The sequence below is a fragment of the Ixodes scapularis genome, unplaced genomic scaffold, assembly GCF_016920785.2.
Source record: "Ixodes scapularis isolate PalLabHiFi unplaced genomic scaffold, ASM1692078v2 PGA_scaffold23__2_contigs__length_901104, whole genome shotgun sequence".
In the NCBI taxonomy this organism is placed as follows: domain Eukaryota; kingdom Metazoa; phylum Arthropoda; class Arachnida; order Ixodida; family Ixodidae; genus Ixodes; species Ixodes scapularis.
Genome location: NW_024609850.1, coordinates 119,011 through 187,075, shown reverse-complemented (window position 1 = coordinate 187,075; position 68,065 = coordinate 119,011). Strand labels below are relative to the sequence as shown.

The 68,065-nt window shown below is 54.8% G+C and overlaps 1 protein-coding gene and 1 pseudogene across 1 annotated transcript; both read left to right on the top strand.

Annotated features, from left to right (window-relative positions):
- Positions 1-12,589: 12,589 nt before the first annotated feature.
- On the top strand, positions 12,590-13,892 carry LOC115320983 (annotated as a pseudogene).
- A 22-nt stretch (positions 13,893-13,914) lies between these two features.
- On the top strand, positions 13,915-18,243 carry LOC120837218. Its single transcript, XM_040206457.1, has 2 exons — positions 13,915-14,341; positions 17,731-18,243. Exons 1-2 carry the CDS (start codon positions 14,162-14,164, stop codon positions 17,896-17,898), a joined length of 348 nt encoding a protein of 115 aa, XP_040062391.1. The 5' UTR covers positions 13,915-14,161; the 3' UTR covers positions 17,899-18,243.
- The last annotated feature ends 49,822 nt before the right edge of the window (positions 18,244-68,065 follow it).

Genomic DNA, 68,065 nt, shown 5'->3' with positions numbered 1-68,065 from the left:
GCTGCGGTTGAAGTTTTTCGAGAAGAACTGGCTCACTGCTCGCTTTAGTGCAGGTTGCGACGTCTTCTGTGCGGTGTCTGTGTCAGGCGTCTTGGGACCATTGGCTGCTGCGGTTGAAGTTTTTCGAGACGAACTGGCTCACTGCTCGCTTTAGTGCAGGTTGCGACGTCTTCTGTGCGGTGTCTGTGTCAGGCGTCTTGGGACCATTGGCTGCTGCGGTTGAAGTTTTTCGAGACGAACTGGCTCACTGCTCGCTTTAGTGCTGGTTGCGACGTCTTCTGTGCGGTGTCTGTGCCAGGCGTCTTGGGACCATTGGCTGCTGCGGTTGAAGATTTCGAGACGAACTGGCTCACTCCTCGCTTTAGTGCAGGTTGCAACGTCTTCTGTGCGGTGTCTGTGTCAGGCGTCTTGGGACCATTGGCTGCTGCGGTTGAAGTTTTTCGAGAAGAACTGGCTCACTGCTCGCTTTAGTGCAGGTTGCGACGTCTTCTGTGCGGTGTCTGTGTCAGGCGTCTTGGGACCATTGGCTGCTGCGGTTGAAGTTTTTCGAGACGAACTGGCTCACCGCTCGCTTTAGTGCAGGTTGCGACGTCTTCTGTGTGGTGTCTGTGTCAGGCGTCTTGGGACCATTGGCTGGTGCGGTTGAAGATTTTTGAGAAGAACTAGCTCACTGCTCGCTTTAGTGCAGGTTGCGACGTCTTCTGTGCGGTGTCTGTGTCAGGCGTCTTGGCACCATTGGCTGCTTCGGTTAAAGTTTTTCGAGACGAACTGGCTCACTGCTCGCTTTGGTGCAGGTTGCGACGTCTTCTGTGCGGTGTCTGTGTCAGGCGTCTTGGGACCATTGGCTGCTGCGGTTGAAGTTTTTCGATACGAACTGGCTCACTGCTCCCTTTAGTGCAGGTTGCGACGTTTTCTGTGCGGTGTCTGTGTCAGGCGTCTTGGGACCATTGGCTGCTGCGGTTGAAGTTTTTCGAGACGAACTGGCTCACTGCTCCCTTTGGTGCAGGTTGCGACGTCTTCGGTGCGGCGTCTGTGTCAGGCGTCTTGGGACCATTGGCTGCTGCGGTTGAAGTTTTTCGAGAAGAACTGGCTCACTGCTCGCTTTAGTGCAGGTTGCGACGTCTTCTGTGCGGTGTCTGTGTCAGGCGTCTTGGACCATTGGCTGCTGCGGTTGAAGTTTTTCGAGACGAACTGGCTCACTGCTCGCTTTAGTGCAGGTTGCGACGTCTTCTGTGCGGTGTCTGTGTCAGGCGTCTTGGGACCATTGGCTGCTGCGGTTGAAGTTTTTCGAGACGAACTGGCTCACTGCTCGCTTTAGTGCAGGTTGCGACGTCTTCTGTGCGGTGTCTGTGTCAGGCGTCTTGGGACCATTGGCTGCTGCGGTTGAAGATTTTCGAGAAGAACTATCTCACTGCTCGCTTTAGTGCAGGTTGCTACGTCTTCTGTGCGGTGTCTGTGTCAGGCGTCTTGGCACCATTGGCTGCTTCGGTTAAAGTTTTTCGAGACGAACTGGCTCACTGCTCGCTTTAGTGCAGGTTGCGACGTCTTCTGTGCGGTGTCTGTGTCAGGCGTCTTGGGACCATTGGCTGCTGCGGTTGAAGTTTTTCGAGAAGAACTGGCTCACTGCTCGCTTTAGTGCAGGTTGCGACGTCTTCTGTGCGGTGTCTGTGTCAGGCGTCTTGGAACCATTGGCTGCTGCGGTTGAAGTTTTTCGAGACGAACTGGCTCACTGCTCGCTTTAGTGCAGGTTGCGACGTCTTCTGTGCGGTGTCTGTGTCAGGCGTCTTGGGACCATTGGCTGCTGCGGTTGAAGTTTTTCGAGACGAACTGGCTCACTGCTCGCTTTAGTGCAGGTTGCGACGTCTTCTGTGCGGTGTCTGTGTCAGGCGTCTTGGGACCATTGGCTGCTGCGGTTGAAGATTTTCGAGAAGAACTAGCTCACTGCTCGCTTTAGTGCAGGTTGCGACGTCTTCTGTGCGGTGTCTGTGTCAGGCGTCTTGGACCATTGGCTGCTGCGGTTGAAGTTTTTCGAGACAACTGGCTCACTGCTCGCTTTAGTGCAGGTTGCGACGTCTTCTGTGCGGTGTCTGTGTCAGGCGTCTTGGGACCATTGGCTGCTGCGGTTGAAGTTTTTCGAGACGAACTGGCTCACTGCTCGCTTTAGTGCAGGTTGCGACGTCTTCTGTGCGGTGTCTGTGTCAGGCGTCTTGGGACCATTGGCTGCTGCGGTTGAAGATTTTCGAGAAGAACTAGCTCACTGCTCGCTTTAGTGCAGGTTGCTACGTCTTCTGTGCGGTGTCTGTGTCAGGCGTCTTGGCACCATTGGCTGCTTCGGTTAAAGTTTTTCGAAACGAACTGGCTCACTGCTCGCTTTAGTGCAGGTTGCGACGTCTTCTTTGCGGTGTCTGTGTCAGGCGTCTTGGGACCATTGGCTGCTGCGGTTGAAGTTTTTCGAGAAGAACTGGCTCACTGCTCGCTTTAGTGCAGGTTGCGACGTCTTCTGTGCGGTGTCTGTGTCAGGCGTCTTGGGACCATTGGCTGCTGCGGTTGAAGTTTTTCGAGACGAACTGGCTCACTGCTCGCTTTAGTGCAGGTTGCGACGTCTTCTGTGCGGTGTCTGTGTCAGGCGTCTTGGGACCATTGGCTGCTGCGGTTGAAGTTTTTCGAGACGAACTGGCTCACTGCTCGCTTTAGCGTAGGTTGTGACGTCTTTCGTGCAGTGTCTGTGTCATGTGTCATGGGACCATTGGCTGCTGCGGTTGAAGTTTTTCGAGACTAACTGCCTCACTGCTCGCTTTAGTGCAGGTTGCGACGTCTTCTGTGCGGTGTCTGTGTCAGGCGTCTTGGGACCATTGGCTGCTGCGGTTGAAGTTTTTCGAGACGAACTGGCTCACTGCTCGCTTTAGTGCAGGTTGCGACGTCTTCTGTGCGGTGTCTGTGTCAGGCGTCTTGGGACCATTGGCTGCTGCGGTTGAAGTTTTTTGAGACGAACTGGCTCACTGCTCGCTATAGTGCAGGTTGCGACGTCTTCTGTGCGGTGTCTGTGTCAGGCGTCTTGGGACCATTGGCTGCTGCGGTTGAAGTTTTTCGAGACGAACTGGCTCACTGCTCGCTTTAGCGTAGGTTGTGACGTCTTTCGTGCAGTGTCTGTGTCATGTGTCATGGGACCATTGGCTGCTGCGGTTGAAGTTTTTCGAGACTAACTGCCTCACTGCTCGCTTTAGTGCAGGTTGCGACGTCTTCTGTGCGGTGTCTGCGTCAGGCGTCTTGGGACCATTGGCTGCAGCGGTTGAAGTTTTTCGAGAAGAACTGGCTCACCGCTCGCTTTAGTGCAGGTTGCGACGTCTTCTGTGCGGTGTCTGTGTCAGGCGTCTTGGGACCATTGGCTGCTGCGGTTGAAGTTTTTCGAGACGAACTGGCTCACTGCTCGCTTTAGTGCAGGTTGCGACGTCTTCTGTGCGGTGTCTGTGTCAGGCGTCTTGGGACCATTGGCTGCTGCGGTTGAAGTTTTTCGAGACGAACTGGCTCACTGCTCGCTTTAGTGCAGGTTGCGACGTCTTCTGTGCGGTGTCTGTGCCAGGCGTCTTGGGACCATTGGCTGCTGCGGTTGAAGATTTCGAGACGAACTGGCTCACTCCTCGCTTTAGTGCAGGTTGCGACGTCTTCTGTGCGGTGTCTGTGTCAGGCGTCTTGGGACCATTGGCTGCTGCGGTTGAAGTTTTTCGAGAAGAACTGGCTCACTGCTCGCTTTAGTGCAGGTTGCGACGTTTTCTGTGCGGTGCCCGTGTCAGGCGTCTTGGGACCATTGGCTGCTGCGGTTGAAGTTTTTCGAGACGAACTGGCTCACTGCTCGCTTTAGTGCAGGTTGCGACGTCTTCTGTGCGGTGTCTGTGTCAGGCGTCTTGGGACCATTGGCTGCTGCGGTTGAAGTTTTTCGAGACGAACTGGCTCACTGCTCGCTTTAGCGTAGGTTGTGACGTCTTTCGTGCAGTGTCTGTGTCATGTGTCATGGGACCATTGGCTGCTGCGGTTGAAGTTTTTCGAGACTAACTGCCTCACTGCTCGCTTTAGTGCAGGTTGCGACGTCTTCTGTGCGGTGTCTGTGTCAGGCGTCTTGGGACCATTGGCTGCTGCGGTTGAAGTTTTTCGAGAAGAACTGGCTCACTGCTCGCTTTAGTGCAGGTTGCGACGTCTTCTGTGCGGTGTCCGTGTCAGGCGTCTTGGGACCATTGGCTGCTGCGGTTGAAGTTTTTCGAGACGAACTGGCTCACTGCTCCCTTTAGTGCAGGTTGCGACGTCTTCTGTGCGGTGTCTGTGTCAGGCGTCTTGGGACCATTGGCTGCTGCGGTTGAAGTTTTTCGAGACGAACTGGCTTACTGCTCCCTTTGGTGCAGGTTGCGACGTCTTCGGTGCGGTGTCTGTGTCAGGCGTCTTGGGACCATTGGCTGCTGCGTTTGAAGTTTTTCGAGAAGAACTGGCTCACTGCTCGCTTTAGTGCAGGTTGCGACGTCTTCTGTGCGGTGTCTGTGTCAGGCGTCTTGGACCATTGGCTGCTGCGGTTGAAGTTTTTCGAGACGAACTGGCTCACTGCTCGCTTTAGTGCAGGTTGCGACGTCTTCTGTGCGGTGTCTGTGTCAGGCGCCTTGGGACCATTGGCTGCTGCGGTTGAAGTTTTTCGAGACGAACTGGCTCACTGCTCGCTTTAGTGCAGGTTGCGACGTCTTCTGTGCGGTGTCTGTGTCAGGCGTCTTGGGACCATTTGCTGCTGCGGTTGAAGATTTTCGAGAAGAACTAGCTCACTGCTCGCTTTAATGCAGGTTGCGACGTCTTCTGTGCGGTGTCTGTGTCAGGCGTCTTGGGACCATTGGCTGCTGCGGTTGAAGTTTTTCGAGACGAACTGGCTCACTGCTCGCTTTAGTGCAGGTTGCGACGTCTTCTGTGCGGTGTCTGTGTCAGGCGTCTTGGGACCATTGGCTGCTGCGGTTGAAGTTTTTCGAGACGAACTGGCTCACTGCTCGCTTTAGTGCAGGTTGCGACGTCTTCTTTGCGGTGTCTGTGTCAGGCATCTTTGGACCATTGGCTGCTGCGGTTGAAGTTTTTCGAGACGAACTGGCTCACTGCTCGCTTTAGTGCAGGTTGCGACGTCTTCTGTGCGGTGTCTGTGCCAGGCGTCTTCGGACCATTGGCTGCTGCGGTTGAAGATTTCGAGACGAACTGGCTCACTCCTCGCTTTAGTGCAGGTTGCGACGTCTTCTGTGCGGTGTCTGTGTCAGGCGTCTTGGGACCATTGGCTGCTGCGGTTGAAGTTTTTCGAGAAGAACTGGCTCACTGCTCGCTTTAGTGCAGGTTGCGACGTTTTGTGTGCGGTGTCCGTGTCAGGCGTCTTGGGACCATTGGCTGCTGTGGTTGAAGTTTTTCGAGACGAACTGGCTCACTGCTCGCTTTAGTGCAGGTTGCGACGTCTTCTCTGCGGTGTCTGTGTCAGGCGTCTTGGGACCATTGGCTGCTGAGGTTGAAGTTTTTCGAGACGAACTGGCTCAATGCTCGCTTTAGTACAGGTTGCGACGTCTTCTGTGCGGTGTCTGTGTCAGGCGTCTTGGGACCATTGGCTGCTGCGGTTGAGGTTTTTCGAGACGAACTGGCTCACTGCTCGCTTTAGTGCAGGTTGCGACGTCTTCTGTGCGGTGTCTGTGTCAGGCGTCTTGGGACCATTGGCTGCTGCGGTTGAAGTTTTTCGAGACGAACTGGCTCACTGCTCGCTCTAGCGTAGGTTGTGACGTCTTTCGTGCAGTGTCTGTGTCATGTGTCATGGGACCATTGGCTGCTGCGGTTGAAGTTTTTCGAGACTAACTGCCTCACTGCTCGCTTTAGTGCAGGTTGCGACGTCTTCTGTGCGGTGTCTGTGTCAGGCGTCTTGGGACCATTGGCTGCTGCGGTTGAAGTTTTTCGAGAAGAACTGGCTCACTGCTCGCTTTAGTGCAGGTTGCGACGTCTTCTGTGCGGTGTCTGTGTCAGGCGTCTTGGGACCATTGGCTGCTGCGGTTGAAGTTTTTCGAGACGAACTGGCTCACTGCTCGCTTTAGTGCAGGTTGCGACGTCTTCTGTGCGGTGTCTGTGTCAGGCGTCTTGGGACCATTGGCTGCTGCGGTTGAAGTTTTTCGAGACGAACTGGCTCACTGCTCGCTTTAGTGCTGGTTGCGACGTCTTCTGTGCGGTGTCTGTGCCAGGCGTCTTGGGACCATTGGCTGCTGCGGTTGAAGATTTCGAGACGAACTGGCTCACTCCTCGCTTTAGTGCAGGTTGCGACGTCTTCTGTGCGGTGTCTGTGTCAGGCGTCTTGGGACCATTGGCTGCTGCGGTTGAAGTTTTTCGAGAAGAACAGGCTCACTGCTCGCTTTAGTGCAGGTTGCGACGTCTTCTGTGCGGTGTCTGTGTCAGGCGTCTTGGGACCATTGGCTGCTGCGGTTGAAGTTTTTCGAGACGAACTGGCTCACCGCTCGCTTTAGTGCAGGTTGCGACGTCTTCTGTGTGGTGTCTGTGTCAGGCGTCTTGGGACCATTGGCTGGTGCGGTTGAAGATTTTTGAGAAGAACTAGCTCACTGCTCGCTTTAGTGCAGGTTGCGACGTCTTCTGTGCGGTGTCTGTGTCAGGCGTCTTGGCACCATTGGCTGCTTCGGTTAAAGTTTTTCGAGACGAACTGGCTCACTGCTCCCTTTGGTGCAGGTTGCGACGTCTTCGGTGCGGCGTCTGTGTCAGGCGTCTTGGGACCATTGGCTGCTGCGGTTGAAGTTTTTCGGGAAGAACTGGCTCACTGCTCGCTTTAGTGCAGGTTGCGACGTCTTCTGTGCGGTGTCTGTGTCAGGCGTCTTGGACCATTGGCTGCTGCGGTTGAAGTTTTTCGAGACGAACTGGCTCACTGCTCGCTTTAGTGCAGGTTGCGACGTCTTCTGTGCGGTGTCTGTGTCAGGCGTCTTGGGACCATTGGCTGCTGCGGTTGAAGTTTTTCGAGACGAACTGGCTCACTGCTCGCTTTAGTGCAGGTTGCGACGTCTTCTGTGCGGTGTCTGTGTCAGGCGTCTTGGGACCATTGGCTGCTGCGGTTGAAGATTTTCGAGAAGAACTATCTCACTGCTCGCTTTAGTGCAGGTTGCTACGTCTTCTGTGCGGTGTCTGTGTCAGGCGTCTTGGCACCATTGGCTGCTTCGGTTAAAGTTTTTCGAGACGAACTGGCTCACTGCTCGCTTTAGTGCAGGTTGCGACGTCTTCTGTGCGGTGTCTGTGTCAGGCGTCTTGGGACCATTGGCTGCTGCGGTTGAAGTTTTTCGAGAAGAACTGGCTCACTGCTCGCTTTAGTGCAGGTTGCGACGTCTTCTGTGCGGTGTCTGTGTCAGGCGTCTTGGGACCATTGGCTGCTGCGGTTGAAGTTTTTCGAGACGAACTGGCTCACTGCTCGCTTTAGTGCAGGTTGCGACGTCTTCTGTGCGGTGTCTGTGTCAGGCGTCTTGGGACCATTGGCTGCTGCGGTTGAAGTTTTTCGAGACGAACTGGCTCACTGCTCGCTTTAGTGCAGGTTGCGACGTCTTCTGTGCGGTGTCTGTGTCAGGCGTCTTGGGACCATTGGCTGCTGCGGTTGAAGATTTTCGAGAAGAACTAGCTCACTGCTCGCTTTAGTGCAGGTTGCGACGTCTTCTGTGCGGTGTCTGTGTCAGGCGTCTTGGACCATTGGCTGCTGCGGTTGAAGTTTTTCGAGACAACTGGCTCACTGCTCGCTTTAGTGCAGGTTGCGACGTCTTCTGTGCGGTGTCTGTGTCAGGCGTCTTGGGACCATTGGCTGCTGCGGTTGAAGTTTTTCGAGACGAACTGGCTCACTGCTCGCTTTAGTGCAGGTTGCGACGTCTTCTGTGCGGTGTCTGTGTCAGGCGTCTTGGGACCATTGGCTGCTGCGGTTGAAGATTTTCGAGAAGAACTAGCTCACTGCTCGCTTTAGTGCAGGTTGCTACGTCTTCTGTGCGGTGTCTGTGTCAGGCGTCTTGGCTCCATTGGCTGCTTCGGTTAAAGTTTTTCGAAACGAACTGGCTCACTGCTCGCTTTAGTGCAGGTTGCGACGTCTTCTTTGCGGTGTCTGTGTCAGGCGTCTTGGGACCATTGGCTGCTGCGGTTGAAGTTTTTCGAGAAGAACTGGCTCACTGCTCGCTTTAGTGCAGGTTGCGACGTCTTCTGTGCGGTGTCTGTGTCAGGCGTCTTGGGACCATTGGCTGCTGCGGTTGAAGTTTTTCGAGACGAACTGGCTCACTGCTCGCTTTAGTGCAGGTTGCGACGTCTTCTGTGCGGTGTCTGTGTCAGGCGTCTTGGGACCATTGGCTGCTGCGGTTGAAGTTTTTCGAGACGAACTGGCTCACTGCTCGCTTTAGCGTAGGTTGTGACGTCTTTCGTGCAGTGTCTGTGTCATGTGTCATGGGACCATTGGCTGCTGCGGTTCAAGTTTTTCGAGACTAACTGCCTCACTGCTCGCTTTAGTGCAGGTTGCGACGTCTTCTGTGCGGTGTCTGTGTCAGGCGTCTTGGGACCATTGGCTGCTGCGGTTGAAGTTTTTCGAGACGAACTGGCTCACTGCTCGCTTTAGTGCAGGTTGCGACGTCTTCTGTGCGGTGTCTGTGTCAGGCGTCTTGGGACCATTGGCTGCTGCGGTTGAAGTTTTTTGAGACGAACTGGCTCACTGCTCGCTATAGTGCAGGTTGCGACGTCTTCTGTGCGGTGTCTGTGTCAGGCGTCTTGGGACCATTGGCTGCTGCGGTTGAAGTTTTTCGAGACGAACTGGCTCACTGCTCGCTTTAGCGTAGGTTGTGACGTCTTTCGTGCAGTGTCTGTGTCATGTGTCATGGGACCATTGGCTGCTGCGGTTGAAGTTTTTCGAGACTAACTGCCTCACTGCTCGCTTTAGTGCAGGTTGCGACGTCTTCTGTGCGGTGTCTGCGTCAGGCGTCTTGGGACCATTGGCTGCAGCGGTTGAAGTTTTTCGAGAAGAACTGGCTCACCGCTCGCTTTAGTGCAGGTTGCGACGTCTTCTGTGCGGTGTCTGTGTCAGGCGTCTTGGGACCATTGGCTGCTGCGGTTGAAGTTTTTCGAGACGAACTGGCTCACTGCTCGCTTTAGTGCAGGTTGCGACGTCTTCTGTGCGGTGTCTGTGTCAGGCGTCTTGGGACCATTGGCTGCTGCGGTTGAAGTTTTTCGAGACGAACTGGCTCACTGCTCGCTTTAGTGCAGGTTGCGACGTCTTCTGTGCGGTGTCTGTGCCAGGCGTCTTGGGACCATTGGCTGCTGCGGTTGAAGATTTCGAGACGAACTGGCTCACTCCTCGCTTTAGTGCAGGTTGCGACGTCTTCTGTGCGGTGTCTGTGTCAGGCGTCTTGGGACCATTGGCTGCTGCGGTTGAAGTTTTTCGAGAAGAACTGGCTCACTGCTCGCTTTAGTGCAGGTTGCGACGTTTTCTGTGCGGTGCCCGTGTCAGGCGTCTTGGGACCGTTGGCTGCTGCGGTTGAAGTTTTTCGAGACGAACTGGCTCACTGCTCGCTTTAGTGCAGGTTGCGACGTCTTCTGTGCGGTGTCTGTGTCAGGCGTCTTGGGACCATTGGCTGCTGCGGTTGAAGTTTTTCGAGACGAACTGGCTCACTGCTCGCTTTAGTGCAGGTTGCAACGTCTTCTGTGCGGTGTCTGTGTCAGGCGTCTTGGGACCATTGGCTGCTGCGGTTGAAGTTTTTCGAGACGAACTGGCTCACTGCTCGCTTTAGCGTAGGTTGTGACGTCTTTCGTGCAGTGTCTGTGTCATGTGTCATGGGACCATTGGCTGCTGCGGTTGAAGTTTTTCGAGACTAACTGCCTCACTGCTCGCTTTAGTGCAGGTTGCGACGTCTTCTGTGCGGTGTCTGTGTCAGGCGTCTTGGGACCATTGGCTGCTGCGGTTGAAGTTTTTCGAGAAGAACTGGCTCACTGCTCGCTTTAGTGCAGGTTGCGACGTCTTCTGTGCGGTGTCCGTGTCAGGCGTCTTGGGACCATTGGCTGCTGCGGTTGAAGTTTTTCGAGACGAACTGGCTCACTGCTCCCTTTAGTGCAGGTTGCGACGTCTTCTGTGCGGTGTCTGTGTCAGGCGTCTTGGGACCATTGGCTGCTGCGGTTGAAGTTTTTCGAGACGAACTGGCTTACTGCTCCCTTTGGTGCAGGTTGCGACGTCTTCGGTGCGGTGTCTGTGTCAGGCGTCTTGGGACCATTGGCTGCTGCGTTTGAAGTTTTTCGAGAAGAACTGGCTCACTGCTCGCTTTAGTGCAGGTTGCGACGTCTTCTGTGCAGTGTCTGTGTCAGGCGTCTTGGACCATTGGCTGCTGCGGTTGAAGTTTTTCGAGACGAACTGGCTCACTGCTCGCTTTAGTGCAGGTTCCGACGTCTTCTGTGCGGTGTCTGTGTCAGGCGTCTTGGGACCATTGGCTGCTGCGGTTGAAGTTTTTCGAGACGAACTGGCTCACTGCTCGCTTTAGTGCAGGTTGCGACGTCTTCTGTGCGGTGTCTGTGTCAGGCGTCTTGGGACCATTGGCTGCTGCGGTTGAAGATTTTCGAGAAGAACTAGCTCACTGCTCGCTTTAATGCAGGTTGCGACGTCTTCTGTGCGGTGTCTGTGTCAGGCGTCTTGGGACCATTGGCTGCTGCGGTTGAAGTTTTTCGAGACGAACTGGCTCACTGCTCGCTTTAGTGCAGGTTGCGACGTCTTCTGTGCGGTGTCTGTGTCAGGCGTCTTGGGACCATTGGCTGCTGCGGTCGAAGTTTTTCGAGACGAACTGGCTCACTGCTCGCTTTAGTGCAGGTTGCGACGTCTTCTTTGCGGTGTCTGTATCAGGCATCTTGGGACCATTGGCTGCTGCGGTTGAAGTTTTTCGAGACGAACTGGCTCACTGCTCGCTTTAGTGCAGGTTGCGACGTCTTCTGTGCGGTGTCTATGTCAGGCGTCTTGGGACCATTGGCTGCTGCGGTTGAAGTTTTTCGAGAACTGGCTCACTGCTCGCTTTTTGCGACGCCTTCTGTGCGGTGTCTGTGTCAGGCGTCTTGGGACCATTGGCTGCTGCGGTTGAAGTTTTTCGAGACGAACTGGCTCACTGCTCGCTTTAGTGCAGGTTGCGACGTCTTCTTTGCGGTGTCTGTGTCAGGCATCTTGGGACCATTGGCTGCTGCGGTTGAAGTTTTTCGAGACGAACTGGCTCAGTGCTCGCTTTAGTGCAGGTTGCGACGTCTTCTGTGCGGTGTCTGTGTCAGGCGTCTTGGGACCATTGGCTGCTGCGGTTGAAGTTTTTCGAGAACTGGCTCACTGCTCGCTTTAGTGCAGGTTGCGACGCCTTCTGTGCGGTGTCTGTGTCAGGCGTCTTGGGACCATTGGCTGCTGCGGTTGAAGTTTTTCGAGACGAACTGGCTCACTGCTCGCTTTAGTGCAGGTTGCGACGTCTTCTGTGCGGTGTCTGTGTCAGGCGTCTTGGGACCATTGTCTGCTGCGGTTGAAGTTTTTCGAGACGAACTGGCTCACCGCTCGCTTTAGTGCAGGTTGCGACGTCTTCTGTGCGGTGTCTGTGTCAGGCGTCTTGGGACCATTGGCTGCTGCGGTTGAAGATTTTTGAGAAGAACTAGCTCACTGCTCGCTTTAGTGCAGGTTGCGACGTCTTCTGTGCGGTGTCTGTGTCAGGCGTCTTGGCACCATTGGCTGCTTCGGTTAAAGTTTTTCGAGACGAACTGGCCCACTGCTCGCTTTGGTGCAGGTTGCGACGTCTTCTGTGCGGTGTCTGTGTCAGGCGTCTTGGGACCATTGGCTGCTGCGGTTGAAGTTTTTCGAGACGAACTGGCTCACTGCTCGCTTTAGCGTAGGTTGTGACGTCTTTCGTGCAGTGTCTGTGTCATGTGTCATGGGACCATTGGCTGCTGCGGTTGAAGTTTTTCGAGGCGAACTGGCTCACTGCTCGCTTTAGTGCAGGTTGCGACGTCTTCTGTGCGGTGTCTGTGTCAGGCGTCTTGGGACCACTGGCTGCTGCGGTTGAAGTTTTTCGAGACGAACTGGCTCACTGCTCGCTTTAGTGCAGGTTGCGACGTCTTCTGTGCGGTGTCTGTGTCAGGCGTCGTGGGACCATTGGCTGCTGCAGTTGAAGTTTTTTGAGACGAACTGGCTCACTGCTCGCTTTAGTGCAGGTTGCGACGTCTTCTGTGCGGTGTCTGTGTCAGGCGTCTTGGGACCATTGGCTGCTGCGGTTGAAGTTTGTGGGGATCGAAAAGAAGAAGAATAAAGATGCCTCGTGTGGCAGATCGAACTAGCTCGCGCTCAGGACGAGCGCGAGGTAGAACGGGCGTAGACACCAGTGAAGCGGCTGTCTTTTCTTCAGTCTCCACATTGGCGCCCAACGTGGGGCCCGAACCCAGATTCCCGTACAGTCAGGTACGTTTAGCAGGCCTTCGCAGTCGCTGCGCCTATACAGACATTGGATTACTTCACCGCCGAGCTTGTTATAGTGACCGTTAAAATGTCAACTTCGCCCCCGCTTACGCGATCCCGTAGCGGCCCCAATGCAGCGAACACAGCTCGTGCTACCGCGACTGGTGATGGAGCGGAGGACTTGCGACCGGGCTCTGATATACCCACAGCAGACTTGGAGGTTCCATTGCCCGCTGAGAGCCTTTCCCCACCGGTGCCGCTTGCACCTCTCACCGCGTTGGGCCCATTGCCAGAACAAATGGCATTGTTCCTGGCGGAGATGTCGCGGCTCCTGCAGGTTCAACGCCGTCCGCTACCACCCTTAGTTCCAACACCTCGGACGGGGACATTGCGTTTACATGCCGAGATTCCGAAATATTCAGGCTACGCAGATAGAAAATCGGTTGCTGATTTTCTTGACGAATTGCGTGAATAACAGGCGGTGTCTGAAATGTCTGAGGTTGAACTTCTATCACGCGTACTGCCGATCGCCCTCACGGGAAGCGCCGCGACATGGCGTCGGAGACAATCACCCTTCTCGACGCTACAAGACTTTTCGGAGCAGTTCAAAAATGAATTTCTGCCTCCCGATTACGGCGCGCGAATGCTCGATGAGCTTAGGGCGCGCACTCAGCACCTCGACGAGTCCCTAGTCGAGTTTGTTCGGGCGCTCCAAACTCTCTATGACAGGGCTGACCCTAGTGCGTCCGACTCAGACAAGGTGTCGCGGGCTATCCGGCAAAGCCACCCGCAGTTTCATCCCTACCTGCGTGGGCGGGTGTTCCGGAGTTTGGACGAGTTGGCCCAAGCAGCCCACCAGATCCAGGCGGACATCCTGGCCGAACTAAGATATCGGCCTCCTCCACCGCCGGAGGCTTGCCTGGAACCGTCCTGCGCTTGGACAGGCACGACCAGGCAATCCATGGACGAGCATGGGTCACGGCCAGTTCTCCCCGGAAGGGTACCCCGAGCGCTGGACCCTTACACCCACGGACTGGGCGATGGTGCTCAAGTCCGCGAGCATGGCCGCCAATACCAAGCCCCATCCAGAGAGCGATACCCAAGGGCCACCTCAGCTACTCTCCGCTGCTTCCGGTGCGGAAGTCTCGGCCACTTTCGCCGGGACTGCACCCGGCGGGTTTCAAACGACAATTCGGGAAACGAGGTAGGCCGCCGATAGCAGGGCCCTGTCTGTCGGTGGCTTCTCCTTGTTACAGGCCCTCGGTCACCCCACCGTCTCGGTCCTTCAGCAGTCTCGGCCCAGCCTCACGAGCAGCCCCGCCGGGGGCCTCCTGTGATGAGCCCGATGTTGCAGCACCTGGTGTGGCGCCCGCTCGAGCGCCCGATGACGCTCCCGCTCCCGGATTACGCGGCGACGCTCTCGCAGGCGCTCGCGGAGATGCCCCAAGTCCCGGCGTGGCGCCCGCTCGAGCGCCCGATGACGCTCCCGCTCACGGATTATGCGGTGACGCTCTCGGCGGCGCTCGCGGAGATGCCTCCGGTAGTACCAGCGCCGGTGCTTTCCCCGAGGCTTCCCACGGAGCGGTTCTCGGTGGCGTCCTGGTCCCCGACGAGACAACTCCGGAGAACAGACGTGACGACAACGGCTGCTCGCAGGAAGTGGCAGCGGCGTGGCCGCCCGTCGTCCACCCACATGCCAGAAAAATGGCTGATGCGACCACACCAGCGCGGCCTTCTGGAAAACCCGTAGACAAGTGTATGGCCCGTGCGGTCCAACCGGAACCCCGTGCCCACTACCGAACGGTGACCTGGGCGGGTCTACGAGACGTGACAATCCTCAGCATTTCATTGATCATGGGAATCCTAGCGACCATGGTATCATGGGTGAGTCGGCTGAAAGTCTATGACAAGCTACTTCGAATTTATAGGTTCCGTCCAGTCACGTACTTTATACCATCCCTTGACGCTATGCGTCACGAAAGTAGAGGTATAACAGAACCCTACATTGTGGTTAACATTGCCGGTCAACAGATCGCAGCTCTCTTGGATACCGGAGCTGCAATTTCACTTTTTGGAGACTTCGTTAGAAAATTGTGCAAAGACCGGAACATCTCAATGCGGCGTTCTCAGAGAGAGCTCCGTACGGCATCTGACCAACTTATCTCCGTCACTGAGGGAGCTCGACTGAAGCTGAGCTTTGATGGGCGACAATGTCGACAACATTTCACATATCTGCCGGGTCTCGCCTGCCCTATTCTTCTCGGTCGAGATTTCATCTCCAGGGAAAAAATAGTCCTAGATTTGTCAGCAGAAGAATATCGATATGGCTCGCAGTCCGCTACTTTCAAGTTTGCAGTCAGACCAATGCCTACGGCAGCTCGTCCTCTAGAGGGTACAATATGTGAGAGATTCCCCTCCTCGGGGTATCTGCACGTGGCAATGAAATCATTTTCTGGCACCGACTCGGACCGTTCACGTATAGCGAAGCTTTTGGAGAATTTCTCACATACGTTTACAGAAACACCTGGGAGGACTAACATCCTCGAACACCGAATTGATACTGGAGACACTCCGCCTATCCGATTTAACGCGCGGCCCCTAAGTGTTCACAAACGCACACTCCTGGACGGAGCACTGAATGAGATGATTCGGACCGGAGCCGTCTGTCCCTCGAAAAGTCCATGGGCTTTTCCGGTCGTGTTAGCACCCAAGAAGGATGGCACCGCACGCCTCTGCGTAGATTACCGTCCTCTGAACGCGGTCACGAAGCGAGATGCATACCCCTTTCCATCAGTCTCGTCTGTTTTATATGCACTGGGGTCTGCACGGATATTCACAACCCTCGACTGTAGTAGGGGATTTTTGCAAATTCCCGTAGCAACAGATGACGTCCCTAAAACAGCATTTGTTTGCCCCAGGGGTCTGTTCGAATTTGTCCGACTCCCCTTCGGCCTATCTAACTCCCCTGCGAGCTTCCAGAGGCTCATGGATACAGTCTTGGGTGATGCAAAGTTTAACTATGCAATGGCCTACATGGACGACGTAGTAGTGTTTTCTAGTACTATCGAGGACCACCTTCACCATTTACAGGTCGTCCTGAAGCGCATGAGTGAAGCTGGTCTCACGATTAACCCTTCAAAAGTGCAACTTGCATCACCCAAAGTGGAGCTTCTTGGCTTCGTGGTCGACCAAGGATCGCTCCAGCCGCAAGCAGAGAAGCTCAGAGCAATCATAGAATTTCCCCAGCCACGAGACAAAAAAAGTTTACAACGGTACCTTGGCATGGTGGGATTCTACCGCGAGTTTATTGCCAACTGCGCTGATTTGGCCCGGCCCCTTCACCAGCTATTACGCCGGGAAGTTCCATGGACCTGGACTTCCGCTCAGGAACAAGCGTTTAAAGCGTTAGCAAATGCTATTGCGGATACTGCATCTCTGAGACTTCCTAATCTCAATGCTCCATTCGTCCTCCAAACGGATGCCAGTGATTACGGTATAGGTGCAGTATTACTCCAAGAACATAACGCAGCGTTGCGGCCCGTTGCATTCGCGAGTCATACTCTCACCGCGGCCGAATGTAACTATACGGTAACCGAAAAAGAATGTCTAGCCATAATATTTGCTTTGCGAAAGTTTGACATGTACCTAGATGGAGCGACCTTCACCATCCAGACTGACCATCAAGCATTAACATGGCTGAAAAACCTTAAACACCCCGCTGGACGCCTTGCCCGCTGGGCTCTGGCTTTACAGAAATATGATTTTTCCATTGAATACAAACCGGGAAGGTTCAATGTCGCAGCAGATGCCCTGTCACGAGCACCCCTACCCCCCCGAAAAGCGGATGCCACAGCGGAACTCGTCGCTGTTGCTGACGCTGAAGTCTCCTGGGGTCTTTCTGTGAGCCGGGACGAGCTACGAGAAGCCCAGCAAAAAGACGACATGTGCCAAAAGGTATCTCGGTGCTTGACTCAGCCCCATCAAACCGATGGAAACAGGACGTATGGGTCGGTAGACGCATATGTACACAGCGAGGATGGACTCCTCCTTCGCTACATACCGCAGGCAGACGAAGCCGACCCCACAACGTCCCCTTTTCGTGTGGTCGTACCCCGTACATTAAGGCAAACTTTCCTCCGGTATTTTCATGACAGTGCGCTAGCGGGCCACAGTGACGGTCAGAAAACCTACCAGAAACTGTGTCGCGTTGCCACTTGGCCGAGGATGCGCCAGGATGTTCTCCGCTACACACGCAGTTGCCTACGTTGCCAACAAGCCAAACCCAGGGGAGGTAAACCCCCTGGTTTGATGCAGTCAGTGGAAAGTCGTTATCCATGGGAGATTGTTTCATGTGACATAATGGGCCCCTTTCCACGCAGCCCCAAAGGAAACAGGTATCTCCTGGTAGTCACCGACCACTTCTCAAAGTGGGTGGAGCTTCACCCTCTCCGCCAACTGAGTTCCAGGACCATTTGGGACAAATTGAGGGACACCTTCACCCGCTTCGGGTTCTGTTCCCAATTAATTTCCGACAACGCATCCTACTTCACAAGTAAGGTTTTTGAGGACTGTTGCGCAACACTGGGCATCCAGCACAAGTGCACCACTCCTTACCACCCTCAAGCCAACATAGCTGAGAGGGTCAACCGGAACCTCAAAGCAATGCTAGTGGTATACACCGAGAGACATAAAGACTGGGACAATTACATCCCGGAAATGGCTTTCGCCACTCGAACTACGGAGAACCGTACGACAGGGTTCACACCTTCCCAAATAAACTTCGGACGCGAGCTGCGATTTCCCCTCGAGAACAGCTTTTCCGACGATAATCGAAGACCAAACACCTCGTACGCGAGATTCGCTGAACAACTTCGTGATAAAATCACCGACGCTGTGCGAGTGGCTCGACAAAATATTGAGTTAGCGCAGCTCGATCAGAGGAACCAATATGACCAAGGCAGGAGATCCCTAGAATTTTCAATAGGCGACTGCGTTCTCCGGCGCGTGCACCCGCTTAGTAATGCAGCAAAGGGATTCGCGGCATCACTAGCTCCTCGTTGGGAAGGTCCCTTGGAAGTTGTTTCACGGGTATCACATTTGGTGTATAGGTTACGACATCTCGAAGACGGGTCGTTAACTGGACCCGTTAACATTTGTGATCTGAAGCCGTTTGTTTCTAGACATGTCACCCTTTAGGGATGTCCTAAGAAACACAGTCTCCCGTCAATTTTTGCCACACGAAAGATTGTTGCTCATGGTTATTTTCTATCCAGGCATGCCACCTCGACGCAGCAACACCCATTCCTTCCGACGCTCTCGGAGCCGCTCCCGATCCCCCCTACGCCCCCAATTCAACCCACGGGGCCACTCGCGCCGCGCCAGGCGACATAACCGCCGTCAGCAACCGCCACGCACTGCCGAGGCTGCCACCTGGTGCGTGATGGAGGCCGGTCGAATGGTCACATTCGCGTCCCGGATGGCCTGGGAACACCAACCTCAAGTGCCACAAGGGACTGCACCAGAAGACGTTCCCCATCCCTTCCGGCGACGGACACTGACGGAGCGCTGTGCTGCAGATCTACCCGCCGCCTACGACGAGGAAGAATATGCCGACATCTGTGAACTTTGCCGCGTCCCACTCATTTCATGCGAACAACATCATCAAGGAGCACTTCACCACGACCGAGAAGACCGCCAGCGGGCGCTGGTGCGAGCTGGATCACGGGCCCTTACACCTGCCGACATCGAGGCCGCCCTCCTTATTGTTGGCCGTGCCTGCCCCGAACGCCTGCTCCGGACACTACCCTTACCACCAGAACTGGCGAACATCAGACTCAGCGACGACGAAATGTAACCAACTGATTAGGAAACTCCCTCCCCCCCCCCCGAAGAGGGGGATGATGTGGGGATCGAAAAGAAGAAGAATAAAGATGCCTCGTGTGGCAGATCGAACTAGCTCGCGCTCAGGACGAGCGCGAGGTAGAACGGGCGTAGACACTAGTGAAGCGGCTGTCTTTTCTTCAGTCTCCACAAGTTTTTCGAGACGAACTGGCTCACTGCTCGCTTTAGCGTAGGTTGTGACGTCTTTCTTGCAGTGTCTGTGTCATGTGTCATGGGACCATTGGCTGCTGCGGTTGAAGTTTTTCGAGACTAACTGCCTCACTGCTCGCTTTAGTGCAGGTTGCGACGTCTTCTGTGCGGTGTCTGTGTCAGGCGTCTTGGGACCATTGGCTGCTGCGGTTGAAGTTTTTCGAGAAGAACTGGCTCACTGCTCGCTTTAGTGCAGGTTGCGACGTTTTCTGTGCGGTGTCCGTGTCAGGCGTCTTGGGACCATTGGCTGCTGCGGTTGAAGTTTTTCGAGACGAACTGGCTCACTGCTCCCTTTGGTGCAGGTTGCGACGTCTTCGGTGCGGTGTCTGTGTCAGGCGTCTTGGGACCATTGGCTGCTGCGGTTAAAGTTTTTCGAGAAGAACTGGCTCACTGCTCGCTTTAGTGCAGGCTGCGACGTCTTCTGTGCGGTGTCTGTGTCAGGCGTCTTGGACCATTGGCTGCTGCGGTTGAAGTTTTTCGAGACGAACTGGCTCACTGCTCGCTTTAGTGCAGGTTGCGACGTCTTCTGTGCGGTGTCTGTGTCAGGCGTCTTGGGACCATTGGCTGCTGCGGTTGAAGTTTTTCGAGACGAACTGGCTCACTGCTCGCTTTAGTGCAGGTTGCGACGTCTTCTGTGCGGTGTCTGTGTCAGGCGTCTTGGGACCATTGGCTGCTGCGGTTGAAGATTTTCGAGAAGAACTAGCTCACTGCTCGCTTTAGTGCAGGTTGCTACGTCTTCTGTGCGGTGTCTGTGTCAGGCGTCTTGGCACCATTGGCTGCTTCGGTTAAAGTTTTTCGAGACGAACTGGCTCACTGCTCGCTTTAGTGCAGGTTGCGACGTCTTCTGTGCGGTGTCTGTGTCAGGCGTCTTGGGACCATTGGCTGCTGCGGTTGAAGTTTTTCGAGAAGAACTGGCTCACTGCTCGCTTTAGTGCAGGTTGCGACGTCTTCTGTGCGGTGTCTGTGTAAGGCGTCTTGGGACCATTGGCTGCTGCGGTTGAAGTTTTTCGAGACGAACTGGCTCACTGCTCGCTTTAGTGCAGGTTGCGACGTCTTCTGTGCGGTGTCTGTGTCAGGCGTCTTGGGACCATTGGCTGCTGCGGTTGAAGTTTTTCGAGACGAACTGGCTCACTGCTCGCTTTAGTGCAGGTTGCGACGTCTTCTGTGCGGTGTCTGTGTCAGGCGTCTTGGGACCATTGGCTGCTGCGGTTGAAGATTTTCGAGAAGAACTAGCTCACTGCTCGCTTTAATGCAGGTTGCGACGTCTTCTGTGCGGTGTCTGTGTCAGGCGTCTTGGGACCATTGGCTGCTGCGGTTGAAGTTTTTCGAGACAAACTGGCTCACTGCTCGCTTTAGTGCAGGTTGCGACGTCTTCTGTGCGGTGTCTGTGTCAGGCGTCTTGGGACCATTGGCTGCTGCGGTTGAAGTTTTTCGAGAACTGGCTCACTGCTCGCTTTAGTGCAGGTTGCGACGCCTTCTGTGCGGTGTCTGTGTCAGGCGTCTTTTGACCATTGGCTGCTGCGGTTGAAGTTTTTCGAGACGAACTAGCTCACTGCTCGCTTTAGTGCAGGTTGCGACGTCTTCTGTGCGGTGTCTGTGTCAGGCGTCTTGGGACCATTGGCTGCTGCGGTTGAAGTTTTTCGAGACGAACTGGCTCACCGCTCGCTTTAGTGCAGGTTGCGACGTCTTCTGTGCGGTGTCTGTGTCAGGCGTCTTGGGACCATTGGCTGCTGCGGTTGAAGATTTTTGAGAAGAACTAGCTCACTGCTCGCTTTAGTGCAGGTTGCGACGTCTTCTGTGCGGTGTCTGTGTCAGGCGTCTTGGCACCATTGGCTGCTTCGGTTAAAGTTTTTCGAGACGAACTGGCCCACTGCTCGCTTTGGTGCAGGTTGCGACGTCTTCTGTGCGGTGTCTGTGTCAGGCGTCTTGGGACCATTGGCTGCTGCGGTTGAAGTTTTTCGAGACGAACTGGCTCACTGCTCGCTTTAGCGTAGGTTGTGACGTCTTTCGTGCAGTGTCTGTGTCATGTGTCATGGGACCATTGGCTGCTGCGGTTGAAGTTTTTCGAGGCGAACTGGCTCACTGCTCGCTTTAGTGCAGGTTGCGACGTCTTTTGTGCGGTGTCTGTGTCAGGCGTCTTGGGACCACTGGCTGCTGCGGTTGAAGTTTTTCGAGACGAACTGGCTCACTGCTCGCTTTAGTGCAGGTTGCGACGTCTTCTGTGCGGTGTCTGTGTCAGGCGTCTTGGGACCATTGGCTGCTTCGGTTAAAGTTTTTCGAGACGAACTGGCCCACTGCTCGCTTTGGTGCAGGTTGCGACGTCTTCTGTGCGGTGTCTGTGTCAGGCGTCTTGGGACCATTGGCTGCTGCGGTTGAAGTTTTTTGAGACGAACTGGCTCACTGCTCGCTTTAGCGTAGGTTGTGACGTCTTTCGTGCAGTGTCTGTGTCATGTGTCATGGGACCATTGGCTGCTGCGGTTGAAGTTTTTCGAGGCGAACTGGCTCACTGCTCGCTTTAGTGCAGGTTGCGACGTCTTTTGTGCGGTGTCTGTGTCAGGCGTCTTGGGACCACTGGCTGCTGCGGTTGAAGTTTTTCGAGACGAACTGGCTCACTGCTCGCTTTAGTGCAGGTTGCGACGTCTTCTGTGCGGTGTCTGTGTCAGGCGTCGTGGGACCATTGGCTGCTGCAGTTGAAGTTTTTTGAGACGAACTGGCTCACTGCTCGCTTTAGTGCAGGTTGCGACGTCTTCTGTGCGGTGTCTGTGTCAGGCGTCTTGGGACCATTGGCTGCTGCGGTTGAAGTTTTTCGAGAGGAACTGGCTCACTGCTCGCTTTAGCGTAGGTTGTGACGTCTTTCTTGCAGTGTCTGTGTCATGTGTCATGGGACCATTGGCTGCTGCGGTTGAAGTTTTTCGAGACTAACTGCCTCACTGCTCGCTTTAGTGCAGGTTGCGACGTCTTCTGTGCGGTGTCTGTGTCAGGCGTCTTGGGACCATTGGCTGCTGCGGTTGAAGTTTTTCGGGACGAACTGGCTCACTGCTCGCTTTAGTGCAGGTTGCGACGTCTTCTGTGCGGTGTCTGTGTCAGGCGTCTTGGGACCATTGGCTGCTGCGGTTGAAGTTTTTCGAGAACTGGCTCACTGCTCGCTTTAGTGCAGATTGCGACGCCTTCTGTGCGGTGTCTGTGTCAGGCGTCTTGGGACCATTGGCTGCTGCGGTTGAAGTTTTTCGAGACGAACTGGCTCACTGCTCGCTTTAGTGCAGGTTGCGACGTCTTCTGTGCGGTGTCTGTGTCAGGCGTCTTGGGACCATTGGCTGCTGCGGTTGAAGTTTTTCGAGACGAACTGGCTCACCGCTCGCTTTAGTGCAGGTTGCGACGTCTTCTGTGCGGTGTCTGTGTCAGGCGTCTTGGGACCATTGGCTGCTGCGGTTGAAGATTTTTGAGAAGAACTAGCTCACTGCTCGCTTTAGTGCAGGTTGCGACGTCTTCTGTGCGGTGTCTGTGTCAGGCGTCTTGGGACCATTGGCTGCTGCGGTTGAAGTTTTTCGAGACGAACTGGCTCACTGCTCGCTTTAGCGTAGGTTGTGACGTCTTTCGTGCAGTGTCTGTGTCATGTGTCATGGGACCATTGGCTGCTGCGGTTGAAGTTTTTCGAGGCGAACTGGCTCACTGCTCGCTTTAGTGCAGGTTGCGACGTCTTCTGTGCGGTGTCTGTGTCAGGCGTCTTGGGACCATTGGCTGCTGCGGTTCAAGTTTTTCGAGACGAACTGGCTCACTGCTCGCTTTAGTGCAGGTTGCGACGTCTTCTGTGCGGTGTCTGTGTCAGGCGTCTTGGGACCATTGGCTGCTGCAGTTGAAGTTTTTTGAGACGAACTGGCTCACTGCTCGCTTTAGTGCAGGTTGCGACGTCTTCTGTGCGGTGTCTGTGTCAGGCGTCTTGGGACCATTGGCTGCTGCGGTTGAAGTTTTTCGAGACGAACTGGCTCACTGCTCGCTTTAGCGTAGGTTGTGACGTCTTTCGTGCAGTGTCTGTGTCATGTGTCATGGGACCATTGGCTGCTGCGGTTGAAGTTTTTCGAGACTAACTGCCTCACTGCTCGCCTTAGTGCAGGTTGCGACGTCTTCTGTGCGGTGTCTGTGTCAGGCGTCTTGGGACCATTGGCTGCTGCGGTTGAAGTTTTTCGAGACGAACTGGCTCACTGCTCGCTTTAATGCAGGTTGCGACGTCTTCTTTGCGGTGTCTGTGTCAGGCATCTTGGGACCATTGGCTGCTGCGGTTGAAGTTTTTCGAGACGAACTGGCTCACTGCTCGCTTTAGTGCAGGTTGCGACGTCTTCTGTGCGGTGTCTATGTCAGGCGTCTTGGGACCATTGGCTGCTGCGGTTGAAGTTTTTCGAGAACTGGCTCACTGCTCGCTTTTTGCGACGCCTTCTGTGCGGTGTCTGTGTCAGGCGTCTTGGGACCATTGGCTGCTGCGGTTGAAGTTTTTCGAGACGAACTGGCTCACTGCTCGCTTTAGTGCAGGTTGCGACGTCTTCTTTGCGGTGTCTGTGTCAGGCATCTTGGGACCATTGGCTGCTGCGGTTGAAGTTTTTCGAGACGAACTGGCTCACTGCTCGCTTTAGTGCAGGTTGCGACGTCTTCTGTGCGGTGTCTGTGTCAGGCGTCTTGGGACCATTGGCTGCTGCGGTTGAAGTTTTTCGAGAACTGGCTCACTGCTCGCTTTAGTGCAGGTTGCGACGCCTTCTGTGCGGTGTCTGTGTCAGGCGTCTTGGGACCATTGGCTGCTGCGGTTGAAGTTTTTCGAGACGAACTGGCTCACTGCTCGCTTTAGTGCAGGTTGCGACGTCTTCTGTGCGGTGTCTGTGTCAGGCGTCTTGGGACCATTGGCTGCTGCGGTTGAAGTTTTTCGAGACGAACTGGCTCACCGCTCGCTTTAGTGCAGGTTGCGACGTCTTCTGTGCGGTGTCTGTGTCAGGCGTCTTGGGACCATTGGCTGCTGCGGTTGAAGATTTTTGAGAAGAACTAGCTCACTGCTCGCTTTAGTGCAGGTTGCGACGTCTTCTGTGCGGTGTCTGTGTCAGGCGTCTTGGCACCATTGGCTGCTTCGGTTAAAGTTTTTCGAGACGAACTGGCCCACTGCTCGCTTTGGTGCAGGTTGCGACGTCTTCTGTGCGGTGTCTGTGTCAGGCGTCTTGGGACCATTGGCTGCTGCGGTTGAAGTTTTTCGAGACGAACTGGCTCACTGCTCGCTTTAGCGTAGGTTGTGACGTCTTTCGTGCAGTATCTGTGTCATGTGTCATGGGACCATTGGCTGCTGCGGTTGAAGTTTTTCGAGGCGAACTGGCTCACTGCTCGCTTTAGTGCAGGTTGCGACGTCTTCTGTGCGGTGTCTGTGTCAGGCGTCTTGGGACCACTGGCTGCTGCGGTTGAAGTTTTTCGAGACGAACTGGCTCACTGCTCGCTTTAGTGCAGGTTGCGACGTCTTCTGTGCGGTGTCTGTGTCAGGCGTCTTGGGACCATTGGCTGCTGCAGTTGAAGTTTTTTGAGACGAACTGGCTCACTGCTCGCTTTAGTGCAGGTTGCGACGTCTTCTGTGCGGTGTCTGTGTCAGGCGTCTTGGGACCATTGGCTGCTGCGGTTGAAGTTTTTCGAGACGAACTGGCTCACTGCTCGCTTTAGCGTAGGTTGTGACGTCTTTCTTGCAGTGTCTGTGTCATGTGTCATGGGACCATTGGCTGCTGCGGTTGAAGTTTTTCGAGACTAACTGCCTCACTGCTCGCTTTAGTGCAGGTTGCGACGTCTTCTGTGCGGTGTCTGAGTCAGGCGTCTTGGACCATTGGCTGCTGCGGTTGAAGTTTTTCGAGACGAACTGGCTCACTGCTCGCTTTAGTGCAGGTTGCGACGTCTTCTGTGCGGTGTCTGTGTCAGGCGTCTTGGGACCATTGGCTGCTGCGGTTGAAGTTTTTCGAGACGAACTGGCTCACTGCTCGCTTTAGTGCAGGTTGCGACGTCTTCTGTGCGGTGTCTGTGTCAGGCGTCTTGGGACCATTGGCTACTGCGGTTGAAGATTTTCGAGAAGAACTAGCTCACTGCTCGCTTTAGTGCAGGTTGCTACGTCTTCTGTGCGGTGTCTGTGTCAGGCGTCTTGGCACCATTGGCTGCTTCGGTTAAAGTTTTTCGAGACGAACTGGCTCACTGCTCGCTTTAGTGCAGGTTGCGACGTCTTCTGTGCGGTGTCTGTGTCAGGCGTCTTGGGACCTTTGGCTGCTGCGGTTGAAGTTTTTCGAGAAGAACTGGCTCACTGCTCGCTTTAGTGCAGGTTGCGACGTCTTCTGTGCGGTGTCTGTGTCAGGCGTCTTGGGACCATTGGCTGCTGCGGTTGAAGTTTTTCGAGACGAACTGGCTCACTGCTCGCTTTAGTGCAGGTTGCGACGTCTTCTGTGCGGTCTCTGTGTCAGGCGTCTTGGGACCATTGGCTGCTGCGGTTGAAGTTTTTCGAGACGAACTGGCTCACTGCTCGCTTTAGTGCAGGTTGCGACGTCTTCTGTGCGGTGTCTGTGTCAGGCGTCTTGGGACCATTGGCTGCTGCGGTTGAAGATTTTCGAGAAGAACTAGCTCACTGCTCGCTTTAATGCAGGTTGCGACGTCTTCTGTGCGGTGTCTGTGTCAGGCGTCTTGGGACCATTGGCTGCTGCGGTTGAAGTTTTTCGAGACGAACTGGCTCACTGCTCGCTTTAGTGCAGGTTGCGACGTCTTCTTTGCGGTGTCTGTGTCAGGCATCTTGGGACCATTGGCTGCTGCGGTTGAAGTTTTTCGAGACGAACTGGCTCACTGCTCGCTTTAGTGCAGGTTGCGACGTCTTCTGTGCGGTGTCTGTGTCAGGCGTCTTGGGACCATTGGCTGCTGCGGTTGAAGTTTTTCGAGAACTGGCTCACTGCTCGCTTTAGTGCAGGTTGCGACGTCTTCTGTGCGGTGTCTGTGTCAGGCGTCTTGGGACCATTGGCTGCTGCGGTTCAAGTTTTTCGAGACGAACTGGCTCACTGCTCGCTTTAGTGCAGGTTGCGACGTCTTCTGTGCGGTGTCTGTGTCAGGCGTCTTGGGACCATTGGCTGCTGCAGTTGAAGTTTTTTGAGACGAACTGGCTCACTGCTCGCTTTAGTGCAGGTTGCGACGTCTTCTGTGCGGTGTCTGTGTCAGGCGTCTTGGGACCATTGGCTGCTGCGGTTGAAGTTTTTCGAGACGAACTGGCTCACTGCTCGCTTTAGCGTAGGTTGTGACGTCTTTCGTGCAGTGTCTGTGTCATGTGCCATGGGACCATTGGCTGCTGCGGTTGAAGTTTTTCGAGACGAACTGGCTCACTGCTCGCTTTAGTGCAGGTTGCGACGTCTTCTTTGCGGTGTCTGTGTCAGGCATCTTGGGACCATTGGCTGCTGCGGTTGAAGTTTTTCGAGACGAACTGGCTCACTGCTCGCTTTAGTGCAGGTTGCGACGTCTTCTGTGCGGTGTCTATGTCAGGCGTCTTTGGACCATTGGCTGCTGCGGTTGAAGTTTTTCGAGAACTGGCTCACTGCTCGCTTTTTGCGACGCCTTCTGTGCGGTGTCTGTGTCAGGCGTCTTGGGACCATTGGCTGCTGCGGTTGAAGTTTTTCGAGACGAACTGGCTCACTGCTCGCTTTAGTGCAGGTTGCGACGTCTTCTTTGCGGTGTCTGTGTCAGGCATCTTGGGACCATTGGCTGCTGCGGTTGAAGTTTTTCGAGACGAACTGGCTCACTGCTCGCTTTAGTGCAGGTTGCGACGTCTTCTGTGCGGTGTCTGTGTCAGGCGTCTTGGGACCATTGGCTGCTGCGGTTGAAGTTTTTCGAGAACTGGCTCACTGCTCGCTTTAGTGCAGGTTGCGACGCCTTCTGTGCGGTGTCTGTGTCAGGCGTCTTGGGACCATTGGCTGCTGCGGTTGAAGTTTTTCGAGACGAACTGGCTCACTGCTCGCTTTAGTGCAGGTTGCGACGTCTTCTGTGCGGTGTCTGTGTCAGGCGTCTTGGGACCATTGGCTGCTGCGGTTGAAGTTTTTCGAGACGAACTGGCTCACCGCTCGCTTTAGTGCAGGTTGCGACGTCTTCTGTGCGGTGTCTGTGTCAGGCGTCTTGGGACCATTGGCTGCTGCGGTTGAAGATTTTTGAGAAGAACTAGCTCACTGCTCGCTTTAGTGCAGGTTGCGACGTCTTCTGTGCGGTGTCTGTGTCAGGCGTCTTGGGACCATTGGCTGCTGCGGTTGAAGATTTTCGAGAAGAACTAGCTCACTGCTCGCTTTAATGCAGGTTGCGACGTCTTCTGTGCGGTGTCTGTGTCAGGCGTCTTGGGACCATTGGCTGCTGCGGTTGAAGTTTTTCGAGACGAACTGGCTCACTGCTCGCTTTAGTGCAGGTTGCGACGTCTTCTTTGCGGTGTCTGTGTCAGGCATCTTGGGACCATTGGCTGCTGCGGTTGAAGTTTTTCGAGACGAACTGGTTCACTGCTCGCTTTAGTGCAGGTTGCGACGTCTTCTGTGCGGTGTCTGTGTCAGGCGTCTTGGGACCATTGGCTGCTGCGGTTGAAGTTTTTCGAGAACTGGCTCACTGCTCGCTTTAGTGCAGGTTGCGACGCCTTCTGTGCGGTGTCTGTGTCAGGCGTCTTGGGACCATTGGCTGCTGCGGTTGAAGTTTTTCGACACGAACTGGCTCACTGCTCGCTTTAGTGCAGGTTGCGACGTCTTCTGTGCGGTGTCTGTGTCAGGCGTCTTGGGACCATTGGCTGCTGCGGTTGAAGTTTTTCGAGACGAACTGGCTCACCGCTCGCTTTAGTGCAGGTTGCGACGTCTTCTGTGCGGTGTCTGTGTCAGGCGTCTTGGGACCATTGGCTGCTGCGGTTGAAGATTTTTGAGAAGAACTAGCTCACTGCTCGCTTTAGTGCAGGTTGCGACGTCTTCTGTGCGGTGTCTGTGTCAGGCGTCTTGGCACCATTGGCTGCTTCGGTTAAAGTTTTTCGAGACGAACTGGCTCACTGCTCGCTTTGGTGCAGGTTGCGACGTCTTCTGTGCGGTGTCTGTGTCAGGCGTCTTGGGACCATTGGCTGCTGCGGTTGAAGTTTTTCGAGACGAACTGGCTCACTGCTCGCTTTAGCGTAGGTTGTGACGTCTTTCGTGCAGTGTCTGTGTCATGTGTCATGGGACCATTGGCTGCTGCGGTTGAAGTTTTTCGAGGCGAACTGGCTCACTGCTCGCTTTAGTGCAGGTTGCGACGTCTTCTGTGCGGTGTCTGTGTCAGGCGTCTTGGGACCATTGGCTGCTGCGGTTCAAGTTTTTCGAGACGAACTGGCTCACTGCTCGCTTTAGTGCAGGTTGCGACGTCTTCTGTGCGGTGTCTGTGTCAGGCGTCTTGGGACCATTGGCTGCTGCGGTTCAAGTTTTTCGAGACGAACTGGCTCACTGCTCGCTTTAGTGCAGGTTGCGACGTCTTCTGTGCGGTGTCTGTGTCAGGCGTCTTGGGACCATTGGCTGCTGCAGTTGAAGTTTTTTGAGACGAACTGGCTCACTGCTCGCTTTAGTGCAGGTTGCGACGTCTTCTGTGCGGTGTCTGTGTCAGGCGTCTTGGGACCATTGGCTACTGCGGTTGAAGTTTTTCGAGACGAACTGGCTCACTGCTCGCTTTAGCGTAGGTTGTGACGTCTTTCGTGCAGTGTCTGTGTCATGTGCCATGGGACCATTGGCTGCTGCGGTTGAAGTTTTTCGAGACTAACTGCCTCACTGCTCGCCTTAGTGCAGGTTGCGACGTCTTCTGTGCGGTGTCTGTGTCAGGCGTCTTGGGACCATTGGCTGCTGCGGTTGAAGTTTTTCGAGACGAACTGGCTCACTGCTCGCTTTAGTGCAGGTTGCGACGTCTTCTTTGCGGTGTCTGTGTCAGGCATCTTGGGACCATTGGCTGCTGCGGTTGAAGTTTTTCGAGACGAACTGGCTCACTGCTCGCTTTAGTGCAGGTTGCGACGTCTTCTGTGCGGTGTCTATGTCAGGCGTCTTTGGACCATTCGCTGCTGCGGTTGAAGTTTTTCGAGAACTGGCTCACTGCTCGCTTTTTGCGACGCCTTCTGTGCGGTGTCTGTGTCAGGCGTCTTGGGACCATTGGCTGCTGCGGTTGAAGTTTTTCGAGACGAACTGGCTCACTGCTCGCTTTAGTGCAGGTTGCGACGTCTTCTTTGCGGTGTCTGTGTCAGGCATCTTGGGACCATTGGCTGCTGCGGTTGAAGTTTTTCGAGACGAACTGGCTCACTGCTCGCTTTAGTGCAGGTTGCGACGTCTTCTGTGCGGTGTCTGTGTCAGGCGTCTTGGGACCATTGGCTGCTGCGGTTGAAGTTTTTCGAGAACTGGCTCACTGCTCGCTTTAGTGCAGGTTGCGACGCCTTCTGTGCGGTGTCTGTGTCAGGCGTCTTGGGACCATTGGCTGCTGCGGTTGAAGTTTTTCGAGACGAACTGGCTCACTGCTCGCTTTAGTGCAGGTTGCGACGTCTTCTGTGCGGTGTCTGTGTCAGGCGTCTTGGGACCATTGGCTGCTGCGGTTGAAGTTTTTCGAGACGAACTGGCTCACCGCTCGCTTTAGTGCAGGTTGCGACGTCTTCTGTGCGGTGTCTGTGTCAGGCGTCTTGGGACCATTGGCTGCTGCGGTTGAAGATTTTTGAGAAGAACTAGCTCACTGCTCGCTTTAGTGCAGGTTGCGACGTCTTCTGTGCGGTGTCTGTGTCAGGCGTCTTGGCACCATTGGCTGCTTCGGTTAAAGTTTTTCGAGACGAACTGGCCCACTGCTCGCTTTGGTGCAGGTTGCGACGTCTTCTGTGCGGTGTCTGTGTCAGGCGTCTTGGGACCATTGGCTGCTGCGGTTGAAGTTTTTCGAGACGAACTGGCTCACTGCTCGCTTTAGCGTAGGTTGTGACGTCTTTCGTGCAGTGTCTGTGTCATGTGTCATGGGACCATTGGCTGCTGCGGTTGAAGTTTTTCGAGGCGAACTGGCTCACTGCTCGCTTTAGTGCAGGTTGCGACGTCTTCTGTGCGGTGTCTGTGTCAGGCGTCTTGGGACCACTGGCTGCTGCGGTTGAAGTTTTTCGAGACGAACTGGCTCACTGCTCGCTTTAGTGCAGGTTGCGACGTCTTCTGTGCGGTGTCTGTGTCAGGCGTCTTGGGACCATTGGCTGCTGCAGTTGAAGTTTTTTGAGACGAACTGGCTCACTGCTCGCTTTAGTGCAGGTTGCGACGTCTTCTGTGCGGTGTCTGTGTCAGGCGTCTTGGGACCATTGGCTGCTGCGGTTGAAGTTTTTCGAGACGAACTGGCTCACTGCTCGCTTTAGCGTAGGTTGTGACGTCTTTCTTGCAGTGTCTGTGTCATGTGTCATGGGACCATTGGCTGCTGCGGTTGAAGTTTTTCGAGACTAACTGCCTCACTGCTCGCTTTAGTGCAGGTTGCGACGTCTTCTGTGCGGTGTCTGTGTCAGGCGTCTTGGGACCATTGGCTGCTGCGGTTGAAGTTTTTCGAGACGAACTGGCTCACTGCTCCCTTTAGTGCAGGTTGCGACGTTTTCTGTGCGGTGTCTGTGTCAGGCGTCTTGGGACCATTGGCTGCTGCGGTTGAAGTTTTTCGAGACGAACTGGCTCACTGCTCCCTTTGGTGCAGGTTGCGACGTCTTCGGTGCGGTGTCTGTGTCAGGCGTCTTGGGACCATTGGCTGCTGCGGTTGAAGTTTTTCGAGAAGAACTGGCTCACTGCTCGCTTTAGTGCAGGTTGCGACGTCTTCTGTGCGGTGTCTGTGTCAGGCGTCTTGGACCATTGGCTGCTGCGGTTGAAGTTTTTCGAGGCGAACTGGCTCACTGCTCGCTTTAGTGCAGGTTGCGACGTCTTCTGTGCGGTGTCTGTGTCAGGCGTCTTGGGACCATTGGCTGCTGCGGATCAAGTTTTTCGAGACGAACTGGCTCACTGCTCGCTTTAGTGCAGGTTGCGACGTCTTCTGTGCGGTGTCTGTGTCAGGCGTCTTGGGACCATTGGCTGCTGCAGTTGAAGTTTTTTGAGACGAACTGGCTCACTGCTCGCTTTAGTGCAGGTTGAACGTCTTCTGTGCGGTGTCTGTGTCAGGCGTCTTGGGACCATTGGCTGCTGCGGTTGAAGTTTTTCGAGACGAACTGGCTCACTGCTCGCTTTAGTGCAGGTTGCGACGTCTTCTGTGCGGTGTCTGTGTCAGGCGTCTTGGGACCATTGGCTGCTGCGGTTGAAGATTTTCGAGAAGAACTAGCTCACTGCTCGCTTTAATGCAGGTTGCGACGTCTTCTGTGCGGTGTCTGTGTCAGGCGTCTTGGGACCATTGGCTGCTGCGGTTGAAGTTTTTCGAGACGAACTGGCTCACTGCTCGCTTTAGTGCAGGTTGCGCCGTCTTCTTTGCGGTGTCTGTGTCAGGCATCTTGGGACCATTGGCTGCTGCGGTTGAAGTTTTTCGAGACGAACTGGCTCACTGCTCGCTTTAGTGCAGGTTGCGACGTCTTCTGTGCGGTGTCTGTGTCAGGCGTCTTGGGACCATTGGCTGCTGCGGTTGAAGTTTTTCGAGAACTGGCTCACTGCTCGCTTTAGTGCAGGTTGCGACGCCTTCTGTGCGGTGTCTGTGTCAGGCTTCTTGGGACCATTGGCTGCTGCGGTTGAAGTTTTTCGAGACGAACTGGCTCACTGCTCGCTTTAGTGCAGGTTGCGACGTCTTCTGTGCGGTGTCTGTGTCAGGCGTCTTGGGACCATTGGCTGCTGCGGTTGAAGTTTTTCGAGACGAACTGGCTCACCGCTCGCTTTAGTGCAGGTTGCGACGTCTTCTGTGCGGTGTCTGTGTCAGGCGTCTTGGGACCATTGGCTGCTGCGGTTGAAGATTTTTGAGAAGAACTAGCTCACTGCTCGCTTTAGTGCAGGTTGCGACGTCTTCTGTGCGGTGTCTGTGTCAGGCGTCTTGGCACCATTGGCTGCTTCGGTTAAAGTTTTTCGAGACGAACTGGCTCACTGCTCGCTTTGGTGCAGGTTGCGACGTCTTCTGTGCGGTGTCTGTGTCAGGCGTCTTGGGACCATTGGCTGCTGCGGTTGAAGTTTTTCGAGACGAACTGGCTCACTGCTCGCTTTAGCGTAGGTTGTGACGTCTTTCGTGCAGTGTCTGTGTCATGTGTCATGGGACCATTGGCTGCTGCGGTTGAAGTTTTTCGAGGCGAACTGGCTCACTGCTCGCTTTAGTGCAGGTTGCGACGTCTTCTGTGCGGTGTCTGTGTCAGGCGTCTTGGGACCACTGGCTGCTGCGGTTGAAGTTTTTCGAGACGAACTGGCTCACTGCTCGCTTTAGTGCAGGTTGCGACGTCTTCTGTGCGGTGTCTGTGTCAGGCGTCTTGGGACCATTGACTGCTGCAGTTGAAGTTTTTTGAGACGAACTGGCTCACTGCTCGCTTTAGTGCAGGTTGCGACGTCTTCTGTGCGGTGTCTGTGTCAGGCGTCTTGGGACCATTGGCTGCTGCGGTTGAAGTTTTTCGAGACGAACTGGCTCACTGCTCGCTTTAGCGTAGGTTGTGACGTCTTTCTTGCAGTGTCTGTGTCATGTGTCATGGGACCATTGGCTGCTGCGGTTGAAGTTTTTCGAGACTAACTGCCTCACTGCTCGCTTTAGTGCAGGTTGCGACGTCTTCTGTGCGGTGTCTGTGTCAGGCGTCTTGGGACCATTGGCTGCTGCGGTTGAAGTTTTTCGAGAAGAACTGGCTCACTGCTCGCTTTAGTGCAGGTTGCGACGTTTTCTGTGCGGTGTCCGTGTCAGGCGTCTTGGGATCATTGGCTGCTGCGGTTGAAGTTTTTCGAGACGAACTGGCTCACTGCTCCCTTTAGTGCAGGTTGCGACGTTTTCTGTGCGGTGTCTGTGTCAGGCGTCTTGGGACCATTGGCTGCTGCGGTTGAAGTTTTTCGAGACGAACTGGCTCACTGCTCGCTTTAGTGCAGGTTGCGACGTCTTCTGTGCGGTGTCTGTGTCAGGCGTCTTGGCACCATTGGCTGCTTCGGTTAAAGTTTTTCGAGACGAACTGGCTCACTGCTCGCTTTAGTGCAGGTTCCGACGTCTTCTGTGCGGTGTCTGTGTCAGGCGTCTTGGGACCTTTGGCTGCTGCGGTTGAAGTTTTTCGAGAAGAACTGGCTCACTGCTCGCTTTAGTGCAGGTTGCGACGTCTTCTGTGCGGTGTCTGTGTCAGGCGTCTTGGGACCATTGGCTGCTGCGGTTGAAGTTTTTCGAGACGAACTGGCTCACTGCTCGCTTTAGTGCAGGTTGCGACGTCTTCTGTGCGGTGTCTGTGTCAGGCGTCTTGGGACCATTGGCTGCTGCGGTTGAAGTTTTTCGAGACGAACTGGCTCACTGCTCGCTTTAGTGCAGGTTGCGACGTCTTCTGTGCGGTGTCTGTGTCAGGCGTCTTGGGACCATTGGCTGCTGCGGTTGAAGATTTTCGAGAAGAACTAGCTCACTGCTCGCTTTAATGCAGGTTGCGACGTCTTCTGTGCGGTGTCTGTGTCAGGCGTCTTGGGACCATTGGCTGCTGCGGTTGAAGTTTTTCGAGACGAACTGGCTCACTGCTCGCTTTAGTGCAGGTTGCGACGTCTTCTTTGCGGTGTCTGTGTCAGGCATCTTGGGACCATTGGCTGCTGCGGTTGAAGTTTTTCGAGACGAACTGGCTCACTGCTCGCTTTAGTGCAGGTTGCGACGTCTTCTGTGCGGTGTCTGTGTCAGGCGTCTTGGGACCATTGGCTGCTGCGGTTGAAGTTTTTCGAGACGAACTGGCTCACTGCTCGCTTTAGTGCAGGTTGCGACGTCTTCTGTGCGGTGTCTGTGTCAGGCGTCTTGGGACCATTGGCTGCTGCGGTTGAAGTTTTTCGAGACGAACTGGCTCACCGCTCGCTTTAGTGCAGGTTGCGACGTCTTCTGTGCGGTGTCTGTGTCAGGCGTCTTGGGACCATTGGCTGCTGCGGTTGAAGATTTTTGAGAAGAACTAGCTCACTGCTCGCTTTAGTGCAGGTTGCGACGTCTTCTGTGCGGTGTCTGTGTCAGGCGTCTTGGCACCATTGGCTGCTTCGGTTAAAGTTTTTCGAGACGAACTGGCTCACTGCTCGCTTTGGTGCAGGTTGCGACGTCTTCTGTGCGGTGTCTGTGTCAGGCATCTTGGGACCATTGGCTGCTGCGGTTGAAGTTTTTCGAGACGAACTGGCTCACTGCTCGCTTTAGCGTAGGTTGTGACGTCTTTCGTGCAGTGTCTGTGTCATGTGTCATGGGACCATTGGCTGCTGCGGTTGAAGTTTTTCGAGGCGAACTGGCTGACTGCTCGCTTTAGTGCAGGTTGCGACGTCTTCTGTGCGGTGTCTGTGTCAGGCGTCTTGGGACCATTGGCTGCTGCGGTTCAAGTTTTTCGAGACGAACTGGCTCACTGCTCGCTTTAGTGCAGGTTGCGACGTCTTCTGTGCGGTGTCTGTGTCAGGCGTCTTGGGACCATTGGCTGCTGCAGTTGAAGTTTTTTGAGACGAACTGGCTCACTGCTCGCTTTAGTGCAGGTTGCGACGTCTTCTGTGCGGTGTCTGTGTCAGGCGTCTTGGGACCATTGGCTGCTGCGGTTGAAGTTTTTCGAGACGAACTGGCTCACTGCTCGCTTTAGCGTAGGTTGTGACGTCTTTCGTGCAGTGTCTGTGTCATGTGTCATGGGACCATTGGCTGCTGCGGTTGAAGTTTTTCGAGACTAACTGCCTCACTGCTCGCCTTAGTGCAGGTTGCGACGTCTTCTGTGCGGTGTCTGTGTCAGGCGTCTTGGGACCATTGGCTGCTGCGGTTGAAGTTTTTCGAGAAGAACTGGCTCACTGCTCGCTTTAGTGCAGGTTGCGACGTTTTCTGTGCGGTGTCCGTGTCAGGCGTCTTGGGACCATTGGCTGCTTCGGTTGAAGTTTTTCGAGACGAACTGGCTCACTGCTCCCTTTAGTGCAGGTTGCGACGTTTTCTGTGCGGTGTCTGTGTCAGGCGTCTTGGGACCAATGGCTGCTGCGGTTGAAGTTTTTCGAGACGAACTGGCTCACTGCTCCCTTTGGTGCAGGTTGCGACGTCTTCGGTGCGGTGTCTGTGTCAGGCGTCTTGGGACCATTGGCTGCTGCGGTTGAAGTTTTTCGAGAAGAACTGGCTCACTGCTCGCTTTAGTGCAGGTTGCGACGTCTTCTGTGCGGTGTCTGTGTCAGGCGTCTTGGATCATTGGCTGCTGCGGTTGAAGTTTTTCGAGACGAACTGGCTCACTGCTCGCTTTAGTGCAGGTTGCGACGTCTTCTGTGCGGTGTCTGTGTCAGGCGTCTTGGGACCATTGGCTGCTGCGGTTGAAGATTTTCGAGAAGAACTAGCTCACTGCTCGCTTTAGTGCAGGTTGCTACGTCTTCTGTGCGGTGTCTGTGTCAGGCGTCTTGGCACCATTGGCTGCTTCGGTTAAAGTTTTTCGAGACGAACTGGCTCACTGCTCGCTTTAGTGCAGGTTGCGACGTCTTCTGTGCGGTGTCTGTGTCAGGCGTCCTGGGACCATTGGCTGCTGCGGTTGAAGTTTTTCGAGAAGAACTGGCTCACTGCTCGCTTTAGTGCAGGTTGCGACGTCTTCTGTGCGGTGTCTGTGTCAGGCGTCTTGGGACCATTGACTGCTGCGGTTGAAGTTTTTCGAGACGAACTGGCTCACTGCTCGCTTTAGTGCAGGTTGCGACGTCTTCTGTGCGGTGTCTGTGCCAGGCGTTTTGGGACCATTGGCTGCTGCGGTTGAAGATTTCGAGACGAACTGGCTCACTCCTCGCTTTAGTGCAGGTTGCGACGTCTTCTGTGCGGTGTCTGTGTCAGGCGTCTTGGGACCATTGACTGCTGCGGTTGAAGTTTTTCGAGAAGAACTGGCTCACTGCTCGCTTTAGTGCAGGTTGCGACGTTTTCTGTGCGGTGCCCGTGTCAGGCGTCTCGGGACCATTGGCTGCTACGGTTGAAGTTTTTCGAGACGAACTGGCTCACTGCTCGCTTTAGTGCAGGTTGCGACGTCTTCTGTGCGGTGTCTGTGTCAGGCGTCTTGGGACCATTGGCTGCTGCGGTTGAAGTTTTTCGAGACGAACTGGCTCACTGCTCGCTTTAGTGCAGGTTGCGACGTCTTCTTTGCGGTGTCTGTGTCAGGCGTCTTGGGACCATTGGCTGCTGCGGTTGAAGTTTTTCGAGACGAACTGGCTCACTGCTCGCTTTAGCGTAGGTTGTGACGTCTTTCGTGCAGTGTCTGTGTCATGTGTCATGGGACCATTGGCTGCTGCGGTTGAAGTTTTTCGAGACTAACTGCCTCACTGCTCGCTTTAGTGCAGGTTGCGACGTCTTCTGTGCGGTGTCTGTGTCAGGCGTCTTGGGACCATTGGCTGCTGCGGTTGAAGTTTTTCGAGAAGAACTGGCTCACTGCTCGCTTTAGTGCAGGTTGCGACGTTTTCTGTGCGGTGTCCGTGTCAGGCGTCTTGGGACCATTGGCTGCTGCGGTTGAAGATTTTTGAGAACTAGCTCACTGCTCGCTTTAGTGCAGGTTGCGACGTCTTCTGTGCGGTGTCTGTGTCAGGCGTCTTGGCACCATTGGCTGCTTCGGTTAAAGTTTTTCGAGGCGAACTGGCTCACTGCTCGCTTTAGTGCAGGTTGCGACGTCTTCTGTGCGGTGTCTGTGTCAGGCGTCTTGGGACCATTGGCTGCTGCGGTTGAAGTTTTTCGAGACGAACTGGCTCACTGCTCGCTTTAGTGCAGGTTGCGACGTCTTCTGTGCGGTGTCTGTGCCAGGCGTCTTGGGACATTGGCTGCTGCGGTTGAAGATTTCGAGACGAACTGGCTCACTCCTCGCTTTAGTGCAGGTTGCGACGTCTTCTGTGCGGTGTCTGTGTCAGGCGTCTTGGGACCATTGGCTGCTGCGGTTGAAGTTTTTCGAGAAGAACTGGCTCACTGCTCGCTTTAGTGCAGGTTGCGACGTTTTCTGTGCGGTGTCCGTGTCAGGCGTCTTGGGACCATTGGCTGCTGCGGTTGAAGTTTTTCGAGACGAACTGGCTCACTGCTCGCTTTAGTGCTTGTTGCGACGTCTTCTGTGCGGTGTCTGTGTCAGGCGTCTTGGGACAATTGGCTGCTGCGGTTGAAGTTTTTCGAGACGAACTGGCTCACTGCTCGCTTTAGTGCAGGTTGCGACGTCTTCTGTGCGGTGTCTGTGTCAGGCGTCTTGGGACCATTGGCTGCTGCGGTTGAAGTTCTTCGAGACGAACTGGCTCACTGCTCGCTTTAGTGCAGGTTGCGACGTCTTCTGTGCGGTGTCTGTGTCAGGCCTCTTGGGACCATTGGCTGCTGCGGTTGAAGTTTTTCGAGACGAACTGGCTCACTGCTCGCTTTAGCGTAGGTTGTGACGTCTTTCGTGCAGTGTCTGTGTCATTTGTCATGGGACCATTGGCTGCTGCGGTTGAAGTTTTTCGAGACTAACTGCCTCACTGCTCGCTTTAGTGCAGGTTGCGACGTCTTCTGTGCGGTGTCTGTGTCTGGCGTCTTGGGACCATTGGCTGCTGCGGTTGAAGTTTTTCGAGAAGAACTGGCTCACTGCGCGCTTTAGTGCAGGTTGCGACGTTTTCTGTGCGGTGTCCGTGTCAGGCGTCTTGGGACCATTGGCTGCTGCGGTTGAAGTTTTTCGAGACGAACTGGCTCACTGCTCCCTTTAGTGCAGGTTGCGACGTCTTCTGTGCGGTGCCTGTGTCAGGCGTCTTGGGACCATTGGCTGCTGCGGTTGAAGTTTTTCGAGACGAACTGGCTCACTGCTTCCTTTGGTGCAGGTTGCGACGTCTTCGGTGCGGTGTCTGTGTCAGGCGTCTTGGGACCATTGGCTGGTGCGGTTGAAGTTTTTCGAGAAGAACTGGCTCACTGCTAGCTTTAGTGCAGGTTGCGACGTCTTCTGTGCGGTGTCTGTGTCAGGCGTCTTGGACCATTGGCTGCTGCGGTTGAAGTTTTTCGAGACGAACTGGCTCACTGCTCGCTTTAGTGCAGGTTGCGACGTCTTCTGTGTGGTGTCTGTGTCAGGCGTCTTGGGACCATTGGCTGCTGCGGTTGAAGTTTTTCGAGACGAACTGGCTCACTGCTCGCTTTAGTGCAGGTTGTGACGTCTTTCGTGCAGGGTCTGTGTCATGTGTCATGAAACCACTGGCTGCTGCGGTTGAAGTTTTTCGAGACGAACTGGCTCACTGCTCGCTTTAGTGCAGGTTGCGACGTCTTCTGTGCGGTGTCTGTGTCAGGCGTCCTGGGACCATTGGCTGCTGCGGTTGAAGTTTTTCCAGACGAACTGGCTCACTGCTCGCTTTAGTGCAGGTTGCGACGTCTTCTCTGCGGTGTCTGTTTCAGGCGTCTTGGGACCATTGGCTGCTGCGGATGAAGGTTTTCGAGACGAACTGGCTCACTGTTCGCTTTAGTGCAGGTTGCGACGTCTTCTGTGCGGTGTCTGTGTCAGGCGTCTTGGGACCATTGGCTGCTGCGGTTGAAGTTTTTCGAGACGAACTGGCTCACTGCTCGCTTTAGTGCAGGTTGCGACGTCTTCTGTGCGGTGTCTGTGTCAGGCGTCTTGGGACCATTGGCTGCTGCGGTTGAATTTTTTCTAGACGAACTGGCTCACTGCTCGCTTTAGTGCAGGTTGCAACGTCTTCTTTGCGGTGTCTGTGTCAGGAATCTTGGGACCATTGGCTGCTGCGGTTGAAGTTTTTCGAGACGAACTGGCTCACTCCTCGCTTTAGTGCAGGTTGCGACGTCTTCTGTGCGGTGTCTGTGTCAGGCGTCTTGGGACCATTGGCTGCTACGGTTGAAGTTTTTCGAGAACTGGCTCACTGCTCGCTTTAGTGCAGGTTGCCACGTCTTCTGTGCGGTGTCTGTGTCAGGCGTCTTGGGACCATTGGCTGCTGCGGTGGAAGTTTTTCGAGACGAACTGGCTCACTGCTCGCTTTAGTGCAGGTTTCGACGCCTTCTGTGCGGTGTCTGTGTCAGGCGTCTTGGGACCATTGGCTGCTGCGGTTGAAGTTTTTCGAGACGAACTGGCTCACTGCTCGCTTTAGTGCAGGTTGCGACGTCTTCTTTGCGGTGTCTGTGTCAGGCGTCTTGGGACCATTGGCTGCTGCGGTTGAAGTTTTTCGAGACGAACTGGCTCACTGCTCGCTTTAGTGCAGGTTGCGACGTCTTCTGTGCGGTGTCTGTGTCAGGCGTCTTGGGACCATTGGCTGCTGCGGTTGAAGATTTTCGAGAAGAACTAGCTCACTGCTCGCTTTAATGCAGGTTGCGACGTCTTCTGTGCGGTGTCTGTGTCAGGCGTCTTGGGACCATTGGCTGCTGCGGTTGAAGTTTTTCGAGACGAACTGGCTCACTGCTCGCTTTAGTGCAGGTTGCGACGTCTTCTGTGCGGTGTCTGTGTCAGGCGTCTTGGGACCATTGGCTGCTGCGGTTGAAGTTTTTCGAGACGAACTGGCTCACTGCTCGCTTTAGTGCAGGTTGCGACGTCCTCTTTGCGGTGTCTGTGTCAGGCATCTTGGGACCATTGGCTGCTGCGGTTGAAGTTTTTCGAGACGAACTGGCTCACTGCTCGCTTTAGTGCAGGTTGCGACGTCTTCTGTGCGGTGTCTGTGTCAGGCGTCTTGGGACCATTGGCTGCTGCGGTTGAAGTTTTTCGAGAACTGGCTCACAGCTCGCTTTAGTGCAGGTTGCGACGCCTTCTGTGCGGTGTCTGTGTCAGGCGTCTTGGGACCATTGGCTGCTGCGGTTGAAGTTTTTCGAGACGAACTGGCTCACTGCTCGCTTTAGTGCAGGTTGCGACGTCTTCTGTGCGGTGTCTGTGTCAGGCGTCTTGGGACCATTGGCTGCTGCGGTTGAAGTTTTTCGAGACGAACTGGCTCACCGCTCGCTTTAGTGCAGGTTGCGACGTCTTCTGTGCGGTGTCTGTGTCAGGCGTCTTGGGACCATTGGCTGCTGCGGTTGAAGTTTTTCGAGACGAACTGGCTCACCGCTCGCTTTAGTGCAGGTTGCGACGTCTTCTGTGCGGTGTCTGTGTCAGGCGTCTTGGGACCATTGGCTGCTGCGGTTGAAGATTTTTGAGAACTAGCTCACTGCTCGCTTTAGTGCAGGTTGCGACGTCTTCTGTGCGGTGTCTGTGTCAGGCGTCTTGGCACCATTGGCTGCTTCGGTTAAAGTTTTTCGAGGCGAACTGGCTCACTGCTCGCTTTAGTGCAGGTTGCGACGTCTTCTGTGCGGTGTCTGTGTCAGGCGTCTTGGGACCATTGGCTGCTGCGGTTGAAGTTTTTTGAGACGAACTGGCTCACTGCTCGCTTTAGTGCAGGTTGCGACGTCTTCTGTGCGGTGTCTGTGCCAGGCGTCTTGGGACATTGGCTGCTGCGGTTGAAGATTTCGAGACGAACTGGCTCACTCCTCGCTTTAGTGCAGGTTGCGACGTCTTCTGTGCGGTGTCTGTGTCAGGCGTCTTCGGACCATTGGCTGCTGCGGTTGAAGTTTTTCGAGAAGAACTGGCTCACTGCTCGCTTTAGTGCAGGTTGCGACGTCTTCTGTGCGGTGTCTGTGTCAGGCGTCTTGGGGCCATTGGCTGCTTCGGTTGAAGTTTTTCGAGACGAACTGGCTCACTGCTCGCTTTAGTGCAGGTTGCGACGTCTTCTGTGTGGTGTCTCTGTCAGGCGTCTTGGGACCATTGGCTGCTGCGGTTGAAGTTTTTCGAGAAGAACTGGCTCACTGCTCGCTTTAGTGCAGGTTGCGACGTCTTCTGTGCGGTGTCTATGTCAGGCGTCTTGGGACCATTGACTGCTGCGGTTGAAGTTTTTCGAGACGAACTGGCTCACTGCTCGCTTTAGTGCAGGTTGCCACGTCTTCTGTGCGGTGTCTGTGTCAGGCGTCTTGGGACCATTGGCTGCTGCGGTGGAAGTTTTTCGAGACGAACTGGCTCACTGCTCGCTTTAGTGCAGGTTTCGACGCCTTCTGTGCGGTGTCTGTGTCAGGCGTCTTGGGACCATTGGCTGCTGCGGTTGAAGTTTTTCGAGACGAACTGGCTCACTGCTCGCTTTAGTGCAGGTTGCGACGTCTTCTTTGCGGTGCCTGTGTCAGGCGTCTTAGGACCATTGGCTGCTGCGGTTGAAGTTTTTCGAGACGAACTGGCTCACTGCTCGCTTTAGTGCAGGTTGCGACGTCTTCTGTGCGGTGTCTGTGTCAGGCGTCTTGGGACCATTGGCTGCTGCGGTTGAAGATTTTCGAGAAGAACTAGCTCACTGCTCGCTTTAATGCAGGTTGCGACGTCTTCTGTGCGGTGTCTGTGTCAGGCGTCTTGGGACCATTGGCTGCTGCGGTTGAAGTTTTTCGAGACGAACTGGCTCACTGCTCGCTTTAGTGCAGGTTGCGACGTCCTCTTTGCGGTGTCTGTGTCAGGCATCTTGGGACCATTGGCTGCTGCGGTTGAAGTTTTTCGAGACGAACTGGCTCACTGCTCGCTTTAGTGCAGGTTGCGACGTCTTCTGTGCGGTGTCTGTGTCAGGCGTCTTGGGACCATTGGCTGCTGCGGTTGAAGTTTTTCGAGAACTGGCTCACTGCTCGCTTTAGTGCAGGTTGCGACGCCTTCTGTGCGGTGTCTGTGTCAGGCGTCTTGGGACCATTGGCTGCTGCGGTTGAAGTTTTTCGAGACGAACTGGCTCACTGCTCGCTTTAGTGCAGGTTGCGACGTCTTCTGTGCGGTGTCTGTGTCAGGCGTCTTGGGACCATTGGCTGCTGCGGTTGAAGTTTTTCGAGACGAACTGGCTCACCGCTCGCTTTAGTGCAGGTTGCGACGTCTTCTGTGCGGTGTCTGTGTCAGGCGTCTTGGGACCATTGGCTGCTGCGGTTGAAGTTTTTCGAGACGAACTGGCTCACCGCTCGCTTTAGTGCAGGTTGCGACGTCTTCTGTGCGGTGTCTGTGTCAGGCGTCTTGGGACCATTGGCTGCTGCGGTTGAAGATTTTTGAGAACTAGCTCACTGCTCGCTTTAGTGCAGGTTGCGACGTCTTCTGTGCGGTGTCTGTGTCAGGCGTCTTGGCACCATTGGCTGCTTCGGTTAAAGTTTTTCGAGGCGAACTGGCTCACTGCTCGCTTTAGTGCAGGTTGCGACGTCTTCTGTGCGGTGTCTGTGTCAGGCGTCTTGGGACCATTGGCTGCTGCGGTTGAAGTTTTTTGAGACGAACTGGCTCACTGCTCGCTTTAGTGCAGGTTGCGACGTCTTCTGTGCGGTGACTGTGCCAGGCGTCTTGGGACATTGGCTGCTGCGGTTGAAGATTTCGAGACGAACTGGCTCACTCCTCGCTTTAGTGCAGGTTGCGACGTCTTCTGTGCGGTGTCTGTGTCAGGCGTCTTGGGACCATTGGCTGCTGCGGTTGAAGTTTTTCGAGAAGAACTGGCTCACTGCTCGCTTTAGTGCAGGTTGCGACGTTTTCTGTGCGGTGTCCGTGTCAGGCGTCTTGGGACCATTGGCTGCTGCGGTTGAAGTTTTTCGAGACGAACTGGCTCACTGCTCGCTTTAGTGCAGGTTGCGACGTCTTCTGTGCGGTGTCTGTGTCAGCGTCTTGGGACCATTGGCTGCTGCGGTTGAAGTTTTTCGAGACGAACTGGCTCACTGCTCGCTTTAGTGCAGGTTGCGACGTCTTCTGTGCGGTGTCTGTGTCAGGCGTCTTGGGACCATTGGCTGCTGCGGTTGAAGTTCTTCGAGACGAACTGGCTCACTGCTCGCTTTAGTGCAGGTTGCGACGTCTTCTGTGCGGTGTCTGTGTCAGGCCTCTTGGGACCATTGGCTGCTGCGGTTGAAGTTTTTCGAGACGAACTGGCTCACTGCTCGCTTTAGCGTAGGTTGTGACGTCTTTCGTGCAGTGTCTGTGTCATTTGTCATGAGACCATTGGCTGCTGCGGTTGAAGTTTTTCGAGACTAACTGCCTCACTGCTCGCTTTAGTGCAGGTTGCGACGTCTTCTGTGCGGTGTCTGTGTCTGGCGTCTTGGGACCATTGGCTGCTGCGGTTGAAGTTTTTCGAGAAGAACTGGCTCACTGCGCGCTTTAGAGCAGGTTGCGACGTTTTCTGTGCGGTGTCCGTGTCAGGCGTCTTGGGACCATTGGCTGCTGCGGTTGAAGTTTTTCGAGACGAACTGGCTCACTGCTCCCTTTAGTGCAGGTTGCGACGTCTTCTGTGCGGTGCCTGTGTCAGGCGTCTTGGGACCATTGGCTGCTGCGGTTGAAGTTTTTCGAGACGAACTGGCTCACTGCTCCCTTTGGTGCAGGTTGCGACGTCTTCGGTGCGGTGTCTGTGTCAGGCGTCTTGGGACCATTGGCTGCTGCGGTTGAAGTTTTTCGAGAAGAACTGGCTCACTGCTAGCTTTAGTGCAGGTTGCGACGTCTTCTGTGCGGTGTCTGTGTCAGGCGTCTTGGACCATTGGCTGCTGCGGTTGAAGTTTTTCGAGACGAACTGGCTCACTGCTCGCTTTAGTGCAGGTTGCGACGTCTTCTGTGCGGTGTCTGTGTCAGGCGTCTTGGGACCATTGGCTGCTGCGGTTGAAGTTTTTCGAGAAGAACTGGCTCACTGCTCGCTTTAGTGCAGGTTGTGACGTTTTGTGTGCGGTGTCTGTGTCAGGCGTCTTGGGATCATTGGCTGCTGCGGTTGAAGTCTTTCGAGACGAACTGGCTCACTGCTCGCTTTAGTGCAGGTTGCGACGTCTTCGGTGCGGTGTCTGTGTCAGGCGTCTTGGGACCATTGGCTGCTGCGGTTGAAGTTTTTCGAGAAGAACTGGCTCACTGCTCGCTTTAGTGCAGGTTGTGACGTCTACTGTGCGGTGTCTGTGTCAGGCATCTTGGACCATTGGCTGCTGCGGTTGAAGTTTTTCGAGACGAACTGGCTCACTGCTCGCTTTAGTGCAGGTTGCGACGTCTTCTGTGCGGTGTCTGTGTCATGTGTCATGGGACCATTGGCTGCTGCGGTTGAAGTTTCTCGAGACGAACTGGCTCACTGCTTGCTTTAGTGCAGATTGCGACGTCTTCTGTGTGGTGTCTGTGTCAGGCGTCTTGGGACCATTGGCTGCTGCGGTTGAAGTTTTTCGAGAAGAACTGGCTCACTGCTCGCTTTAGTGCAGGTTGTGACGTCTTTCGTGCAGGGTCTGTGTCATGTGTCATGAAACCACTGGCTGCTGCGGTTGAAGTTTTTCGAGACGAACTGGCTCACTGCTCGCTTTAGTGCAGGTTGCGACGTCTTCTGTCCGGTGTCTGTGTCAGGCGTCTTGGGACCATTGGCTGCTGCGGTTGAAGTTTTTCCAGACGAACTGGCTCACTGCTCGCTTTAGTGCAGGTTGCGACGTCTTCTCTGCGGTGTCTGTTTCAGGCGTCTTGGGACCATTGGCTGCTGCGGTTGAAGGTTTTCGAGACGAACTGGCTCACTGTTCGCTTTAGTGCAGGTTGCGACGTCTTCTGTGCGGTGTCTGTGTCAGGCGTCTTGGGACCATTGGCTGCTGCGGTTGAGGTTTTTCGAGACGAACTGGCTCACTGCTCGCTTTAGTGCAGGTTTCGACGTCTTCTGTGCGGTGCCTGTGTCAGGCGTCTTGGGACCATTGGCTGCTGCGGTTGAAGTTTTTCGAGACGAACTGGCTCACTGCTCGCTTTAGTGCAGGTTGCGACGTGTTCGGTGCGGTGTCTGTGTCAGGCGTCTTGGGACCATTGGCTGCTGCGGTTGAAGTTTTTCGAGAAGAACTGGCTCACTGCTCGCTTTAGTGCAGGTTGCGACGTCTTCTGTGCGGTGTCTGTGTCAGGCGTCTTGGACCATTGGCGGCTGCGGTTGAAGTTTTTCGAGACGAACTGGCTCACTGCTCGCTTTAGTGCAGGTTGCGACGTCTTCTGTGCGGTGTCTGTGTCAGGCGTCTTGGGACCATTGGCTGCTTCGGTTGAAGTTTTTCGAGACGAACTGTCTCACTGCTCGCTTTTGTGCAGGTTGCGACGTCTTCTGTGTGGTGTCTCTGTCAGGCGTCTTGGGACCATTGGCTGCTGCGGTTGAAGTTTTTCGAGAAGAACTGGCTCACTGCTCGCTTTAGTGCAGGTTGCGACGTCTTCTGTGCGGTGCCTATGTCAGGCGTCTTGGGACCATTGACTGCTGCGGTTGAAGTTTTTCGAGACGAACTGGCTCACTGCTCGCTTTAGTGCAGGTTGCCACGTCTTCTGTGCGGTGTCTGTGTCAGGCGGCTTGGGACCATTGGCTGCTGCGGTGGAAGTTTTTCGAGACGAACTGGCTCACTGCTCGCTTTAGTGCAGGTTTCGACGCCTTCTCTGCGGTGTCTGTGTCAGGCGTCTTGGGACCATTGGCTGCTGCGGTTGGAGTTTTTCGAGACGAACTGGCTCACTGCTCGCTTTAGTGCAGGTTGCGACGTCTTCTGTGCGGTGTCTGTGTCAGGCGTCTTGGGATCATTGGCTGCTGAGGTTGAAGTTTTTCGAGACGAACTGGCTCACTGCTCGCTTTAGTGCAGGTTGCGACGTCTTCTGTGCGGTGTCTGTGTCAGGCGTCTTGGGACCATTGGCTGCTGCGGTTGAAGTTTTTCGAGACGAACTGGCTCACTGCTTGCTTTAGCCTAGGTTGTGACGTCTTTCCTGCAGTGTCTGTGTCATGTGTAATGGGACCATTGCCTGCTGCGGTTGAAGTTTTTCGAGGCGAACTGGGTCACTGCTCGCTTTAGTGCAGGTTGCGACGTCTTCTGTGCGGTGTCTGTGTCAGGCGTCTTGGGACCATTGGCTGCTGCGGTTGAAGTTTTTCGAGACGAACTGGCTCACTGCTCGCTTTAGTGCAGGTTGCGACGTCTTCTGTGCGGTGTCTGTGTCAGGCGTCTTGGGACCATTGGCTGCTGCGGTTGAAGATTTCGAGACGAACTGGCTCACTCCTCGCTTTAGTGCAGGTTGCGACGTCTTCTGTGCGGTGTCTGTGTCAGGCGTCTTGGGACCATTGGCTGCTGCGGTTGAAGTTTTTCGAGAAGAACTGGCTCACTGCTCGCTTTAGTGCAGGTTGCGACGTTTTCTGTGCGGTGTCCGTGTCAGGCGTCTTGGGACCATTGGCTGCTGCGGTTGAAGTTTTTCGAGACGAACTGGCTCACTGCTCGCTTTAGTGCAGGTTGCGACGTCTTCTCTGCGGTGTCTGTGTCAGGCGTCTTGGGACCATTGGCTGCTGCGGTTGAAGTTTTTCGAGACGAACTGGCTCACTGCTCGCTTTAGTGCAGGTTGCGACGTCTTCTGTGCGGTGTCTGTGTGAGGCGTCTTGGGACCATTGGCTGCTGCGGTTGAAGTCTTTCGAGACGAACTGGCTCACTGCTCGCTTTAGTGCAGGTTGCGACGTCTTCGGTGCGGTGTCTGTGTCAGGCGTCTTGGGACCATTGGCTGCTGTGGTTGAAGATTTTCGAGAAGAACTAGCTCACTGCTCGTTTAGTGCAGGTTGCGACGTCTTCTGTGCGGTGTCTGTGTCAGGCGTCTTGGGACCATTGGCTGCTGCGGTTGAAGTTTTTCGAGACGAACTGGCTCACTGCTCGCTTTAGTGCAGGTTGCGACGTCTTCTGTGCGGTGTCTGTGTCAGGCGTCTTGGGACCATTGGCTGCTGCGGTTGAATTTTTTCTAGACGAACTGGCTCACTGCTCGCTTTAGTGCAGGTTGCAACGTCTTCTTTGCGGTGTCTGTGTCAGGAATCTTGGGACCATTGGCTGCTGCGGTTGAAGTTTTTCGAGACGAACTGGCTCACTGCTCGCTTTAGTGCAGGTTGCGACGTCTTCTGTGCGGTGTCTGTGTCAGGCGTCTTGGGACCATTGGCTGCTACGGTTGAAGTTTTTCGAGAACTGGCTCACTGCTCGCTTTAGTGCAGGTTGCGACGCCTTCTGTGCGGTGTCTGTGTCAGGCGTCTTGGGTCCATTGGCTGCTGCGGTTGAAGTTTTTCGAGACGAACTGGCTCACTGCTCGCTTTAGTGCAGGTTGCGACGTCTTCTGTGCGGTGTCTGTGTCAGGCGTCTTGGGACCATTGGCTGCTGCGGTTGAAGTTTTTCGAGACGAACTGGCTCTCTGCTCGCTTTAGTGCAGGTTGCGACGTCTTCTGTGCGGTGTCTGTGTCAGGCGTCTTGGGACCATTGGCTGCTGCGGTTGAAGTTTTTCGAGACGAACTGGCTCACTGCTCGCTTTACTGCAGGTTGCGACGTCTTTCGTGCAGTGTCTTTGTCAGGCGTCTTGGGACCATTGCCTGCTGCGGTTGAAGTTTTTCAAGACGAACTGGCTCACTGCTCGCTTTAGCGTCGGTTGTGACGTCTTTCGTGCAGTGTCTGTGTCATGTGTCATGGGACCATTGGCTGCTGCGGTTGAAGTTTTTCGAGGCGAACTGGCTCACTGCTCGCTTTAGTGCAGGTTGCGACGTCTTCTGTGCGGTGTCTGTGTCAGGCGTCTTGGGACCATTGGCTGCTGCGGTTGAAGTTTTTCGAGACGAACTGGCTCTCTGCTCGCTTTAGTGCAGGTTGCGACGTCTTCTGTGCGGTGTCTGTGTCAGGCGTCTTGGGACCATTGGCTGCTGCGGTTGAAGTTTTTCGAGACGAACTGGCTCACTGCTCGCTTTACTGCAGGTTGCGACGTCTTTCGTGCAGTGTCTTTGTCAGGCGTCTTGGGACCATTGCCTGCTGCGGTTGAAGTTTTTCAAGACGAACTGGCTCACTGCTCGCTTTAGCGTCGGTTGTGACGTCTTTCGTGCAGTGTCTGTGTCATGTGTCATGGGACCATTGGCTGCTGCGGTTGAAGTTTTTCGAGGCGAACTGGCTCACTGCTCGCTTTAGTGCAGGTTGCGACGTCTTCTGTGCGGTGTCTGTGTCAGGCGTCTTGGGACCATTGGCTGCTGCGGTTGAAGTTTTTCGAGACGAACTGGCTCACTGCTCGCTTTAGTGCAGGTTGCGACGTCTTCTGTGCGGTGTCTGTGTCATGTGTCATGGGACCATTGGCTGCTGCGGTTGAAGTTTCTCGAGACGAACTGGCTCACTGCTTGCTTTAGTGCAGGTTGCGACGTCTTCTGTGTGGTGTCTGTGTCAGGCGTCTTGGGACCATTGGCTGCTGCGGTTGAAGTTTTTCGAGAAGAACTGGCTCACTGCTCGCTTTAGTGCAGGTTGTGACGTCTTTCGTGCAGGGTCTGTGTCATGTGTCATGAAACCACTGGCTGCTGCGGTTGAAGTTTTTCGAGACGAACTGGCTCACTGCTCGCTTTAGTGCAGGTTGCGACGTCTTCTGTGCGGTGTCTGTGTCAGGCGTCTTGGGACCATTGGCTGCTGCGGTTGAAGTTTTTCGAGGCGAACTGGCTCACTGCTCGCTTTAGTGCAGGTTGCGACGTCTTCTGTGCGGTGTCTGTGTCAGGCGTCTTGGGACCATTGGCTGCTGCGGTTGAAGTTTTTCGAGACGAACTGGCTCACTGCTCGCTTTAGTGCAGGTTGCGACGTTTTCTGTGCGGCGTCCGTGTCAGGCGTCTTGGGACCATTGGCTGCTGCGGTTGAAGTTTTTCGAGACGAACTGGCTCACTGCTCCCTTTAGTGCAGGTTGCGACGTTTTCTGTGCGGTGTCTGTGTCAGGCGTCTTGGGACCATTGGCTGCTGCGGTTGAAGTTTTTCGAGACGAACTGGCTCACTGCTCCCTTTGGTGCAGGTTGCGACGTCTTCGGTGCGGTGTCTGTGTCAGGCGTCTTGGGACCATTGGCTGCTGCGGTTGAAGTTTTTCGAGAAGAACTGGCTCACTGCTCGCTTTAGTGCAGGTTGCGACGTCTTCTGTGCGGTGTCTGTGTCAGGCGTCTTGGACCATTGGCTGCTGCGGTTGAAGTTTTTCGAGACGAACTGGCTCACTGCTCGCTTTAGTGCAGGTTGCGACGTCTTCTGTGCGGTGTCTGTGTCAGGCGTCTTGGGACCATTGGCTGCTGCGGTTGAAGTTTTTCGAGACGAACTGGCTCACTGCTCGCTTTAGTGCAGGTTGCGACGTCTTCTGTGCGGTGTCTGTGTCAGGCATCTTGGGACCATTGGCTGCTGCGGTTGAAGATTTTCGACAAGAACTAGCTCACTGCTCGCTTTAGTGCAGGTTGCTACGTCTTCTGTGCGGTGTCTGTGTCAGGCGTCTTGGCACCATTGGCTGCTTCGGTTAAAGTTTTTCGAGACGAACTGGCTCACTGCTCGCTTTAGTGCAGGTTCCGACGTCTTCTGTGCGGTGTCTGTGTCAGGCGTCTTGGGACCTTTGGCTGCTGCGGTTGAAGTTTTTCGAGAAGAACTGGCTCACTGCTCGCTTTAGTGCAGGTTGCGACGTCTTCTGTGCGGTGTCTGTGTCAGGCGTCTTGGGACCATTGGCTGCTGCGGTTGAAGTTTTTCGAGACGAACTGGCTCACTGCTCGCTTTAGTGCAGGTTGCGACGTCTTCTGTGCGGTGTCTGTGTCAGGCGTCTTGGGACCATTGGCTGCTGCGGTTGAAGTTTTTCGAGACGAACTGGCTCACTGCTCGGTTTAGTGCAGGTTGCGACGTCTTCTGTGCGGTGTCTGTGTCAGGCGTCTTGGGACCATTGGCTGCTGCGGTTGAAGATTTTCGAGAAGAACTAGCTCACTGCTCGCTTTAATGCAGGTTGCGACGTCTTCTGTGCGGTGTCTGTGTCAGGCGTCTTGGGACCATTGGCTGCTGCGGTTGAAGTTTTTCGAGACGAACTGGCTCACTGCTCGCTTTAGTGCAGGTTGCGACGTCTTCTTTGCGGTGTCTGTGTCAGGCATCTTGGGACCATTGGCTGCTGCGGTTGAAGTTTTTCGAGACGAACTGGCTCACTGCTCGCTTTAGTGCAGGTTGCGATGTCTTCTGTGCGGTGTCTGTGTCAGGCGTCTTGGGACCATTGGCTGCTGCGGTTGAAGTTTTTCGAGAACTGGCTCACTGCTCGCTTTAGTGCAGGTTGCGACGCCTTCTGTGCGGTGTCTGTGTCAGGCGCCTTGGGACCATTGGCTGCTGCGGTTGAAGTTTTTCGAGACGAACTGGCTCACTGCTCGCTTTAGTGCAGGTTGCGACGTCTTCTGTGCGGTGTCTGTGTCAGGCGTCTTGGGACCATTGGCTGCTGCGGTTGAAGTTTTTCGAGACGAACTGGCTCACCGCTCGCTTTAGTGCAGGTTGCGACGTCTTCTGTGCGGTGTCTGTGTCAGGCGTCTTGGGACCATTGGCTGCTGCGGTTGAAGATTTTTGAGAAGAACTAGCTCACTGCTCGCTTTAGTGCAGGTTGCGACGTCTTCTGTGCGGTGTCTGTGTCAGGCGTCTTGGCACCATTGGCTGCTTCGGTTAAAGTTTTTCGAGACGAACTGGCTCACTGCTCGCTTTGGTGCAGGTTGCGACGTCTTCTGTGCGGTGTCTGTGTCAGGCATCTTGGGACCATTGGCTGCTGCGGTTGAAGTTTTTCGAGACGAACTGGCTCACTGCTCGCTTTAGCGTAGGTTGTGACGTCTTTCCTGCAGTGTCTGTGTCATGTGTCATGGGACCATTGGCTGCTGCGGTTGAAGTTTTTCGAGGCGAACTGGCTCACTGCTCGCTTTAGTGCAGGTTGCGACGTCTTCTGTGCGGTGTCTGTGTCAGGCGTCTTGGGACCATTGGCTGCTGCGGTTCAAGTTTTTCGAGACGAACTGGCTCACTGCTCGCTTTAGTGCAGGTTGCGACGTCTTCTGTGCGGTGTCTGTGTCAGGCGTCTTGGGACCATTGGCTGCTGCGGTTGAAGTTTTTCGAGACGAACTGGCTCACTGCTCGCTTTAGTGCAGGTTGCGACGTTTTCTGTGCGGTGTCCGTGTCAGGCGTCTTGGGACCATTGGCTGCTGCGGTTGAAGTTTTTCGAGACGAACTGGCTCACTGCTCCCTTTAGTGCAGGTTGCGACGTTTTCTGTGCGGTGTCTGTGTCAGGCGTCTTGGGACCATTGGCTGCTGCGGTTGAAGTTTTTCGAGACGAACTGGCTCACTGCTCCCTTTGGTGCAGGTTGCGACGTCTTCGGTGCGGTGTCTGTGTCAGGCGTCTTGGGACCATTGGCTGCTGCGGTTGAAGTTTTTCGAGAAGAACTGGCTCACTGCTCGCTTTAGTGCAGGTTGCGACGTCTTCTGTGCGGTGTCTGTGTCAGGCGTCTTGGACCATTGGCTGCTGCGGTTGAAGTTTTTCGAGACGAACTGGCTCACTGCTCGCTTTAGTGCAGGTTGCGACGTCTTCTGTGCGGTGTCTGTGTCAGGCGTCTTGGGACCATTGGCTGCTGCGGTTGAAGTTTTTCGAGACGAACTGGCTCACTGCTCGCTTTAGTGCAGGTTGCGACGTCTTCTGTGCGGTGTCTGTGTCAGGCATCTTGGGACCATTGGCTGCTGCGGTTGAAGATTTTCGACAAGAACTAGCTCACTGCTCGCTTTAGTGCAGGTTGCTACGTCTTCTGTGCGGTGTCTGTGTCAGGCGTCTTGGCACCATTGGCTGCTTCGGTTAAAGTTTTTCGAGACGAACTGGCTCACTGCTCGCTTTAGTGCAGGTTCCGACGTCTTCTGTGCGGTGTCTGTGTCAGGCGTCTTGGGACCTTTGGCTGCTGCGGTTGAAGTTTTTCGAGAAGAACTGGCTCACTGCTCGCTTTAGTGCAGGTTGCGACGTCTTCTGTGCGGTGTCTGTGTCAGGCGTCTTGGGACCATTGGCTGCTGCGGTTGAAGTTTTTCGAGACGAACTGGCTCACTGCTCGCTTTAGTGCAGGTTGCGACGTCTTCTGTGCGGTGTCTGTGTCAGGCGTCTTGGGACCATTGGCTGCTGCGGTTGAAGTTTTTCGAGACGAACTGGCTCACTGCTCGGTTTAGTGCAGGTTGCGACGTCTTCTGTGCGGTGTCTGTGTCAGGCGTCTTGGGACCATTGGCTGCTGCGGTTGAAGATTTTCGAGAAGAACTAGCTCACTGCTCGCTTTAATGCAGGTTGCGACGTCTTCTGTGCGGTGTCTGTGTCAGGCGTCTTGGGACCATTGGCTGCTGCGGTTGAAGTTTTTCGAGACGAACTGGCTCACTGCTCGCTTTAGTGCAGGTTGCGACGTCTTCTTTGCGGTGTCTGTGTCAGGCATCTTGGGACCATTGGCTGCTGCGGTTGAAGTTTTTCGAGACGAACTGGCTCACTGCTCGCTTTAGTGCAGGTTGCGACGTCTTCTGTGCGGTGTCTGTGTCAGGCGTCTTGGGACCATTGGCTGCTGCGGTTGAAGTTTTTCGAGAACTGGCTCACTGCTCGCTTTAGTGCAGGTTGCGACGCCTTCTGTGCGGTGTCTGTGTCAGGCGTCTTGGGACCATTGGCTGCTGCGGTTGAAGTTTTTCGAGACGAACTGGCTCACTGCTCGCTTTAGTGCAGGTTGCGACGTCTTCTGTGCGGTGTCTGTGTCAGGCGTCTTGGGACCATTGGCTGCTGCGGTTGAAGTTTTTCGAGACGAACTGGCTCACCGCTCGCTTTAGTGCAGGTTGCGACGTCTTCTGTGCGGTGTCTGTGTCAGGCGTCTTGGGACCATTGGCTGCTGCGGTTGAAGATTTTTGAGAAGAACTAGCTCACTGCTCGCTTTAGTGCAGGTTGCGACGTCTTCTGTGCGGTGTCTGTGTCAGGCGTCTTGGCACCATTGGCTGCTTCGGTTAAAGTTTTTCGAGACGAACTGGCTCACTGCTCGCTTTGGTGCAGGTTGCGACGTCTTCTGTGCGGTGTCTGTGTCAGGCATCTTGGGACCATTGGCTGCTGCGGTTGAAGTTTTTCGAGACGAACTGGCTCACTGCTCGCTTTAGCGTAGGTTGTGACGTCTTTCCTGCAGTGTCTGTGTCATGTGTCATGGGACCATTGGCTGCTGCGGTTGAAGTTTTTCGAGGCGAACTGGCTCACTGCTCGCTTTAGTGCAGGTTGCGACGTCTTCTGTGCGGTGTCTGTGTCAGGCGTCTTGGGACCATTGGCTGCTGCGGTTCAAGTTTTTCGAGACGAACTGGCTCACTGCTCGCTTTAGTGCAGGTTGCGACGTCTTCTGTGCGGTGTCTGTGTCAGGCGTCTTGGGACCATTGGCTGCTGCAGTTGAAGTTTTTTGAGACGAACTGGCTCACTGCTCGCTTTAGTGCAGGTTGCGACGTCTTCTGTGCGGTGTCTGTGTCAGGCGGCTTGGGACCATTGGCTGCTGCGGTTGAAGTTTTTCGAGACGAACTGGCTCACTGCTCGCTTTAGCGTAGGTTGTGACGTCTTTCGTGCAGTGTCTGTGTCATGTGTCATGGGACCATTGGCTGCTGCGGTTGAAGTTTTTCGAGACTAACTGCCTCACTGCTCGCCTTAGTGCAGGTTGCGACGTCTTCTGTGCGGTGTCTGTGTCAGGCGTCTTGGGACCATTGGCTGCTGCGGTTGAAGTTTTTCGAGAAGAACTGGCTCACTGCTCGCTTTAGTGCAGGTTGCGACGTTTTCTGTGCGGTGTCCGTGTCAGGCGTCTTGGGACCATTGGCTGCTTCGGTTGAAGTTTTTCGAGACGAACTGGCTCACTGCTCCCTTTAGTGCAGGTTGCGACGTTTTCTGTGCGGTGTCTGTGTCAGGCGTCTTGGGACCAATGGCTGCTGCGGTTGAAGTTTTTCGAGACGAACTGGCTCACTGCTCCCTTTGGTGCAGGTTGCGACGTCTTCGGTGCGGTGTCTGTGTCAGGCGTCTTGGGACCATTGGCTGCTGCGGTTGAAGTTTTTCGAGAAGAACTGGCTCACTGCTCGCTTTAGTGCAGGTTGCGACGTCTTCTGTGCGGTGTCTGTGTCAGGCGTCTTGGATCATTGGCTGCTGCGGTTGAAGTTTTTCGAGACGAACAGGCTCACTGCTCGCTTTAGTGCAGGTTGCGACGTCTTCTGTGCGGTGTCTGTGTCAGGCGTCTTGGGACCATTGGCTGCTGCGGTTGAAGATTTTCGAGAAGAACTAGCTCACTGCTCGCTTTAGTGCAGGTTGCTACGTCTTCTGTGCGGTGTCTGTGTCAGGCGTCTTGGCACCATTGGCTGCTTCGGTTAAAGTTTTTCGAGACGAACTGGCTCACTGCTCGCTTTAGTGCAGGTTGCGACGTCTTCTGTGCGGTGTCTGTGTCAGGCGTCCTGGGACCATTGGCTGCTGCGGTTGAAGTTTTTCGAGAAGAACTGGCTCACTGCTCGCTTTAGTGCAGGTTGCGACGTCTTCTGTGCGGTGTCTGTGTCAGGCGTCTTGGGACCATTGACTGCTGCGGTTGAAGTTTTTCGAGACGAACTGGCTCACTGCTCGCTTTAGTGCAGGTTGCGACGTCTTCTGTGCGGTGTCTGTGCCAGGCGTTTTGGGACCATTGGCTGCTGCGGTTGAAGATTTCGAGACGAACTGGCTCACTCCTCGCTTTAGTGCAGGTTGCGACGTCTTCTGTGCGGTGTCTGTGTCAGGCGTCTTGGGACCATTGGCTGCTGCGGTTGAAGTTTTTCGAGAAGAACTGGCTCACTGCTCGCTTTAGTGCAGGTTGCGACGTTTTCTGTGCGGTGCCCGTGTCAGGCGTCTCGGGACCATTGGCTGCTACGGTTGAAGTTTTTCGAGACGAACTGGCTCACTGCTCGCTTTAGTGCAGGTTGCGACGTGTTCGGTGCGGTGTCTGTGTCAGGCGTCTTGGGACCATTGGCTGCTGCGGTTGAAGTTTTTCGAGAAGAACTGGCTCACTGCTCGCTTTAGTGCAGGTTGCGACGTCTTCTGTGCGGTGTCTGTGTCAGGCGTCTTGGACCATTGGCGGCTGCGGTTGAAGTTTTTCGAGACGAACTGGCTCACTGCTCGCTTTAGTGCAGGTTGCGACGTCTTCTGTGCGGTGTCTGTGTCAGGCGTCTTGGGACCATTGGCTGCTTCGGTTGAAGTTTTTCGAGACGAACTGTCTCACTGCTCGCTTTTGTGCAGGTTGCGACGTCTTCTGTGTGGTGTCTCTGTCAGGCGTCTTGGGACCATTGGCTGCTGCGGTTGAAGTTTTTCGAGAAGAACTGGCTCACTGCTCGCTTTAGTGCAGGTTGCGACGTCTTCTGTGCGGTGCCTATGTCAGGCGTCTTGGGACCATTGACTGCTGCGGTTGAAGTTTTTCGAGACGAACTGGCTCACTGCTCGCTTTAGTGCAGGTTGCCACGTCTTCTGTGCGGTGTCTGTGTCAGGCGGCTTGGGACCATTGGCTGCTGCGGTGGAAGTTTTTCGAGACGAACTGGCTCACTGCTCGCTTTAGTGCAGGTTTCGACGCCTTCTGTGCGGTGTCTGTGTCAGGCGTCTTGGGACCATTGGCTGCTGCGGTTGGAGTTTTTCGAGACGAACTGGCTCACTGCTCGCTTTAGTGCAGGTTGCGACGTCTTCTGTGCGGTGTCTGTGTCAGGCGTCTTGGGATCATTGGCTGCTGAGGTTGAAGTTTTTCGAGACGAACTGGCTCACTGCTCGCTTTAGTGCAGGTTGCGACGTCTTCTGTGCGGTGTCTGTGTCAGGCGTCTTGGGACCATTGGCTGCTGCGGTTGAAGTTTTTCGAGACGAACTGGCTCACTGCTTGCTTTAGCCTAGGTTGTGACGTCTTTCCTGCAGTGTCTGTGTCATGTGTAATGGGACCATTGCCTGCTGCGGTTGAAGTTTTTCGAGGCGAACTGGGTCACTGCTCGCTTTAGTGCAGGTTGCGACGTCTTCTGTGCGGTGTCTGTGTCAGGCGTCTTGGGACCATTGGCTGCTGCGGTTGAAGTTTTTCGAGACGAACTGGCTCACTGCTCGCTTTAGTGCAGGTTGCGACGTCTTCTGTGCGGTGTCTGTGTCAGGCGTCTTGGGACCATTGGCTGCTGCGGTTGAAGATTTCGAGACGAACTGGCTCACTCCTCGCTTTAGTGCAGGTTGCGACGTCTTCTGTGCGGTGTCTGTGTCAGGCGTCTTGGGACCATTGGCTGCTGCGGTTGAAGTTTTTCGAGAAGAACTGGCTCACTGCTCGCTTTAGTGCAGGTTGCGACGTTTTCTGTGCGGTGTCCGTGTCAGGCGTCTTGGGACCATTGGCTGCTGCGGTTGAAGTTTTTCGAGACGAACTGGCTCACTGCTCGCTTTAGTGCAGGTTGCGACGTCTTCTCTGCGGTGTCTGTGTCAGGCGTCTTGGGACCATTGGCTGCTGCGGTTGAAGTTTTTCGAGACGAACTGGCTCACTGCTCGCTTTAGTGCAGGTTGCGACGTCTTCTGTGCGGTGTCTGTGTCAGGCGTCTTGGGACCATTGGCTGCTGCGGTTGAAGTCTTTCGAGACGAACTGGCTCACTGCTCGCTTTAGTGCAGGTTGCGACGTCTTCGGTGCGGTGTCTGTGTCAGGCGTCTTGGGACCATTGGCTGCTGCGGTTGAAGATTTTCGAGAAGAACTAGCTCACTGCTCGTTTAGTGCAGGTTGCGACGTCTTCTGTGCGGTGTCTGTGTCAGGCGTCTTGGGACCATTGGCTGCTGCGGTTGAAGTTTTTCGAGACGAACTGGCTCACTGCTCGCTTTAGTGCAGGTTGCGACGTCTTCTGTGCGGTGTCTGTGTCAGGCGTCTTGGGACCATTGGCTGCTGCGGTTGAATTTTTTCTAGACGAATTGGCTCACTGCTCGCTTTAGTGCAGGTTGCAACGTCTTCTTTGCGGTGTCTGTGTCAGGAATCTTGGGACCATTGGCTGCTGCGGTTGAAGTTTTTCGAGACGAACTGGCTCACTGCTCGCTTTAGTGCAGGTTGCGACGTCTTCTGTGCGGTGTCTGTGTCAGGCGTCTTGGGACCATTGGCTGCTACGGTTGAAGTTTTTCGAGAACTGGCTCACTGCTCGCTTTAGTGCAGGTTGCGACGCCTTCTGTGCGGTGTCTGTGTCAGGCGTCTTGGGTCCATTGGCTGCTGCGGTTGAAGTTTTTCGAGACGAACTGGCTCACTGCTCGCTTTAGTGCAGGTTGCGACGTCTTCTGTGCGGTGTCTGTGTCAGGCGTCTTGGGACCATTGGCTGCTGCGGTTGAAGTTTTTCGAGACGAACTGGCTCTCTGCTCGCTTTAGTGCAGGTTGCGACGTCTTCTGTGCGGTGTCTGTGTCAGGCGTCTTGGGACCATTGGCTGCTGCGGTTGAAGTTTTTCGAGACGAACTGGCTCACTGCTCGCTTTACTGCAGGTTGCGACGTCTTTCGTGCAGTGTCTTTGTCAGGCGTCTTGGGACCATTGCCTGCTGCGGTTGAAGTTTTTCAAGACGAACTGGCTCACTGCTCGCTTTAGCGTCGGTTGTGACGTCTTTCGTGCAGTGTCTGTGTCATGTGTCATGGGACCATTGGCTGCTGCGGTTGAAGTTTTTCGAGGCGAACTGGCTCACTGCTCGCTTTAGTGCAGGTTGCGACGTCTTCTGTGCGGTGTCTGTGTCAGGCGTCTTGGGACCATTGGCTGCTGCGGTTGAAGTTTTTCGAGACGAACTGGCTCACTGCTCGCTTTAGTGCAGGTTGCGACGTCTTCTGTGCGGTGTCTGTGTCATGTGTCATGGGACCATTGGCTGCTGCGGTTGAAGTTTCTCGAGACGAACTGGCTCACTGCTTGCTTTAGTGCAGGTTGCGACGTCTTCTGTGTGGTGTCTGTGTCAGGCGTCTTGGGACCATTGGCTGCTGCGGTTGAAGTTTTTCGAGAAGAACTGGCTCACTGCTCGCTTTAGTGCAGGTTGTGACGTCTTTCGTGCAGGGTCTGTGTCATGTGTCATGAAACCACTGGCTGCTGCGGTTGAAGTTTTTCGAGACGAACTGGCTCACTGCTCGCTTTAGTGCAGGTTGCGACGTCTTCTGTGCGGTGTCTGTGTCAGGCGTCTTGGGACCATTGGCTGCTGCGGTTGAAGTTTTTCGAGGCGAACTGGCTCACTGCTCGCTTTAGTGCAGGTTGCGACGTCTTCTGTGCGGTGTCTGTGTCAGGCGTCTTGGGACCATTGGCTGCTGCGGTTGAAGTTTTTCGAGACGAACTGGCTCACTGCTCGCTTTAGTGCAGGTTGCGACGTTTTCTGTGCGGTGTCCGTGTCAGGCGTCTTGGGACCATTGGCTGCTGCGGTTGAAGTTTTTCGAGACGAACTGGCTCACTGCTCCCTTTAGTGCAGGTTGCGACGTTTTCTGTGCGGTGTCTGTGTCAGGCGTCTTGGGACCATTGGCTGCTGCGGTTGAAGTTTTTCGAGACGAACTGGCTCACTGCTCCCTTTGGTGCAGGTTGCGACGTCTTCGGTGCGGTGTCTGTGTCAGGCGTCTTGGGACCATTGGCTGCTGCGGTTGAAGTTTTTCGAGAAGAACTGGCTCACTGCTCGCTTTAGTGCAGGTTGCGACGTCTTCTGTGCGGTGTCTGTGTCAGGCGTCTTGGACCATTGGCTGCTGCGGTTGAAGTTTTTCGAGACGAACTGGCTCACTGCTCGCTTTAGTGCAGGTTGCGACGTCTTCTGTGCGGTGTCTGTGTCAGGCGTCTTGGGACCATTGGCTGCTGCGGTTGAAGTTTTTCGAGACGAACTGGCTCACTGCTCGCTTTAGTGCAGGTTGCGACGTCTTCTGTGCGGTGTCTGTGTCAGGCATCTTGGGACCATTGGCTGCTGCGGTTGAAGATTTTCGACAAGAACTAGCTCACTGCTCGCTTTAGTGCAGGTTGCTACGTCTTCTGTGCGGTGTCTGTGTCAGGCGTCTTGGCACCATTGGCTGCTTCGGTTAAAGTTTTTCGAGACGAACTGGCTCACTGCTCGCTTTAGTGCAGGTTCCGACGTCTTCTGTGCGGTGTCTGTGTCAGGCGTCTTGGGACCTTTGGCTGCTGCGGTTGAAGTTTTTCGAGAAGAACTGGCTCACTGCTCGCTTTAGTGCAGGTTGCGACGTCTTCTGTGCGGTGTCTGTGTCAGGCGTCTTGGGACCATTGGCTGCTGCGGTTGAAGTTTTTCGAGACGAACTGGCTCACTGCTCGCTTTAGTGCAGGTTGCGACGTCTTCTGTGCGGTGTCTGTGTCAGGCGTCTTGGGACCATTGGCTGCTGCGGTTGAAGTTTTTCGAGACGAACTGGCTCACTGCTCGGTTTAGTGCAGGTTGCGACGTCTTCTGTGCGGTGTCTGTGTCAGGCGTCTTGGGACCATTGGCTGCTGCGGTTGAAGATTTTCGAGAAGAACTAGCTCACTGCTCGCTTTAATGCAGGTTGCGACGTCTTCTGTGCGGTGTCTGTGTCAGGCGTCTTGGGACCATTGGCTGCTGCGGTTGAAGTTTTTCGAAACGAACTGGCTCACTGCTCGCTTTAGTGCAGGTTGCGACGTCTTCTTTGCGGTGTCTGTGTCAGGCATCTTGGGACCATTGGCTGCTGCGGTTGAAGTTTTTCGAGACGAACTGGCTCACTGCTCGCTTTAGTGCAGGTTGCGACGTCTTCTGTGCGGTGTCTGTGTCAGGCGTCTTGGGACCATTGGCTGCTGCGGTTGAAGTTTTTCGAGAACTGGCTCACTGCTCGCTTTAGTGCAGGTTGCGACGCCTTCTGTGCGGTGTCTGTGTCAGGCGTCTTGGGACCATTGGCTGCTGCGGTTGAAGTTTTTCGAGACGAACTGGCTCACTGCTCGCTTTAGTGCAGGTTGCGACGTCTTCTGTGCGGTGTCTGTGTCAGGCGTCTTGGGACCATTGGCTGCTGCGGTTGAAGTTTTTCGAGACGAACTGGCTCACCGCTCGCTTTAGTGCAGGTTGCGACGTCTTCTGTGCGGTGTCTGTGTCAGGCGTCTTGGGACCATTGGCTGCTGCGGTTGAAGATTTTTGAGAAGAACTAGCTCACTGCTCGCTTTAGTGCAGGTTGCGACGTCTTCTGTGCGGTGTCTGTGTCAGGCGTCTTGGCACCATTGGCTGCTTCGGTTAAAGTTTTTCGAGACGAACTGGCTCACTGCTCGCTTTGGTGCAGGTTGCGACGTCTTCTGTGCGGTGTCTGTGTCAGGCATCTTGGGACCATTGGCTGCTGCGGTTGAAGTTTTTCGAGACGAACTGGCTCACTGCTCGCTTTAGCGTAGGTTGTGACGTCTTTCGTGCAGTGTCTGTGTTATGTGTCATGGGACCATTGGCTGCTGCGGTTGAAGTTTTTCGAGACGAACTGGCTCACTGCTCGCTTTAGTGCAGGTTGCGACGTCTTCTGTGCGGTGTCTGTGTCAGGCGTCTTGGGACCATTGGCTGCTGCGGTTGAAGTTTTTCGAGACGAACTGGCTCACCGCTCGCTTTAGTGCAGGTTGCGACGTCTTCTGTGCGGTGTCTGTGTCAGGCGTCTTGGGACCATTGGCTGCTGCGGTTGAAGATTTTTGAGAAGAACTAGCTCACTGCTCGCTTTAGTGCAGGTTGCGACGTCTTCTGTGCGGTGTCTGTGTCAGGCGTCTTGGCACCATTGGCTGCTTCGGTTAAAGTTTTTCGAGACGAACTGGCCCACTGCTCGCTTTGGTGCAGGTTGCGACGTCTTCTGTGCGGTGTCTGTGTCAGGCGTCTTGGGACCATTGGCTGCTGCGGTTGAAGTTTTTCGAGACGAACTGGCTCACTGCTCGCTTTAGCGTAGGTTGTGACGTCTTTCGTGCAGTGTCTGTGTCATGTGTCATGGGACCATTGGCTGCTGCGGTTGAAGTTTTTCGAGGCGAACTGGCTCACTGCTCGCTTTAGTGCAGGTTGCGACGTCTTCTGTGCGGTGTCTGTGTCAGGCGTCTTGGGACCACTGGCTGCTGCGGTTGAAGTTTTTCGAGACGAACTGGCTCACTGCTCGCTTTAGTGCAGGTTGCGACGTCTTCTGTGCGGTGTCTGTGTCAGGCGTCTTGGGACCATTGGCTGCTGCAGTTGAAGTTTTTTGAGACGAACTGGCTCACTGCTCGCTTTAGTGCAGGTTGCGACGTCTTCTGTGCGGTGTCTGTGTCAGGCGTCTTGGGACCATTGGCTGCTGCGGTTGAAGTTTTTCGAGACGAACTGGCTCACTGCTCGCTTTAGCGTAGGTTGTGACGTCTTTCTTGCAGTGTCTGTGTCATGTGTCATGGGACCATTGGCTGCTGCGGTTGAAGTTTTTCGAGACTAACTGCCTCACTGCTCGCTTTAGTGCAGGTTGCGACGTCTTCTGTGCGGTGTCTGTGTCAGGCGTCTTGGGACCATTGGCTGCTGCGGTTGAAGTTTTTCGAGACGAACTGGCTCACTGCTCCCTTTAGTGCAGGTTGCGACGTTTTCTGTGCGGTGTCTGTGTCAGGCGTCTTGGGACCATTGGCTGCTGCGGTTGAAGTTTTTCGAGACGAACTGGCTCACTGCTCCCTTTGGTGCAGGTTGCGACGTCTTCGGTGCGGTGTCTGTGTCAGGCGTCTTGGGACCATTGGCTGCTGCGGTTGAAGTTTTTCGAGAAGAACTGGCTCACTGCTCGCTTTAGTGCAGGTTGCGACGTCTTCTGTGCGGTGTCTGTGTCAGGCGTCTTGGACCATTGGCTGCTGCGGTTGAAGTTTTTCGAGGCGAACTGGCTCACTGCTCGCTTTAGTGCAGGTTGCGACGTCTTCTGTGCGGTGTCTGTGTCAGGCGTCTTGGGACCATTGGCTGCTGCGGTTCAAGTTTTTCGAGACGAACTGGCTCACTGCTCGCTTTAGTGCAGGTTGCGACGTCTTCTGTGCGGTGTCTGTGTCAGGCGTCTTGGGACCATTGGCTGCTGCAGTTGAAGTTTTTTGAGACGAACTGGCTCACTGCTCGCTTTAGTGCAGGTTGAACGTCTTCTGTGCGGTGTCTGTGTCAGGCGTCTTGGGACCATTGGCTGCTGCGGTTGAAGTTTTTCGAGACGAACTGGCTCACTGCTCGCTTTAGTGCAGGTTGCGACGTCTTCTGTGCGGTGTCTGTGTCAGGCGTCTTGGGACCATTGGCTGCTGCGGTTGAAGATTTTCGAGAAGAACTAGCTCACTGCTCGCTTTAATGCAGGTTGCGACGTCTTCTGTGCGGTGTCTGTGTCAGGCGTCTTGGGACCATTGGCTGCTGCGGTTGAAGTTTTTCGAGACGAACTGGCTCACTGCTCGCTTTAGTGCAGGTTGCGCCGTCTTCTTTGCGGTGTCTGTGTCAGGCATCTTGGGACCATTGGCTGCTGCGGTTGAAGTTTTTCGAGACGAACTGGCTCACTGCTCGCTTTAGTGCAGGTTGCGACGTCTTCTGTGCGGTGTCTGTGTCAGGCGTCTTGGGACCATTGGCTGCTGCGGTTGAAGTTTTTCGAGAACTGGCTCACTGCTCGCTTTAGTGCAGGTTGCGACGCCTTCTGTGCGGTGTCTGTGTCAGGCTTCTTGGGACCATTGGCTGCTGCGGTTGAAGTTTTTCGAGACGAACTGGCTCACTGCTCGCTTTAGTGCAGGTTGCGACGTCTTCTGTGCGGTGTCTGTGTCAGGCGTCTTGGGACCATTGGCTGCTGCGGTTGAAGTTTTTCGAGACGAACTGGCTCACCGCTCGCTTTAGTGCAGGTTGCGACGTCTTCTGTGCGGTGTCTGTGTCAGGCGTCTTGGGACCATTGGCTGCTGCGGTTGAAGATTTTTGAGAAGAACTAGCTCACTGCTCGCTTTAGTGCAGGTTGCGACGTCTTCTGTGCGGTGTCTGTGTCAGGCGTCTTGGCACCATTGGCTGCTTCGGTTAAAGTTTTTCGAGACGAACTGGCTCACTGCTCGCTTTGGTGCAGGTTGCGACGTCTTCTGTGCGGTGTCTGTGTCAGGCGTCTTGGGACCATTGGCTGCTGCGGTTGAAGTTTTTCGAGACGAACTGGCTCACTGCTCGCTTTAGCGTAGGTTGTGACGTCTTTCGTGCAGTGTCTGTGTCATGTGTCATGGGACCATTGGCTGCTGCGGTTGAAGTTTTTCGAGGCGAACTGGCTCACTGCTCGCTTTAGTGCAGGTTGCGACGTCTTCTGTGCGGTGTCTGTGTCAGGCGTCTTGGGACCACTGGCTGCTGCGGTTGAAGTTTTTCGAGACGAACTGGCTCACTGCTCGCTTTAGTGCAGGTTGCGACGTCTTCTGTGCGGTGTCTGTGTCAGGCGTCTTGGGACCATTGACTGCTGCAGTTGAAGTTTTTTGAGACGAACTGGCTCACTGCTCGCTTTAGTGCAGGTTGCGACGTCTTCTGTGCGGTGTCTGTGTCAGGCGTCTTGGGACCATTGGCTGCTGCGGTTGAAGTTTTTCGAGACGAACTGGCTCACTGCTCGCTTTAGCGTAGGTTGTGACGTCTTTCTTGCAGTGTCTGTGTCATGTGTCATGGGACCATTGGCTGCTGCGGTTGAAGTTTTTCGAGACTAACTGCCTCACTGCTCGCTTTAGTGCAGGTTGCGACGTCTTCTGTGCGGTGTCTGTGTCAGGCGTCTTGGGACCATTGGCTGCTGCGGTTGAAGTTTTTCGAGAAGAACTGGCTCACTGCTCGCTTTAGTGCAGGTTGCGACGTTTTCTGTGCGGTGTCCGTGTCAGGCGTCTTGGGACCATTGGCTGCTGCGGTTGAAGTTTTTCGAGACGAACTGGCTCACTGCTCCCTTTAGTGCAGGTTGCGACGTTTTCTGTGCGGTGTCTGTGTCAGGCGTCTTGGGACCATTGGCTGCTGCGGTTGAAGTTTTTCGAGACGAACTGGCTCACTGCTCCCTTTGGTGCAGGTTGCGACGTCTTCGGTGCGGTGTCTGTGTCAGGCGTCTTGGGACCATTGGCTTCTGCGGTTGAAGTTTTTCGAGAAGAACTGGCTCACTGCTCGCTTTAGTGCAGGTTGCGACGTCTTCTGTGCGGTGTCTGTGTCAGGCGTCTTGGACCATTGGCTGCTGCGGTTGAAGTTTTTCGAGACGAACTGGCTCACTGCTCGCTTTAGTGCAGGTTGCGACGTCTTCTGTGCGGTGTCTGTGTCAGGCGTCTTGGGACCATTGGCTGCTGCGGTTGAAGTTTTTCGAGACGAACTGGCTCACTGCTCGCTTTAGTGCAGGTTGCGACGTCTTCTGTGCGGTGTCTGTGTCAGGCATCTTGGGACCATTGGCTGCTGCGGTTGAAGATTTTCGAGAAGAACTAGCTCACTGCTCGCTTTAGTGCAGGTTGCTACGTCTTCTGTGCGGTGTCTGTGTCAGGCGTCTTGGCACCATTGGCTGCTTCGGTTAAAGTTTTTCGAGACGAACTGGCTCACTGCTCGCTTTAGTGCAGGTTCCGACGTCTTCTGTGCGGTGTCTGTGTCAGGCGTCTTGGGACCTTTGGCTGCTGCGGTTGAAGTTTTTCGAGAAGAACTGGCTCACTGCTCGCTTTAGTGCAGGTTGCGACGTCTTCTGTGCGGTGTCTGTGTCAGGCGTCTTGGGACCATTGGCTGCTGCGGTTGAAGTTTTTCGAGACGAACTGGCTCACTGCTCGCTTTAGTGCAGGTTGCGACGTCTTCTGTGCGGTGTCTGTGTCAGGCGTCTTGGGACCATTGGCTGCTGCGGTTGAAGTTTTTCGAGACGAACTGGCTCACTGCTCGCTTTAGTGCAGGTTGCGACGTCTTCTGTGCGGTGTCTGTGTCAGGCGTCTTGGGACCATTGGCTGCTGCGGTTGAAGATTTTCGAGAAGAACTAGCTCACTGCTCGCTTTAATGCAGGTTGCGACGTCTTCTGTGCGGTGTCTGTGTCAGGCGTCTTGGGACCATTGGCTGCTGCGGTTGAAGTTTTTCGAGACGAACTGGCTCACTGCTCGCTTTAGTGCAGGTTGCGACGTCTTCTTTGCGGTGTCTGTGTCAGGCATCTTGGGACCATTGGCTGCTGCGGTTGAAGTTTTTCGAGACGAACTGGCTCACTGCTCGCTTTAGTGCAGGTTGCGACGTCTTCTGTGCGGTGTCTGTGTCAGGCGTCTTGGGACCATTGGCTGCTGCGGTTGAAGTTTTTCGAGAACTGGCTCACTGCTCGCTTTAGTGCAGGTTGCGACGCCTTCTGTGCGGTGTCTGTGTCAGGCGTCTTGGGACCATTGGCTGCTGCGGTTGAAGTTTTTCGAGACGAACTGGCTCACTGCTCGCTTTAGTGCAGGTTGCGACGTCTTCTGTGCGGTGTCTGTGTCAGGCGTCTTGGGACCATTGGCTGCTGCGGTTGAAGTTTTTCGAGACGAACTGGCTCACCGCTCGCTTTAGTGCAGGTTGCGACGTCTTCTGTGCGGTGTCTGTGTCAGGCGTCTTGGGACCATTGGCTGCTGCGGTTGAAGATTTTTGAGAAGAACTAGCTCACTGCTCGCTTTAGTGCAGGTTGCGACGTCTTCTGTGCGGTGTCTGTGTCAGGCGTCTTGGCACCATTGGCTGCTTCGGTTAAAGTTTTTCGAGACGAACTGGCTCACTGCTCGCTTTGGTGCAGGTTGCGACGTCTTCTGTGCGGTGTCTGTGTCAGGCATCTTGGGACCATTGGCTGCTGCGGTTGAAGTTTTTCGAGACGAACTGGCTCACTGCTCGCTTTAGCGTAGGTTGTGACGTCTTTCGTGCAGTGTCTGTGTCATGTGTCATGGGACCATTGGCTGCTGCGGTTGAAGTTTTTCGAGGCGAACTGGCTGACTGCTCGCTTTAGTGCAGGTTGCGACGTCTTCTGTGCGGTGTCTGTGTCAGGCGTCTTGGGACCATTGGCTGCTGCGGTTCAAGTTTTTCGAGACGAACTGGCTCACTGCTCGCTTTAGTGCAGGTTGCGACGTCTTCTGTGCGGTGTCTGTGTCAGGCGTCTTGGGACCATTGGCTGCTGCAGTTGAAGTTTTTTGAGACGAACTGGCTCACTGCTCGCTTTAGTGCAGGTTGCGACGTCTTCTGTGCGGTGTCTGTGTCAGGCGTCTTGGGACCATTGGCTGCTGCGGTTGAAGTTTTTCGAGACGAACTGGCTCACTGCTCGCTTTAGCGTAGGTTGTGACGTCTTTCGTGCAGTGTCTGTGTCATGTGTCATGGGACCATTGGCTGCTGCGGTTGAAGTTTTTCGAGACTAACTGCCTCACTGCTCGCCTTAGTGCAGGTTGCGACGTCTTCTGTGCGGTGTCTGTGTCAGGCGTCTTGGGACCATTGGCTGCTGCGGTTGAAGTTTTTCGAGAAGAACTGGCTCACTGCTCGCTTTAGTGCAGGTTGCGACGTTTTCTGTGCGGTGTCCGTGTCAGGCGTCTTGGGACCATTGGCTGCTTCGGTTGAAGTTTTTCGAGACGAACTGGCTCACTGCTCCCTTTAGTGCAGGTTGCGACGTTTTCTGTGCGGTGTCTGTGTCAGGCGTCTTGGGACCAATGGCTGCTGCGGTTGAAGTTTTTCGAGACGAACTGGCTCACTGCTCCCTTTGGTGCAGGTTGCGACGTCTTCGGTGCGGTGTCTGTGTCAGGCGTCTTGGGACCATTGGCTGCTGCGGTTGAAGTTTTTCGAGAAGAACTGGCTCACTGCTCGCTTTAGTGCAGGTTGCGACGTCTTCTGTGCGGTGTCTGTGTCAGGCGTCTTGGATCATTGGCTGCTGCGGTTGAAGTTTTTCGAGACGAACTGGCTCACTGCTCGCTTTAGTGCAGGTTGCGACGTCTTCTGTGCGGTGTCTGTGTCAGGCGTCTTGGGACCATTGGCTGCTGCGGTTGAAGATTTTCGAGAAGAACTAGCTCACTGCTCGCTTTAGTGCAGGTTGCTACGTCTTCTGTGCGGTGTCTGTGTCAGGCGTCTTGGCACCATTGGCTGCTTCGGTTAAAGTTTTTCGAGACGAACTGGCTCACTGCTCGCTTTAGTGCAGGTTGCGACGTCTTCTGTGCGGTGTCTGTGTCAGGCGTCCTGGGACCATTGGCTGCTGCGGTTGAAGTTTTTCGAGAAGAACTGGCTCACTGCTCGCTTTAGTGCAGGTTGCGACGTCTTCTGTGCGGTGTCTGTGTCAGGCGTCTTGGGACCATTGACTGCTGCGGTTGAAGTTTTTCGAGACGAACTGGCTCACTGCTCGCTTTAGTGCAGGTTGCGACGTCTTCTGTGCGGTGTCTGTGCCAGGCGTTTTGGGACCATTGGCTGCTGCGGTTGAAGATTTCGAGACGAACTGGCTCACTCCTCGCTTTAGTGCAGGTTGCGACGTCTTCTGTGCGGTGTCTGTGTCAGGCGTCTTGGGACCATTGACTGCTGCGGTTGAAGTTTTTCGAGAAGAACTGGCTCACTGCTCGCTTTAGTGCAGGTTGCGACGTTTTCTGTGCGGTGCCCGTGTCAGGCGTCTCGGGACCATTGGCTGCTACGGTTGAAGTTTTTCGAGACGAACTGGCTCACTGCTCGCTTTAGTGCAGGTTGCGACGTCTTCTGTGCGGTGTCTGTGTCAGGCGTCTTGGGACCATTGGCTGCTGCGGTTGAAGTTTTTCGAGACGAACTGGCTCACTGCTCGCTTTAGTGCAGGTTGCGACGTCTTCTTTGCGGTGTCTGTGTCAGGCGTCTTGGGACCATTGGCTGCTGCGGTTGAAGTTTTTCGAGACGAACTGGCTCACTGCTCGCTTTAGCGTAGGTTGTGACGTCTTTCGTGCAGTGTCTGTGTCATGTGTCATGGGACCATTGGCTGCTGCGGTTGAAGTTTTTCGAGACTAACTGCCTCACTGCTCGCTTTAGTGCAGGTTGCGACGTCTTCTGTGCGGTGTCTGTGTCAGGCGTCTTGGGACCATTGGCTGCTGCGGTTGAAGTTTTTCGAGAAGAACTGGCTCACTGCTCGCTTTAGTGCAGGTTGCGACGTTTTCTGTGCGGTGTCCGTGTCAGGCGTCTTGGGACCATTGGCTGCTGCGGTTGAAGATTTTTGAGAACTAGCTCACTGCTCGCTTTAGTGCAGGTTGCGACGTCTTCTGTGCGGTGTCTGTGTCAGGCGTCTTGGCACCATTGGCTGCTTCGGTTAAAGTTTTTCGAGGCGAACTGGCTCACTGCTCGCTTTAGTGCAGGTTGCGACGTCTTCTGTGCGGTGTCTGTGTCAGGCGTCTTGGGACCATTGGCTGCTGCGGTTGAAGTTTTTCGAGACGAACTGGCTCACTGCTCGCTTTAGTGCAGGTTGCGACGTCTTCTGTGCGGTGTCTGTGCCAGGCGTCTTGGGACATTGGCTGCTGCGGTTGAAGATTTCGAGACGAACTGGCTCACTCCTCGCTTTAGTGCAGGTTGCGACGTCTTCTGTGCGGTGTCTGTGTCAGGCGTCTTGGGACCATTGGCTGCTGCGGTTGAAGTTTTTCGAGAAGAACTGGCTCACTGCTCGCTTTAGTGCAGGTTGCGACGTTTTCTGTGCGGTGTCCGTGTCAGGCGTCTTGGGACCATTGGCTGCTGCGGTTGAAGTTTTTCGAGACGAACTGGCTCACTGCTCGCTTTAGTGCTTGTTGCGACGTCTTCTGTGCGGTGTCTGTGTCAGGCGTCTTGGGACAATTGGCTGCTGCGGTTGAAGTTTTTCGAGACGAACTGGCTCACTGCTCGCTTTAGTGCAGGTTGCGACGTCTTCTGTGCGGTGTCTGTGTCAGGCGTCTTGGGACCATTGGCTGCTGCG

Excerpts from the sequence above, each read along its gene's own strand:
- LOC120837218 (XM_040206457.1), top strand. The coding sequence starts at position 14,162 with ATGGCTGATGCGACCACACCAGCGCGGCCTTCTGGAAAACCCGTAGAC. Across the intron at positions 14,342-17,730 it reads TAGCGACCATGGTATCATGG|GCATGCCACCTCGACGCAGC; the intron begins GTGAGTCGGCTG and ends TTTTCTATCCAG.